Raw genomic sequence first — 72,089 nt, forward strand, 5'->3', positions numbered from 1 at the left:
TATCTTCCTAATAGTAATTGCTAACTAGTCACTAGAAAGTCACATAGATTTTACTACTCCGCTCACTGTACCTTCTCTTTGATGAACTCCCATATGATGCGAGTCATCTCATCTCCATCCATCTCCACCACCGGCTGATCCACCTTGATACGCGTTGTTGCATCTGAAAAATTTGGTTACTTTAACTTTAAGGTTTCATTTCCACTACAGGAGGATGAAGGATGGGGGTTGGGTAAATGGTGGAAGAGAAACAAAGGGTCAAAGTTTGCACATTGCCAAGGTTGTCATTTGCTACTAAGTCATTTCAAAGGGTCTAAATTATATTCTTTCTGACTGTTCTCCCTCAGTCCAATGATTTGTAATTCACAGCACATTAGAGAAGCGAATCAGCAAGCTTTTTTTTTTTTTAAATTTTATCATAAATGACATATGCCTGATCTATAACAGAACAACTAATTCTTGTATAACCACTCTCACAGATACAAAGACACTACAGAATGTGCTTTAAGGTTTAATGAAATGGGATTTTATGAGAACTTTGATAACGTTTATTACCCGTCAAGGCCATATTGTACCTGATAACACATGAACTCAAAAGCAAGACCAGCTAAAACAATGACACACTTCTTAAAACAAAGATTGAAGGTTATACAAATCAGTTTGTGCAACTTCAGAAGAATTTGTTCCTAATTTCAGCACGTTTTCTTTACATTTAAACGACAAACTGCTTTGGATCAAAAGACTGGTGTCATAACTTTTGATCGAGCAAGCTGTTAAGTCTGATTCACCAGTGGCCACATGCCAAATATAAATTCCTGCTGCTTTCCAGAGTCACGTTTTTTGTTTCTTTTTACAACTATTAAAAGCAGTATTTTCTCATTCCATGCTCATATGGAACACAGTAATATTGTGAACTTCACTGACAAAACCAGCTTAAGTGTATTTTAAGTCATGTTGTGGTTTCAATCAGCAGCTGACTTACAGTTCCTCTGTTGCAGTCTGTGGAGGCAGAGGGCGGCGGGTGGAAACACTGCGGGCGGGTTTTGCGACAACACAACAGCCGCACTCCTCGACGCGCTTGTCAGAGCTTTCAGGTAGCCCGCCATATATACAGGGTGCTGACTGATACTACGAACTGTGCCTTTATATCCCCTATGAATGAGGCAGAGCCTTGTACAGTTGTGACGCCGGCCCCGGATGTAGGCAATGGTCAAATTCCAACACGTCAGCGTAAACAAAGAGCACTTCATCCTGATTGGCTAAAAAGACCGGCTCAAACTGAAGAAAACGCTTCCTGGTTTCATGCTGAAGTCGAAAGGACCTGAGAAAATGTAGCTCTGACCGCCAACATGTATGGAGGAGTAAAAGTGCCACAATGTATTAATTAAATACATAATTAATAAATTAAATGTATCATTATTTAAAATTGGAATTAAATACACAAATATACAATATATCAGTAATTCCTTAAATTACAATTCATTGCATGCAATAGTGAAATAGTTTTATTATATATATATATATATATATATATATATATATATATATATATATATATATATATATATAATTATATTTATATGCAGTTGTGCTCATATGTGTTCATCCCCTTTCATCAAAGAAAAGGCTGAATTTACAAGTCACTCAAATAACTGGAGACTTAAAAAAGGAACAAGAACTAAAAATTTGCAAAAATATAATTTAGTAATATAAGACAGTTTTTAATTTAATTGAGTTGAAGAAAGAAAAAAACAACAACAAATTGGTCCACAAATTAGAGCACTTTTCTGTTGAACACTGGGACAAAATACCTGTCAACAGGTGCAGAAGTCTGACAGAAAACACCTGACTGCAGCAGAAACATTAAAGGATTGTTCAACAAAATATTAGTTTATGAGTAATTTAATATGTAATAAATGATCCTATTTGTTTGCTTTTTAAAAAAACATATATTTCTATTGTACCAGAATTAGAAAAAAGTGTAATGATTTTTATAAATGTTTTATTATTACTTCAGTCAATTTCAGCTTATTTTACAGGCAGCTGTTTTTTTCCTTCTTTTATGAAAGGGTATGAATAAACATGAGCACAACTGTATATATATATTCAAAATTAAAATCATAGCATAGTGATAATAAAGACACTCCACTCAGTCTTGCATTTACATCTTTATGTTTTGACAACAATACAGATTGGTTTGAAAACATATTTGGATTTTAGAAAATACATATAAATGGTCCCTATCTATGGTCCAATAATGTGAAATGAATTGTGGAAAACTGAGAATCCAATCACATTGTAATAACAAAATGACAAATATTTAAATTAAAATCAATAAATTTCATACACAAAGGGAAAAATTTGTATTAAGGCACTTTGTACGACACACACAAGGACTTAAGAGAGACAAGGTTTATAAAGATTGTAACAATAAGCATAGTAGACGCAAGTAGAAACAAAATAAGAGAACATTAGCAATGCCTCTTTAGTTTCTACCAATGTGCCTCAATTTTTACTGTAACTGCTGAGCATCAATATAAAAACTCACAAAGGTTTGGGCATCTCTGAGTGGATCTAACAAAACCTGCTTGTGTTGTATTTCTACTACATTATCATAAATACCCACAGAAATGTTGACAAACATCAACAAATGCATATATGGTGGTTCTTCTCAGTTCAGCTCGTAAACAAAAACAAACACAAAGAAAGAAATCAAGTTTGAGTGAGCAGTTGGGAACAGAATAATATCTTGATCTATTTAACAAAACCTTGTTAAAGACACTAACATACAGCATGTACTTCTTGTCCAAATGGACAGTCACCTGGGCAAACGTTCACTGCCTCAAGGCAGATCAGGAGCAGTTAGTTCTAAGTCGTGGCCACTACAGAGCCTTTCTTTTCACTGAAGAAGCTCTTCAGTAACATGACTTGACCAACACCAAGGACAAACAGCAGGACAGTCTCTCCAATGGACCAGTAAGTCACCCGCTGGAAGAGGTGCTCTGCTTTCATGCGGTCATGGGCTTCTCTTAGCCTGTACCATGTCTGCGATTCGGCCACCACCTTCAAGACCTCATGAATGGCAACACAGGATGACTCCAGCTGAAAGCAGAGAGGTCAATACAAAACAAATGAAATGTCAAATAACCAAGGAACCCATAGGAATGGAACAAGAAAAAATATATTTCATATTCTGTCATCTTGAATTAATAAAGAATTTTAAAAACAAAAAAATACAATTTTAAAAATTCAAAATACATGCTATTAAGATGCAAAAAATTTAGTTGTTTTTCAAGTTTTGCCTTCTGACCTAAATGTGATCAAATCCAAGACAACTTTGGCGCCACCCAGTGAACTTTATTTAAATTGCTTTATCACTGAAATGCCGAGTAATAATGCAGTGTTTTCACACTTACCACATAGGCAACATATTATGAAACATCTTAATATTATTAGCTTTGGTGTCTTGTCAGTTTGGTTCATAGTTTGACACGAAAGAATGATCTTATTGTTTCTTATTTGTTTGCCTGCTGTAGCTCTCTCCAAATAATGCACCATGTTCTTCAGACTTACTTGAGTCAGTGCTGTACTTCTGGTCATGCTCTGTAGAAGAGGTTCCTCTTCACCGTTGCGAAAGTCCAAGTACACTATTTTATGTGTAAAAGTGGAGAACTCGTTGCTGAAGCAGACCTTGTAGACTCCTCTCATTGATGTGGTGTGAGAGAAGCTGTCATACTGCTTCTTCCTTTCATTGTACAAGACATTATTTTGGGGGTCAGTGACAAAGCAGTCCACATCATAGTTGCCTCCCGCAATTACCTAAAAGTTATCAAAATACAAAACAAATTGATAACCACACAATGAGTAATTGTGACAGTGTAACATATGCTACTTCATATATTATGGACTTTTCTAATACTGAACTGACCATGCAATTAGGTAACAGGAAGTTTCACTCTAAAGTCATTTTTGTTTTAGTTCACATATTGACAAGAAGTAAAATTGACATTCACTAGTGATGCACTTTTTTAAAGCAACTGACCCACATATCCTCACTTTCTGGGACACAAGTAAAATAAGCAATAAATAAATAAAAATGAAGCAAAACAAACGAAAAACCACTAATTTACTTGCCTCAATATAAGAGTAAGTTTGTCAGCATCTTGCACACACATCCACAGACACACTGCGCCGTTTACAAGTTTTCATACAAACTCACTTGGAAGTCTACGTCAAACTTCACGTCTTTCTCTAGTTCCTCGTAGAAACACTGCTTATCATTGTCAGGGAGTTCAAATGTAAGCTCAGTCCCAAACGCCATACAAACAGACAGCAGCCAGCAGCACAGTCCCACGTAATGCATAATTAAAGCAGAAATAAAGCTTAAATAAGATGTAGCGGCTCCCTTTTACAGTGATGTTGACGATAACAGCGGTGCAGCTCTGACGTGGCGCGAGCGAAAGGAACTTCCGGGACAGTTCTGCATGTTTTGTGGTCAAAATAAAGTGACAACTGCCACGAAAATAAATTTGACAAGATTCAGAAAAATCTTCCTCGTTTTGGGTAAAGATATTTGATATATATTAAATATAGAACACGGCAAAGTAAGCTATAACAGACACGATGGTGATTTGAAGCAGTAAGAGCATCACATCGGAGGTATATTGTTTTCAAAAAGGTTTTTTTTCCCGTCTTTTTTTTTTTCCTTTTCTGAGTAACAAACATTAAACAAATAAGTAAATAAAGTTCTATTTAGCCTTTTTATGCACACAACACTTTACAATGTTTTTAGGCAATTTGGGCCAGTTGGGTTTGGTTACCTGTCAGAGCATGACGCATCTTAACACGCGCGGCAGCCTGCGATAAGTTGATAAAAACTAATAAAGCTGGGCTCTTTTAGAACATTTATATTTTTCTTTTAAGAAATTATTTATTTATTTGTTTATCAAATGTGTTTAAATAGTGTCATAAAAAAACTAAACAGAAAGTCTCTCTCTCTCTCTCTCTCTCTCTCTCTCTCTCTCTATATATATATATATATATATGTATATATATATAATAGATAGATAGATAGATTAAAAAAATAGAAGGGTTTTGTTTTTTGTTTTTTTTTTGTCCAGTACACACTAGAACAACCTTTTCAAAGGCCTTCAGTCCCATTGGCTGGTGGAAACAACTTTAGTTTACATAAAACGAATAATAAATCAATGGTAAATTCCAAGGTCAACCTTTGATATTCCGCCGCTGCACAGGAAGAAGTATAAAGTTGCGGAATTAACCTTCGTACCTGGACTACATGGTCACCTGTGTGTAAGATTATGTCAGCAGCTTATTGAATCAAATTATACTCATACATTTTTTTTTTATCTCAGCACGAGATAACAAAAAAAAAAACCAACAACAACAACAACAACAAAAAAAAAACAATGAATAAAATTAATTTAACATCTAACATAAACAAAGCAATGCAGAAATGCTGATTGTGACAGCTGACTACTCCTCAAACAGTACTATTACTCTGAAAATCTCTGTGCTTGCGTGCCACGCCCCCACTTCCGCATGTGAGTCTACATTACAAAATACCAAACAGAACATCTATGCAAAATACAGAAGAGAAAACATCTATTTGAATAATTTTGTCAGTATTTGCTTTGTTTTTATCCAGACTACGACATCATTTCCACCTAAGCGTTCAATTTAAGTCTAAATTAGCGGTTATTTTATATTGTACACATTTTTTTTTTTGGCGAACTGCCTAAAAATATGCAAAACTACGCAAACGCTATCAAGGATTTTGTAGATAGCCATGCAACCGGCATCACAGTCGCTGTTGTAGCAGGTAAATCAGTCCTTCCATTATAATACAATGTGTAATGCAATGTTTTGTGCCTTTTGGAATTTTCTCTACAACCAATACAAGAAAACAGACTGCTACTGACAATGTCCACTGGATAGCATTGTGTAGTCCACCTTGTCACGAGGTCATAGTTCATGTAGAAACCTGTTTTTCAGGTAGATAGCCTTACATCATGACAGAAGCGATGGCTGTACAGTAACTAGAATACATGTAGGTGCCTTTGAATATAGTTAATCTTTAAGAACATTTTAGTATTTCACCATTATTAATATGCATCAACATTTAGTGGCTCAAACGTATAAAAAATAATGTTTTATACTCGTGTAAATGAATTTGAACCTACTTACATTTTTCAAGGGTAAATAAACATAGAAATATTAAACAAATATATGGGCAAATGATAATGAATATTTTAAAAAAATGACCTTTTAGGCTTATTTAGACTATATTTGATCTGTTATATTTGTCAACATTTTCTTGCAGGGGTTGGTGTGGTAGCCTTGCGAAGATGGATGGCAGGGGGGGTATGTCGTAGCAGGGCCAGGCTGTATGGGAAAACAGTCCTGATAACAGGAGCCAACACTGGCATTGGGAAGGAAACGGCCGTGGACATGGCCCAGAGAGGTAGACTGTGGACACCCTCTTTTGTATTGTGTAAAGCACTGGAGAACTTAAATCTGGGCTCTACAGAGATAATCGATGATAAGTAGATAGTACTTGGTTATTACCGGACTAGCTCTTTGTCCTGTGTGAACATGTCAATATTAAATTCATTATCAATGTTTCTTTCCTTCATTAAGGAGCCAGAGTGATCCTTGCTTGCAGAGACATGAAGAGAGCCAACACAGCAGCAGATGAGATCCGTCAGAGAAGTGGGAATGGCAACGTGGTGGTAAAGAAACTGGACCTTGCCTCACTGCAGTCCGTCAGGGACCTGGCCAAAGATGTCCAAGAGAATGAGGAGCACCTGGACATCCTCATTAACAATGCAGGTATCTCCCAGTGTTTTTTCTTAATTTTTTTCAGCAGAATTGACTTCGATTCTTGGAGGGGAAACAAGTGCTTTAATTTAGGCGTACCTGGCAGCAATGCAGTAGAATATATTCTGGGTCCTTTATTTGTAAAAGTATAAATGTGTTCTTTTGTATCATATTATTATGATTTTATTCTTAGGTATTATGATGTGTCCCAAGTGGATTACTGAGGATGGTTTTGAAATGCAGTTTGGTGTCAACCACTTGGGCCATTTTCTTCTCACCAATTTGCTCCTTGACATGCTGCAGAAGTCCACTCCGAGTCGCATCGTCATTGTGTCCAGCCTGGCACATGAGAGAGGTAAAATCCCTTTATCTGTACATATTTTTTTAAATCTTTTTTCTTTAAAAAAAAAATCTAAAGACAAACATTTTAATTTCAGTCCACAGTTTTATCTTAAATAACTAATCTTGATGATATATTTTCACAATATGTAGTTTTTGCATGATGACTATTCCAAGCTGTTTCTTGAAGGTTGTATACACTTTGATGACATTAACCTCGATAAGAACTACAAACCTGAAGAAAGCTACCGTCAAAGCAAGCTGGCCAATGTCCTCTTTGGCAGAGAACTGGCTGCGAGACTTCAAGGTAATGTCCAGTGCTTGTTAATGAAACGAATGTTCCTGTTGATGTTGACTATTATTTTTAGAGTTAACAGCAGTCATTTTTCTGTGCATATCAACTAACATATGATTCAATGGATCCCTCTTATTAGGCACTGGTGTGACTGTGTACAGTCTCCACCCAGGGGTTATTCGGACAGAGTTAGGTCGCCATCTGCTCCACACCTTAGCTCTGTGGAAGAGGGTCTTAGCTTCCCTCTTTATGATGATAGTCAAAAGGCCCTGGGAAGGAGCCCAGACCACCATCTACTGTGCTGTGGATGAGAGCCTGGCAAAAGAGAGTGGTTTATACTACAGGTAAGTATATCTGACAGTGAACGAAGTCTACTGGGAAATTTTTAAAGATATGTTTTGATGGCCATTTTAATTCACTCACATTTCTCAAAGTGGATGACATCAAATTTTCTCAAAATCAACATCAACAACAAAAATATTTGTAAAATTGATCTATTTATCCCTCTGTACAGTGATTGTGCCCCCAAAATGCCTGCGCCGCAGGCTCTGGATGACGCCGCCGCCAAAAAGCTGTGGGAGCTCAGTGCGTCCATGGTGGGTCTGGCTTAAACACAGCAGTCTGCCATGTTGCTACCAGTCCTGCCTGCTGATGGTGTGAGCAGCCTTGTTTGAAAGGGTGAATAATTTGCCCCAATTCATTATAATTGTCTAACATGTTGAAGGGCAGTCTTATTTAATGAGATTCATTTGCTCATATATTTTAAAGATAAAGGGGTTGAGCACAACATTTTGCACTAATATACTCCATGTCTAGTCACCTGACCCCTCTTATAAATCATGCTTTGTTTTTTTCATATGTATTTTTTTAAATATCTTATAATTTGCGCTATGTCTATGCTTGTGCCACTATGTTTTATCCAAATAAGGTAATATAAGTTAACTAATCTAACATTGAGGTTGATTGTTTTCATTTCTGTTCACAGTTTCAAAACACTCAGTCATTTCTCCAATTTACAAGACACTATTAAGAGCTTAAAAAAGCTGTTTTTATTATTCGCATTTAACATTTGCAAACATCCAGGAAAAGCAACACGTTGTTTGTATAATCAATGTGGAATCATAAATTAGGATCACATCAGGTTTGAAGTCATATGAAACAAAAGGTAGAATGTGTTGCATAAAGGAAGTGACCTTTGACCCTGTGCTGATAGAGGTGAGAAGATTGTTGCGCTTGAGTGGAGAGATGATCTTCCACCAGGTGTAGGGAGGAGTGGATGCCTCGGGGCTCAGAGCAGTTAGTATGCACCCCATCTACCCAGAGGACTCATCAGCTCACTGAGCACCCGCAGTGTGTGTTAGTGTTTGTGTGTGTGTGTGTGTGTGCGTGTGTGTGTGTGCGTGCGCGCACGTTCGTGTTTTTCATGAAAGTGCTGTTTTTTTGTGTGATGACGAGAAGGTTTTGTTCTGCTTATTATTTACAGTGAACATTAACCAGTATGTGAAGTTGTCTACTGAACATACGGTGAAGGAAATGTATAACAGGAAATTACCAGCAGTGAAATATTTTATCAATAAATATTTGATGAAAAACAACATTTCTTTTAGTCTTTTCTAAATTACAGGAGCAAACTCAGAATCATACAAGCATTAAAAACAAGTAAAAATACTAACAACATCTTAAGCTTTGAAAGTTTCAGGGATGTTTGAGACTTGATAGTAACCTGTTTGTGATTAGTTTATCAGGCTTCAGATTCAGCTCGGTAAAGCAGTTTTAAGTAGAATAAAAAAAAAGTAAATTGTTTCTTATCTGATAACTAAAGACATTTTCTCTAGAGAAGCAAATCCTGTCTTTTTTTTTTTTTTTTAAGCACTAACATATTTCATTTTACCTGCTTTAGGCCATTATCTATCTGTACAAGAAGCAACTTGTTCATTTTCAGAACTGCCTGAGAACTAATTAAAGTCTAGAAATGTATATTTTGTGCATTTCCATATCATAATCCTAAACATAAAACACAGAATTTACTTACCCGTTTATGTACTCCGTTGGTAATGCCATCCACAGTGTACAGCTAATGGTTAAAGTTAGCTTGACTGTATCAGGATGTCACCACACTGGTTGTGAAAGAGCATCCTGTACTTTTATATGTCCCATTTTTGTTCAGTCCTGCAGTAGCAGTCTAAACTTGCACTTTTTTTTTCTTTTTAAATGCTCATCATTGGAAAATTACAAGACATGGCACAATGCAGACATAATGTACACAAGTTTCTCACACGTTTTACAACTTTTAGCTTCTTTTTTTCTAACATTACAGACTAGCTTAAAAAAAAAAAGCTCTAATCAACCAACTAAATGTCTGTTCAGCTGCAGAATAACAACCCTCAGAACATCAGTAATAAATTGAATGGATGAATTACCCCTCAAGCTCCCTGCTCAGAAGTCGGCTCTCCAGTATCTGTAGGTAATGTCATGCACATGCCCTTATCAGTTCTCCGTCCAACGGATACAGAGTCTATAGCTGGGCTGGAAAAGTGATAAGGAGATGTGAGTGACCACAGTACCACAACAGCATTTCATCCCCTCATACATGGATGAAGGACCTATCGCTTTTCAGGACGAAAATGACTCTTGAGATTTGAAAGTCTGTACAGAAGTTTTCCAAACCCCAAGTAGTTTTTCTTTTTAAACAAAGCCGGTTTTGCTTTCCTCAAAGTCCTGAAAGTGAAGGTCCTGAGAGTTCAAGCACAAAGGATTTGCCATTTCATTTCCTTCATTCGGCCAGCGAGGGCATCAGTCATCTCTGCCACTTCCTCAGATCCCCACACAGCAGAGGGCCAGTTAAGCTTTGACCAGTCGAAGTGGGTTCCAGCGGCAGTAGCCCTTCACTGTTTGACTGCTGACAAATTTTTGAGACCCACCCCATTGATGAGTTTTATTTAACTGCAGCCCCGCCTGGTCAGCAGGGTTTTCTCGGCTGCCATTGGTTCATGCTGAAAACTCACCATACCTGCCCCCTAGCTTGGGAAGACCTGAGCCAAGTAGTACTTACAGTTGTCTGTCATGGGTGAGATCAGCCAGTAGGATGCAAGGGACCAGGTTTGGTGGGCGTGCTCCACACAGGTGTGGCTGAGAAGCACATTCCAGTGTATACATACCTGTCAGCTTCTCTGGTATTCAGCTGCTCCTAGAAAGTGAGACTTCTGTTGACTATTTGCTGTCCTGACACTCGCACACAAGGTGAAGGAAATAACTCCTTTTCACTTCCACAAACAAACAAACTACGCTGCTTTTCACTTCAATTCTTTCTTAGAGCACACTGTTTTCTTTTAATCACATGGAATGCCTTTTGATAAGCGTCACTGTGAACAAAAGCAAAACATGTGAAACCAGTGAAACCTCTCTGTGAGAATGACAACTGTTTCTTTGTGCCTAGAAAGCTGTCTGAAGTGCAAATATAGAAATCACCAAGAAGCGTTTTTGATCAAGCAACAGTTTTGTGAATAAAAGCAGCTAAAGGTTTTCCAGGAACCACGGTTAAATCCAAAGCATACACCATGTGGTGTCAGTTAGCGCAGGTGCAGGCAGTGGCATGTACTTCCCCCCCCAGCAGAGAACTTCAGATTATCTGTCTGTTTTCTCCCCCTGGAGATCATAAAGCCTTACGGAGAATGTGTGTGAAGTAGAGATTTGTGTTGTCTGCCCCTCTGGTATGCAGGTGTCTCTCTCTCTACCTTTCAATTCTGGTCATTTTCCTTATGCCTTTCTCTCAATCTCCCTCCCTCTCTTCCTTTGAGTCCCTCAATCTCTCAATTGCTGTTTTTCTGCCAGAGTACAGACATGAACAGTGTACGCCTCAGGCAGGTGCGGGAATGCAGGTTTGCTGCATTCGTGGGCCTAAAAGGAATCAGGGCATATCAGCCCATGCCGTGTCTGCTAGTGGACGAGTCTGTACTTGTGTAGAGCTGAGTCAGAGCAGCCCCGGTGACAAAGACTGTGTCATCTTCCATGCGCAAAAATTACAGCTGCAGATTTGATCTTCAGTCCTCATTTAGACAGGAAGGTGCATAAATGAAGGTGGTTAAATATCTGAAGATGACTTAAATAAAATAAAATAAAAGACCTTTGAAAAAAACATTATGTTGCAATTTATTTTAAGGGGATGCAGGGGTTTATTAAGGCTGTCAGTATGCCAATCATCAGTCAAAGTACTGCATAATATAAGAACAAGAACAAGCCCTTGTTCGAGTCTCAATTCATGGCATTATAGACCCCATGCTATTCTTTTTATCTGCTTCTAAAAACTATTATCAGGAAACAATTTGTAAATGAGTTGAGTTCAAACTCATCTAAAACTCATGTCTGCGTCTTTGAGACCAAACTTGGAAAATATTGACTGAACTAAAGTGGAGAAATGTCCTGTGATCCGAGTAATCTAAATTACCCTTCCTTTCAAAAGTTGTGGAGAAGGTGGTGGCTGAGCAGCTGACCACTTTTCTATACACCAATGACATGTTGGACAAATTTCAATCTGGCTTTCGTAAGATGCACTCTACTGAGACTGCCCTACTTAAAGTGTCCAGTGACATCCGAATGGCTGCAGACTCTGGTGAATATTCTATTTTGATTCTTTTAGATTTGTCTGCAGCATTCGATACTGTAGATCACATCTTGTTGCTTCAGAGACTGAACAAAGAGTTTGGCATCTCTGGAACTGTCCTTAAGTGGTTGTCCTCCTATTTGACTGATAGGACATTCTCTGTGTGTTTGAATAACTTTATGTCTGAAGCTACTCCTTTGCTGTATGGTGTTCCTCAGGGGTCGGTTTTAGGCCCAATTTTGTTTCTGTTGTACATCACCCCTCTGAAGAAAATCATCAGCCTTTTTAAAAATGTGTCCTATCATCTTTATGCTGATGATATCCAATTGTACTTTTCATTCAAGGAATCAGAGTTGCATACACTTTCAGAGTTAATGGATTGTCTGTCAAGTGTAAAGATGTGGCTGACGGAAAATTGTCTTCAGCTAAATCCTCAAAAGACTGAAACTTTAATCATTGCCCCAGAGCAGAAAATTCCTTTAATTGCTGGCCATCTTGGTTCTCTTGCTTCATCAGTTCAGCCAAGCATAAGAAATCTTGGAGTTTGGTTTGATCAATCATTGTCCCTTGACAGCCATTCCAGACTCTTGGTAAAAAACTGTTTTTATCATTTGAGAAACATCGCAAAGCTGAGGCCAATTTTATCAAGGTCTGTTGTTGAATTGGTGATTCATGCTTTTATTTCGTCACGCTTGGACTATTGTAATTCCCTTTTTACTTGTTTTAACAAATCTGCTTTAAATCGTCTTCAGTTGGTTCTAAATGCTGCTGCGAGGCTTTTAACAGGATCTTGTAGGCGCGCACACATTACTCCAATTTTATACTCTCTGCACTGGCTCCCCATTAAATTCCGAATTGATTTTAAAATTTTGGTCTTGACGTTCAGAGCTTTGCATGGCCAGGCCCCCTCGTACATCTCTGAGTTGCTGCAACCCTACAGCTCCAGTTGGTCCCTTCGGTCCTCGGGCCAAAACCTCCTCATGGTCCCAAAGACCCGCTTTAAAACCAGAGGTGATTTGTCCTTTCAGGCAGTTGCTCCAAAACTGTGGAATGCCCTGCCTTTTTCCCTCCGTGAGATTGAAACTGTTGATTCTTTCAAAAAGCAGCTGAAGACGTATTTATTTAGACAAGCTTTTAGTTGACTGTCTTCTACAGATACAGATTTTTCAAATGTACATTTGTTTATTTTTGTGTTGTTGCTGTTCCCCTTTGCACTCTGTGAAGCACTTTGTGATTTTATTTCTGTGAAAGGTGCTATATAAATAAAATTTCTTCTTCTTCTTCTAATTGAAACGCATTAGTTTATTGTTTTAAAGCCAACACAAAGTGTAATGTTTGTTATAGGATAGCATTTTAATTTAAAAAGGCACAGCAACTGATCCCCTGTCATTAAAAGAGGATGAGATGCAACTCAGTGTTTTCAAAAATTGAAATATTTCTTTCAGTTTCAGCATTTTATATGCTACATTTCTACCATTTTCACAGAAGTTTAGGAGCAAATTGTCACTTTCTTTCTTTTTTATTATGAATTATCCAACTTTTTAAGCAAAGAAGTTTGTTTGTGGAAAATCTATCAAAAGAAATCTATGTGCTCCAACAGACCCAAAGCAGAAGAAATATAAATATGCACAAAACCCATGTGACAATATTTTCCTTATATTATAACTCATGCTTGAAAAAAATAAAAGTGATTTACAGTAGTTTCTGTATATGTCCACCTCTGAAAAAAAAGTAATAATTTTTTTATATATTCAAATGAATAAAGACATGACATTTTGACTCCAGAAAATGAATAATAAAGCCAATGTAAAGTATAAAGTCTGTCAATGTAAAGTCTGAATGCTTATTGGTGTTATTTACTTTAAGTTAGAGAAAGGTACTGGCAGGAAATAACAGGTGTGGGCGGAGCCGCGACGCATAAATAAATGAAAACACAGGGAGCATGTTGGATCATAACCGCTGTCAGCAGCCTTATGGTTTTGATGCCTGTACACTAATGTGGTATTGAAATGGCATTTATTGTTTCGCAGTTTTGGTTTTACTGTTAAGAGGCCAGAAAGAGAAATGAAGGGGGAATGGTGGACCAGAATCAGGAGCAGGGGTGTCTACAAGAATATTAGAGCTGGGCTGGGTGGAGGGTTTTTCAGATGGGTGGGGTATAGGCCCTGGGGCTGTATTCTGTCACTGGTAATAATGACATTGTTCAGTGAGCACATAGACATCATGGGAGGTGCTAAGTCAGCTGTCTGCCTGGTTTAGCACACGGTGTACTGCTCTGGACTTTTCAACAAGTGTTTCCCATCCATACTTCAAGTCAGAGGTCATCTTCCATATTTATACTCATAGAAGGACCTTCTTGTCTTGTTGGATATAAATTAGAGGCTACAATGAGTGTTTTAAAATCCTAAATTTAAAACCATAGCACATGGGAAACCTACTCTAAACAAATTAGGTAAACATTGACAATTGCAATCTTAAGTTACTTTATTTTTAAATTAAAAGGGATTTGAAATAAAGTTGAATATCTACATTTGTTCGTGGTGGTGTTGTGGACAATAGCATTTAACAGAATTAAGTGACATTAATGAAAGAGAAAACCTCTCAAAATGTGGTGACTAAACTGCCTTCTATTAAGCAAACAGTTAATTTAGTATCTTATTGAATGTCCAATGTTAAACTAATTATATATATATATATATATATATATATATATATATATATATATATATATATATATATATATATATATATGTATATATAATTTTTTTTTTCAGCATCCATAAAGTTACATAAAATTTACTCTTCCCCCGTAGTTTTACTCCATTTCATAAAATGCAGCCGTTTTTCCGCATGGTTTGACATTCTGCGCTTGATGTTTTGTGATGTCTTAGCATACCATTGCCAGAGGAAGGGCTGAGGCTATCTCTGCTGGCATTGTTGTCGATTATTTAGTTGAATTCCTCTCGTCAGTGTGAAAGTCTGGTGCAAAGCAAACAGGCAACAGCTCCTCTTTATCCAGTTCCGGGGTTTTTTGTGGGAACATCAGACGCCAGGTTACTCATGTGGAGTAGAAGAGATCTACTAAAACATCTTCCGTCCCTCACTGGGATTAGCGAGAACAAATTCCTGACCCCTTTGCCCCGAGTCTCCCGTCAGTCTGCTCCACAATGTTCATGTGAATACTCACTCTTTCATATTTGTACAGTAAGAAAGCATCCAAAGACAAAGGACAGTGAATTCATTTAGTTCACGTTCACCATTCTGAATGTGTTTGAAAATTTTAACCATCCAGAGAAATAAAATCAGCAAATAATCTATACTGGTTTCTATTTAAGTTTGACATTTTACATTATGAAAAACTGGTGGGATAAACAATTCCTAACAGAGACAATCAAAAGCAAACCGTTTTCCTCCGGTATCGTCTTCATATTCTATGTTCTGTCTACATCAGGCCTGAAAATGTTGTCTACACATCACATAGCACATGTTGGCCTTAGCCAGGCAGAGAAGGGGCAAGCATCCCCTGGAGTGTTGAATCCTCTCCTGGATAGACTCCAGTGGAATGTCCGCACATACTTCCTTTGGCTCTGCAGCAGATTTTCCCGCTTGTAAAGATTCGTGTTATACACTTTCTACCAAGAAAGAACAAATACTTCTTATTGATCCTAAAAGTCAAATTTCAGGGGATTGTAGCCATTAACTGTTTGTGTGGGAGGAAATTTACATGTATTGGCTCAGGTTAACCGTCCTGAATGGTGGAGCCTCAAGGATAAAGACGTGATGCAATACATTTCTTTTCGTGAGAACATTCAACTGTCAAGAAAATGCGCGTGTACGATGCCATTGCAAAATGATTTCTGAAAAATTTCTTTTTTGAGTACATATTTCTTTTAGAATCTGTTGTATTTGTACAGCTGCTATATATGTGCCATCATTTTTACTATTTTTACGGTGTCTCTGAACGTACTAACAACTCTGTAAAGAGAGAGTTTTAACAGTGCAATAGTTGCTTTATTTGATAGATGCTACATAGTAATAGATAAAAGTCCTGAAATTCCTTTTCTAACACAATTGTAAAGCAGTTATCTGTAGTGCAGTCATTGCTCCACCTCTGGATTTACTCTGAAATGAAAACCTTTTTATGTTTAAAAGGTATTTTGGCTGCTGCAATTACTTTGTTTTGATATAATTGTAAATAAATTCAGTTGTAAAGGGATTAAAGTGATGGTAACATATACAGAAACAAATTTAAAAAAAGTCTCACAAGACCTAAATTATTAAACAACCACTACTTCACATCAGTCACTGAAAACATCTGTGGCATTTTTTTCCCCCACAGAAATCCCAAACATGCTTTCATGTCACAGCAGAAAAACTCAGGATATCACTACAGCTACAATCAGCATCAATCATTTGTCAACTTAGAATTTACACAAACTGCATCACAGGCAATCATTTAAAAGGAGGGTTGTGCACATGTTGTCTGAAAACGAAACAGGCGTGGCAGCAACTGTCTGTCGGTGAGAGAGGTACGAGTGCAGGCACATCCCACAACCTTAACACTGACCTCTGCTGGCAATTTCTAGTTTCCAAAGCTAAATGTGGCTGAGTTACGCTCTGCAACTGGACAACATGTTTTAAATTACAAAGTTTTTTTTGTTTAAAAACATGGTTGGCTCAATTAGAGAATGAGGAAGAAAAGAAAACTTGTACTTTCTGACATTCAAACATGAATGTCTGGTTTAAAACCATGAGGTCAATTATTCAGAAAGTGCTGGAGGAGACGCCATTATTGGCACCAAAACTGACTTTAAAATAAGTCAACTCATTGTAAAAATGGACACAATATGTCCAAGTGTGCAATTGAAGCCTTCTAGTAGCTGAAATTTAAAAAAAAAAAAAAAAAAAAGAAAAGAAAAAGAAACCCAATCTGACACTGAGTTAAATGTATATGTTAAGAATTACTTTAAATAGCCAAATGTTGCACTGACAAACAAAGCTTGACTATTGGCTTTTTAAAATGTTTGCTCTGTTTGGTCTAAACTACAGAAACCTCTGGATATGGATTTACACATATTTGTTTATTATTTAGGTTTGTACAAAAACGGATACAGGTATATTAAACCATCCATCTATCAAAACACAAGCCTTTTAAAGACATTGTACACATAAAATTCATAGTATTAATCTATTAGAATAAAAACCCTTTTAATTAGTGCAGAAGGAAAGAAGAACTACTACCACTACTACTTTATCTTAGCTTTTTCTCTTTTGATATATTTTTTTAAAGTTTGTTTTTAATGCTTCTTGCACCCTGTTATGCTTTCAATGTTACATATAAAGCACATTGAATTGTCTTCTATATAACATATGAAATTCAAATAAACTTGAGTTGTATTTGCTTGTCTTGCCTTGATATCAAGTCAAGCTCTATGCTCGATGCTCTATGCTCTATGCTTGACTTGATGTCTGCTAATTACCCACTGATTTGTGTTGCAGTAGGGAAACTTGTAAAGCCTGAAGGATGTCACCTGTTGAGGACCCGACTGAGGATTCCTGTACTATACAGTACCCCAGTTTGTTGTAGGACTCTGCTCTTCTTAACAGACATCTGTCACAGTTTCCATGACACCACTTTCTCAGATTTGGGGCCTCACAGAAACTATTTTTTTTCTGATTAGCTATGTCTGGCCAATTTTATCCCACAATGCTGAAAAGGGACAGAACTGAGGAAATGCGGGGTTGGGTGGGGATCAAACCTGAGTATTTTGTTTAACAGTCATATTAGCAGCCATACAAAAAACTGATATCTATGTTAACAAATAATGTTGAAAAAAAAACATGCATTTTTTGTTGCAAACTTCACATTAGTGTAATTTGGTATGAATGCTGAAGTGTTTTAGCACTTGTTAAGTACCAGCAGCATTTGGCTGTGTAACCTTGCAGGTATATAGAATTAGCTTAAACCCAAAAGTATTTTCTGTGGTACGAACACATGATTTTGACGTTTTACATGTTCTCATAACAAAATGTTGTATTGGTATTACCTCATGCTTATTTCACCTTTTTGGGTGAATTCAAGATGGCCCCAAAAAGTCACTAATCTAATTTGGACCTTAACTGGACCCAAACCCTCTGGCTCACAAGTTGAGCCTCAGACAGACATGTTCTCAAATGAGATACAGTTCTTGCAACAAAAGTTGGCAGGAGTATTTTATGATGGCATGGAAATGGTGTACACCTGGAAAGACATTCATTCATTCATTTTCTGAACCGCTTAATCCAATTCAGGGTTGCGGCGAAGCTGGAGCCTATCCCACCTGGCTTTGGGCGACAGGCAGGGTACACCCTGGACAGCTCGCCAGTCCATCGCAGGGCCCTGGAAAGACAACACAGACAAAAGAATATGATTAGAGTTTGCAGTCACCTTCAAGTACTTTATCACTTTGAAAATGTTTCAAATCTGTTGTTCAATATTTTTTAAATAAAAATGGAGAATGAGCTTTAAACATGTAAAGTGTGAAAAGAAAAGCAAAAAATTGAGCAAAAAATTAGAAGAAAAGCTAAAATGGTAATATAAAAGAAGGTTTAATACTTTATAAATTGTAACCATTTCTCTTTAATAAATGCATTATTAAGATTGGGGAGCAAAGGAGTGAGAGGTGTGAGGCCCTGTGCAATCTGTGTGACGTTAGATGGTTGACTAAACCAGCCATTACGTGCATAAAAATGAATAATAAACCCAATACAGAATAAAAATAGTATAACAACTCTAACTTTTGGAGAGAATGCCTGGCAGTGGGAAGGCTTCCTTTTGCTGTATTATTAATTAATTGTACTGGCTGTTTACCCCAATCTCCTAGTTTTATTCTAATACTGATACATTTTAATGAATGAACCAAGGAGACATTTGATTCAGTAATAAGAAACTTTAAAGCAATGGACTAAAAAGTTAATCTCTATGTCTCTGTGTTTTAGGAGGTGAGCGAGAGAAAGAAATCTGTAACTGAAGGAGAGCTTGTCAACCTTGCCTGAACAGATGAGAAACAACACTGTGAAGCTTCGAGAGCTGCGGCCGCTGTTGCGCTGTGTTACACCCCTGCTGTTCACTGGAGGGTGAAATGTGATCATGGAGGGCTGCCAGCACACATCAGGACCTGGTGGTTGAAACGGCAAACCCAGCGAACTGTGATCTGACGTGTCTCCACTGTCACTGTTAGCGTCTGAACGCCAGAGGGCGAGCATCACATTCAGGCTGATAAAAGTGACTCTTACAGAAATCTGAATCTGTGTGTGCCATATTAGTGGAAACAGAACATACAAAATTACAGAACTTTGAGCAGAGTAGAAACAGTAGAGTCAGAAACAATGTGTGTGTGTTTTATTTTCCCCCTGGGGATTGTCAGTGTCCTTTTTGCTTCTTTCCAGAAAAAAAAGTACATAAAGAATATTTTTGTTGTAGGGGCAAAGATGATCTGTAATGAGGTTTTTAAAGATTTCGGTCAAAAAAGTGTTTGTTTTTGATTTGGCATACTTCATCGTCTGCCTGTCTTTGTTTTTTAGCGGTCCTTGAAATGCAGGGGTAACTGGCGACTCTGCCGAGCCCACCTGAAAGGCTCTGAGAGCTGGAAAAGATCTTGTGGATGGTCCTCTAGCTTTGGTACACTTTCAGATGGGGCCTGGGGTCAGTAAGGGGCCAGTCTGTCTCGGTGGAGAACCACCATCCGGTTCCTTTTCATTAACTGAACTCTATACACCACATCCAACAGCCTCTCAACAACAGTGCGTGGTCCAACCCAGTGGCTCATCAGTTTAGGAGACAGGCCTCTTATCCTCTCTGGACTGCAGACCCACGCATGTGCCCAAGGAGCAAAATCCTCTCCTCTACTATGAGTGTCATAGGCTCATTTCTGTTTCAACCCAGCCTCAGCAAGCGCCTGCCTGGTTAGATCATGCACTTTTTTGAGTTGTCCTTGGAGCTGATAAAGGTAGTCCAAACCAGGTTCACCTATCACCTCTGGTTCAGGAGGCAAACCAAACACTAAGTCCACAGGGGTACGAAGCTCACGTCCAAACATGAGGACTACTGGGGTGCACTTTGTAGACCCTTGGACCGCTGTCCTATATACTCACAGTACCAGCGGCAGGTGCAGGTCCCAATCTTGTTGCTTTTGGCTGGTCAGAATGGCAAGTTGGGTGGTTAGAGTACAATAAAACTGCTCAACCAGTCCGTCACTTTGGGGAAACAATGGTGTTGTACGGGTTTTCTTGATGCCCAGCCATTGACACACCTCACTGAAAACCTGGGCCTCAAAGTTCCATCCCTGGTCACTGTTCAGTTCCTCTGGAACACCAAAGCGACAGAACATTTCATTCATCAGGCACTCAGCGGTAGTGATGGCACTCTGATCAGGGATAGCATAGGCTTCAGGTCACTTGGTAAAATAGTTCATGGCTACCAATATGTAGCAGTTACCCTGCTCTGTGGCTGGAAAGGGCCCTAGAACATCAACAGCCACACATACCATTGGGGCCCCCACCGGATGCTGCTGCAAGGGGGCATGTTAGTGCCTGGTTGGCCCCTTCTGGGCAGTGCAGATGTCACAACAATGTACGTAACATTCCACATCTAGATGGCATCCTGGCCAGTGAAATTGTGATCAAAGGCGCTGAAGAGTTTGGGTAACTCCAAAATGACCAGCCCCTACTGCACCATGGACAAGTTGGAGAACTTGTGGCCTGAGGCTGCATGGCACCAAAAGCTGGAAGACTTCTCTGTGTCCGCCAGGGGTCCCCCAAAGGTGATAGAGTATGCCACCACGGCTGACACGGCTGGATCACTGTGAGTATAGAGCTTTTGGTAAATGTGTTCAACATAGAAACTGCTGGCCAGTTTCGTTGGCCCCTCTCCATCCACCCTTGGATGTGGCTGAGGACAGAGTTATCACTCTAGTACTGCTGCAGTTGTACAAAACTAATGTCCTCAAAAATTAGGGCAACAGATGGTGCTGGGCTAACCAACTATATCACTTTCCTGACGGTTGTGATTGTCCGTTGTGCTGTTACGCAGGGCTGCAACCACTGGAGTCACTGAGTGCCACTCTTCTGCATACTGGTAGTGTTGACACTTCACCTCACAGGGCCGTCGAGACAGTGCATCTGCATTGAGAAGATGGTGACCAGCTTGGTGGTGGATTTTAAAATCATAGTCCTGTAGTGTCTCCAGCCACTGAGCCAGCTGCCCTTCAGGTTCTTTAAAGTTGAGAAGCCAGGTGAGGGAAGCATGGTCATTGCATAAGAGGAACCTTTTTTTCATAGATATGAAGACGGAAGTGACGAAGGGCAAGGACAACAACCAGCAGCTCCCGATGGGTGACACAATAGTTCCTCTTTGGACGACTGAGGACATGACTGAAGTATGCAATGACCTTTTTGTCCCTGTTCCCCCTCCTGCGACAGTACTGATCCAAGAGCCACACTACTGGTCTCTGTGTCTATGATGAAAGGCTGCTGGAAGTCAGGGTAGGCCAAGACAGGATCCTGGATGAGTGCCAACAGGAGCTTGGAGAAAGCTCGGGCACAGTCTGCACTCCACTTGAACACCTTTCCATTCTGGGCCAGTTGATTAAGGGGACTGACAATGCTTGCAAAGTCTCTGATGAACCACCAGTAGTAGAATGCTAATCCTAGGAAGCTCTGCAGTTCACCAGCGCTGCGGGGAACCGACCAGTCTCTCACAGCAGATACTTTTGCTGGAACAGTAGCCACCCTTGCTGCGCTGACAACATGACAAAGAAAGGATGTCTCTCGCTAGAACAGATAACATTTCTTGGGGTTGAGACGGAGACCAGCTTGGTGGATGGCATGGAAAACATCTCTTAAGTTGCCCAGCACATGCTGGAAGTCAGTAGCATGGATAAGAAGGTCATCAAAGTAGACCACACAGTGGCTCTGTGGAATGCCAGCCAAGACCCTAATCATGAGACGTTTAAATGTGGGTGGGGCATTAGAAAGTCTGAAAGGCATCACATTGAATTGCCATAATCCTTGGACTAAGGTCTTGGGGCATGCATCTGGTGAAAGCTCCACTTGCCAGTAGCCACTCCTTAGGTCAAGGGAGCTGAACCAACAGGAACCAGCAACATAGTTGAGGGCATCATCCACCCAGGGCAAAGGATAGGAGTCTTTGCATGTGACTTGGTTTAGGAGACGATAGTCAACACAAAGCCACCAGGTTCCATACTTCTTCCTGACCAGGACCAGGGCTGCCCAGGGGCTCAATAATTCCTATTTCTAGCATCTCTTTGATTTTCTGCTCTGCTGTAGCCTGTTTGGCAAATGGCAGACGACATGGGTGGAGACAAACGGGATGTGCCTTACCCATGTCAATTTCATGTTGCACCAAACTGGTGTGGGTGTAGTCTTCATCTTTTGCAGCAAAGATGTCAGAAAACAGGTCCAGCAGCTCTCGTAGCTGGCATTTCTGATTTGTCTCTGGACCCTCACTGCTTCGTTGGTATAGGTCATCGATGGCTTGCCTAGTTTTAGCAGAAGGTAGTTGAGATGGTTGTAATGGTTCAGAGAACTCACCATCTTTGGCAGGATGTGTCAGCATGGAAGGCCCTTTAATTGACAGAACCACTGTGGAACCACGGGCTGTGGCTAACACTGTGGCAAGCAACAGTCCCTGGGAGGGTCCTTTCTGCAAGCATCTTGGCTCGTGCCACAGCAACAGTGATGATTCACAGTTTGGTGTACCCCCACCTTGGGGCTTTGGGCCAGTGCTTCCAGGCAGAGTCCCAGGGACCTTCATAACCCACTTGTCAAGCTCTATGCCTGTCATTGGGAGTGTGCTCAGTTGCACCCAAAACATGTTTGACCCATTCAGCTTCACTCAAGGCCTCAGTCAAAGTATTTTGAGCACAGAGGAAAATATGCTCTTGGAGCCTTTCAGGTTTGAGGCCCTGGATAAAAGCTTGGAGGGCCAACTGTTCTTGAGCATCAGCACTAAAGGCGGGGTACCCCTGCCGTGCATGAAGACGAAGATCTGCACCGATGCTCTCACCTCCTTCGTCGGTTAAACAGCTTATTCCGAGCATCATCAGCTTAAGTCTGGCGGCCAAAACTTTGGTGTAATGCTCTCTCTACAGCCTGCCAACTGAGCCGCTCTTTTGGCTGAAATGGCCGATAAGAATCTCTGTGGCTTTACCTTCCAGGGCAAGGGCAACATGTACTGCTGCAGACCAGTTGTTTATTTGTGCTGCTAGCTGCACTTGGATGAGATAGATTTCCAGGGGCTCCTCTCCATTATAACAAGGCAGCTTCATTGCTTTCGTGGCATTGAAAGGAGTGTGGCTCCAGGCTGAGGCCATGGGTGGGGTCATTGTCAGTGCTGGCTGGAATAAAGAGACAGAACCGTGCACCCTAGGCATGATAGGTGGACTCCTGCAAGTCATTTCTTCATGGTACCTGCAGTGTCTATCACCCACTGTTTTCAGATACTCATCAGTTCCATCATCTGAGCTTCCTCCCAGGGGCGTCTTCATCATCTGCCTGTCTCTGTTCTTAGGTCGACCCCTCTCCAGAGAATACAGCCGTGAGGTCAGATCTTCAACCTCTCTCAACATGGATGCCATATCAGTCCTACTTCTGACACTGATGTTGTTAGGGGGTTGGTTAAGGTAGAAGGTAGACAACTTTTCTTGCCTATAAGGTTGTGCTCTTTCTTAACACCAGCAGAGCAATCTCAACTTGTATATACAGTGAAAGAACAGAGTGTCATCAACAACATTAGCAGACTCACTCACGGTGAAACCTGGACAAAGTCAGCAAAGAATGCGGGGAAAACTCCACCAACCAATGCTAAACATGCTGCAGTATGTCATCAGCAGCCTTTGTGCAAATTAGTTACTCTGCAGTTCAGAGTTAAAAGTTAAAAGTTAAAAGTTAAAAGTTAAAGTTAAAACAGCAGCTGTGCAAATGTTTTAAGCTAAGTTTCTATGAGGAAATATCAATGTATGATGATATAGCAAGATTGGAAACCAAAAAAGAAGCATTGCCCCTCTCACAAGCTTTTTCACTTTCAGGTCATTTCCTTGAAAATGGAAATGATCTGAAAGGGAAAATAGGTCAGTAGATATGTCATAGTTATTACATAAGTATATAGATAAAATTAGTTATAAATGTATAATTTGTGGCCTTTAAGCACCACACAAGACTTTTTTGTTTTTGTTATGCTTACATACCTACAACACAGTGTAGTTTCCAGGTGCCAGATTTAGATGGGTTATTGGTTGATTTATGAGTTATTGGATGGTTAATTAAATATCTCTTTCTTTGTCACAATATTCTCACATATACTTTTATAACATTGCATCCTTACTTATTAAATATCCCATTATTCTATAACCTTTAGTCTTATACTATAACCTCCACAGCCCTGAGACCTTAGTGTCAATCAGGTGGATTGCAAATCTCTGTAAATGGGGACCTCTTGTGGCTGCCTTTCACACAGCAGGTGAGCTCAGGACAAACCACAGATTCATTTTAAATCCCTGTTTAAAAGGTACAATAATAAGGGCAAAACTGTGTTTATCATTATAAAAGGGGAAAACTAGTTGCAACTTCTGAAGTATTTTTTTGAATTTCTAACTTGGCACAACTGACCAGCTTTCTTCATGAACTCTTCTTCCGAGTTTGATTTATATGCTTGGATTAACTATGCTTTTCCACTATAACAAATGAAAGTGCTTTGTTGTGTGTTGTGGTTTTGATTAACAGTAATCATTATGATGTCAAAATATGTTAAATTGTTTTCTTGTAAATGCTGAGCAATGCTCCTCCCAAACACAAAATGCATAACATGCAGTGCTCTGAATATAGCTTGCGAAGTACAGTCTTACAATAATAACAAAAAAATAGCCTTAAGGAGAAGGGTGATATTAAACATTAATTTTAGCTTGCCCTCAAAAGTAATCTACTTATATATCCATAATCATTAACTCCTCCATTATTTTACATGATTAGATAACAGATACTCTAAAATACTGTATAACACATAAGAAGAAGTAATAGTTATAACAAAGTAATCCTACTTTCCATAAAAAGTGAGATGTTAGGTATATATATATATATATATATATATATATATATATATATATATATGTATGTATATATATAAAAACCAACAGCCCCAGAAACAAAATCTACAAAATCTATAAGAGACTTTTCTCACCCAGCTATTGGCAAGGAGAGTTTCATAACAAAATGCAGGGGCCAGGCTATCTATTCTTCTAGTTATGTCGACCCTGCGCACTGTGCCCATTCCACTTTATCAGTATATTCATGCTTTGTTGTTAACTGCAGGCTGTGCCAGTTCTGCTGCAGTTTTCAGACTAAGCGAGGCATACACTGGGAGGTTTATTAGTACCCTCCCTCCCTCCTTTACACTCTCTCCTCAGGGCATAGCAAAGGCAACCGGGGAGAGACAGTGCCACAAATAGAATCTTTGAACATACAAGGATTTAGACAAGAGAAAATATATAATCAAATTTTAGGCATATATATATATATATATATATATATATATATATATATATATATATATATATATATATATATATATATATATATATATATATATATATATACACACACACATATATATATATATATATATATATATATATATATATATATATATATATATATATATATACACACACATATATATATATATATATATATATATATATATATATATATATATATATATATATATTATTGTATATATATATATATTATTGTCATTTTATGTTTGCTTTATTGTAATGTAGCCACATAATAACAAAGAAACATTCATAAATGTGTCATAAACAAAAACATATAATTGACCATTCTACAACCCTGATTAAAGGTAATGACATAGAAACTGTCCAATCATTATTAGGTAATTATGACATTTCTGTCACTATAACTATTTTTTCAAAGAAAACTATACATTGGCATTTTGTTGACATTTCCAGACAGTTACCACATAATTACCACGATATTACCATAATAATACCACTTTATAGGTAATATGTTTGCCTTTCATTGCTATAGGTTACAGGCCCCCATTACCTTGTAACTTCATTTTTAGTCTATTGTTGCCATTATGTACTCAGTTTTATTACCAAGTTATTTTATTACCAAGTAATTAAGAGGTATTACATAGTTATTCTTTCTGTATTCTTGTAATGTTGCCATACTACTATCATATTATTACCAGGTGGTAATGTAAAGTACTACCACAAATTGAGGAGACATTTTTATAGTTTGCTTCACAAAAACACAAAAGTGAAAAAAAAAGCAAGTAATCATAATGCATTGCAAAAATGAATATATTGATAACAGTGTTACACGCTTCAGGCCACTCTGCCAGGCATCATCGCATGCTGTAGGGTTGTGCAGCAACTCATTTTGACTGGAACATGTGTGCTGAAGCAGGTGAAGTCCCTCATTCTGCTGCCTCACATGCTGCGGTGTTGCAGTTGGCCACAATGCCCCGTGCTTGACCCTTTATTCTAACTTTTTCTTTCATATGCTGTGGGAACTGAACATATGTGATACAAACATAAATTCTTTCATTTATCAATATTTTGGTCTGTTTTTGTTTTGCAAGTAGTAAATACTGCGAATAAAAGAAAGAAAGAAAGAAAATGAAAGCAGTTCAGGTCTGTAAAAATCTTGCACATATTTTATCTGATCAAAAATCTGATTATCTGGAGATGCTTCCACACTGACTATATTATAATAATGAACTCATGCTTCATGAGTCAGCTTCCTTCATCCCACAGCTAGAGCTTTGTGTGTATGTGTGTGTGTGGATGTATTAGAGTGAGAGTGGACAGAGTCTGTTTGTGCAAATGCCTTAATATAAACATGTTCATGAGCACACGCAACCCTGATGCATGTGTCCCTCAAGCCACGTGTCACAGCAAAATGGTGCCTAAAGCCTCAGCAGTGTCTCCAGTGACGTGCTGTCCGCTGACCTCTGCTAACATTTGAAGATACAGCAGCCTGCTTGTCAAGGACAATGATCTCTTCTGGCTGATTATGATGCTTTGTAGTTCATTAATATGCTTCACCTTCAGATCTGCTATATGGCATTTGCATCTCATTAGCATATATCATTGGGCCAGCCGTTCGACACCACAGCGTGCTGAGCTTGTGGGAATGACACCTGTTAGACAGAGCTGCAGATGCCACTCTGGCAGGGTCACATGAGCTAGGAAAGACAAAAATCTATGAGTGATGTCTGATTTGATTCACGTCCCTGTAATTTCTGTGAAGCGTTTTTCAGCATACAATTTCACATTTCACATGATGACTCAAATTGACTAAAAAGAAGAGGTAAAGAGGGTTACAACTTTTAGTATTTTGCTAGATTTTTTTTCTCCAGTAGCAAGCTCCAAAAGAATTAAACTATTCAACATAGTCTCACAAAGGTTTCTGAAAAATTCCCAAAACAAGATCTATTGATTCCTGTCCAGGGACATGAGATTACATATAAAAACAGCACCTTATAAAACTGTAACCAAAGAAGCGAGCTGAAAGAGTAGACACACAAGTTACAAAATTTGACTCCAGTTCAAAGGGCTCTCTCCTTCCACTTTAATCTTATTTTTATTTTCATTTTCTGTTTGATTAGATACTGACATTAAAAATTCCGTTTTAGAAACAGAAAAATATCCTGCGTGCCTTAAAATAGACCACAACATCTACCACATGTCACCAATCTGCTTTTTCTGGCTTACGGGACAGCAAGCGCTGCCGTTTCTCCAGATGATGCCAATGCGTCGCAGACATAAAAGAAACCTTCCACCAGAATTAAATATGTTCCGTGATGCAATGGATCGATTAGTTTTAAACTACACAACTAAAGAAACACCAGACAAAAGGTAACAAATCAAAGATGGAATAAACAGTGACAGAAACAAGGGGGAACACGTCTGAATCATCACTCAACCATTTTGGTTAACCTGTTTACCATCTAGTGTTGGAACAATACGAGGGTGATTGTGATCAGTGATTGTGTCTGTTGCTGTTTTAGACATGCTTGTTGTCAGATCTGAAGCTGCTCCGCCTGAGCAGGCTGCAAGCAGGTGGTGACCCTGCATGCAGTACCTGGCACGCAGTAAAGTGCGTAGAGCTGTAGCCAAATCCCAGAGTCACAGAGCTGCAGACACTGGCCAACCTGCCACCAGGAAGTAAAAGAGGAGAAGCAAAAAGCAAATCATGTGCTATGTACACATCACAGTTTAAACAGTACGAGAGTAATTTGTATTGTGCTGTTTTTATTCACTGGATTGCATAAAGGTGATTGAATGAATAACAATGATAATCACAATAATAAAAACAATGCTAGCAGGTTTATTTGCATACACATCTCACATAGACTGGCAACGCCTATAAAGCTGGGGGGTGGAGGCTAACTGAGCGGATGCAGACCTGGGATGTTTATAAGGGTTGTTTTATAGGCAAAATAAAAAATAATAAAGAAAAAATTACTTTTATCACAGTAATTTCTGGGGTTGCAATAAATAGTGTAAACAGCTATAATTTACACACACAAAAAAGATGTATCAGGCATGCAAAACTTTTTTGAAACAAACGAAAAAAAAAAGCAAGTTGTAATTTTTGCTTTAATAGAAATTACTTTTTTAAAATCACCCTCTAATGTGTTTCTTTTGACTGTGGGAGCAAACTGAAACACTCAGAAAGACCAAAGCACCACCGTACATTTTAATCAAAGGACTGGTGATGTTGTCCTGCACCACTCAGGATAAAAAATAATCTTTAAAAATAATGTGGGGTAGTGTGTCCAAGGTTGAAGAAAATCAGACGTAGACAGAATCAGCAGTCCTGGGATTTCCTTAAAGATGAACATTTTATTTTCCAAAAGTTGTCCATCATACAGTTTCAAAGATTGGTGGGCATTCAGTCACCAGTTTGATATCATTTCCCTTCACTCTCTCTCTTCGTGAACTCTCAAAACTGATTACTTATATACCCCATTAGACATACACCTGATTTGATTTAGCTGAAACCATTTCCCCATATCACTATGCCCAGCAACCGTATTCTACACCAACATTAATAAACAAACCAAATTCCTATACAATAAAAATACACAAAAGGAATACCAGTTCTAATACATTATTTCAAATAAGCCCACACTTAAAGAAACTACAGAAGAGGAAGTCCTCCACTTGGTTTCTCCCAATCACCTAATCTAGGAAGTCACTCACACCTCCAATGAGGAAGTGCTGGGTTGGCCATTCCCCAACAACTATCCTGCAAGGTGGAGTTAAAAAAAACAATAATGTTAAATGGTAACACAATGAAAAAACAATGCAAACACTAACAACCCGGGATAGTAAGTGCAGCATGGTTACCTGGCAACAGACACAACAGAATAAAGTTAAAGGGACAAATATGAGTAAAAGTAAATGTTAGGGACCAGTGGTGAACAATTACAATCTCACCCACTTTGTCACAAATACTAATAATAATATAGTCAAAATAATAAAATAGTTAGCAAGCTCTACGACACAAGCATTGATCCAGTGTTTGTTTTCCCAAGCTAAAGTCCAAATTGGGGGCTTTTGTAAGGTTTATTATTGTCCACAATTACACTTCAACATGGATTGAGGCAGCTGGGAGCTGAACCACCAACTTTCTAATCAGTAGACAAATAACTTCACTGCCACGCAGCCTGAATATTATATAAACTCGTACAGAAAGTAAAAGAAATGAGTTTACTAAAGAAACTTGAGCACCTAGGTGTTAAATAGTAAATCATTTGGCCAAACAGCAGCTTGATGAGGAGATGCATTCTTTAGATAACAACATATATGACTCTAAATGAATACAAAGAATGGTTTGTGCCTACATTGTTCCTGATAAGGTTTCTACAAGTCACAGCATTAGGCTTCTTGGTTGTTTGCCCTCTAGTGGCTAAAAAGCCCAAATCATGCAACTTTAATATTCTCTATGATTATCTACACTATCCATTAACCCCATTTTCATCCCTTCTTTGTTGATGAATAACCCTGTTTTGACACAGCAACCCAGAAATCCAGAAAAGATGCTTTAAAATCCTGTTGAATAATATGCCTAAAATCACCCCAACCCCCCTTGGAGAGCTCCACTCTGATTGGCCACAGTTTACTGGGTCTGAATCCCCTTCAGTGACCTTTCTCAAATGTCATTACTGCTCTGTCTCAACAATCATCTACATCACTTTCCATTTTGAGCCGTCTATAATAGGAAGTCGTAAAAATAATCTTTACTATCAGTGCCATTCAGAGAGGAGAATCAACACCTCATTACCACTCCTGTCTGTGGGGCTGATTATGGGATGGATCGAAGGAACTCTGCAGCCTAGGGTGTCCTGGCAGACTCTGTCTTTTAATGGCTGCATGGGGTTAAGCTGCAGCTTATTCCATGTTGCAGCTCTAACATGTTTCCCTTTCCTCTATCACTGCACCTGTTACCAATAAGAAAAAAGAGAGAAATGAAATACTTAGGAAAAGTGGAGAGCCCTCTCCTCTGTTCAATAAAAAGAGCAGCAACGAGTGGAGTTGAATCTCACTCAATTATACCCTGTTACCTCCCTGGATCATTTTAATGATCCCACACAGACACAGAACTGTGATCCCACTGTGAAATGTCCTGTGATGAAATAAACCATTGTGCGTGTCCTCGCCCCAATATGCTAATCCAGGATTAATTATGGGCCAACCCTAATGAGTATCTCTCTGGCCCTCTTAGATATGTAAATGTACCAGCAGTGGACAGCGTCAAAAGGCTTTTGTTAACTCTCTGTGTTGAATAAAAGGTGCAGGAGAGGATAGAAAGAGACAAGGACAAAGGGTTTAGAGGCAAAAGATTATTTTAAAACATGTTGTGGTTGGAGGAAAATATTCTCATCTAGACACAAATTGAACTTGTAGGGATGCTGAAAAATCAGCTAAAGCTCATGGTGAATGTGACTTAAATTTCATTTGTTAAATTAAAAAATGTAAACAAGTTAGAGGAGAAATGTTAAAACATTAATATACACCCATTTGACATGGTGGAAATACCTCATGGTCACTACTTGTGTCTTTTCCTGTATGTGTTTAGTGATTTATTTATTTTATGCCTGTTAATCAGAGAGGAAGTGTAAGGATGGACAGAGCCAAATTAAATATGCACTCTTAACACATTCATCCTCTACCATAGAGAGAGAGAGAGAGAGAGAGAGAGAGAGAGAGAGAGAGAGAGAGAGAGAGAGAGAGAGAGAGAGAGAGAGAGAGAGAGAGAGAGAGATTCATGCATCAGTGTTGCAGGACTTAGAGCTTTGGAGCATACAGAGATGAATAAACTGATTTAACATCAACCCAGTCTGAAAGTAGCCGTGTTTGTGGTTTTTTTCTCCTTACTCTGAGAAAGACAATGAATCAATCATCTCTCTAGGTGCTAAGCTGTTATTTACATGAACCAATAAGAAATTAGGGATATTTCCTTTTCTGTTTTTATGACTTAGTGTGAGTCAAAAGTCGATCCTTATATAAACATCTAAGTAAGATCAGGATCAGGAAAATATTTCCACGTTCCTCACCTTCAAGGATATCTTGGAATTTTGCAAATTAGTAGTAGTAAATTTAGTCACCAGAAGTTTTATTACATTTGGAAATCCCAGTCAGATACTTACAGCCCTGCCCCTTTCAACTAAACTCAGAAGTGGGACAATACAGACAGGGGGGAAAAGGGGAGCATATGTAAATGACTTGTAAAAGAAATATCCGTATTTCAGGAGGTACTTCCATATTTATTGCATCTAAAGCGGTCATCTCATGTAAAAAGTAGAACAAAATGTGTAAAAGCAGTGAGTAGTGTTTTTGTTTTTCAGTGATTGCTTATTTTAGGATGATCCTAAATGATGGATGGGCATTTTAGTTGATTTTTGTAAGTCAACTCAGGCCATGTAAATTTGTTTAGTTGTAATTTCATCCTGACGTCATCAATAGTGACAAAAAAATGTTTTATTCCTACATGGAAATCTCAAAATGTGAATGATATTTGTGTAATGTTGGTGCTTCCACACAAGTGTTTTTGTTTTCATTTTGTTTGTTTTGTTTTCTTACAGTCTGTAGGCTCCACTGTCCTTGTACAGTAGGTGGATGAGTAACTGGGTCAGAGAGATGCCTGGCTTGGACCTGGGCTGGCGGCAGCCTGGGGCAGCGGCCACACCAGGTGAACTGAACACTGTACCCACAGGAGCGTTTAGCTACTGGGCTGAAACTGCACCTAGTTCTTCAGGGTAAACTCTCTTTACTATGCCCAGTACTGGTGTTGCAGACACAGGAGTTTCCCGTAACTAGAAGAGCTATGGTGTTTATTGTTGCTGCTTGTAGCAGCCTTTACTACTAAACAGGTAGCTTCCCACAGCTAACTTTATCTGCTCCATCAGTCCCACTCTTACACAGCGTCAGACTACCTGACACGCCTTATGTCTCTCTCACCCTCTCTAGGCCGCTCTTAAAGGGGCCAGGCCATTCTTTTTAACTCTGCTCCATAAAACATTCAGCATCCCTTTGAGACATTATTTTCTTCCCATAAAAAAGTGTTGACTAGTTGACTAGTTGTCCACACTTTGTACTCTTTTAAACCAGTATTACAGTACACTCTTAAAAAGGCAAAACAACAGCTTGAGGCCCGATCAGAAGTTACTTTGCAGAGTCGTCATATCTGGTGGTATAGTGGTGATTACAGCCTCTTTATAATAAACAGCTTAAACAGATGCATGCAAACTGCTAGCGGACAATGATGTACATGGAAGCTGTTTAATAATCAAGAATCGATTTGTAGTGATGTAGTAATAACAGATAAAAATCTGGATAAACAGTGGTGACACGGCTGTGTGAGGATCGCCTCCATCCAGATGTGAAGATGATTCCAGCATGTCTTCTCAGCTTCTATGCTTCACATTTGCCAGCTGCATTTTTTTTTTCATTTTAGTTACTTGGTTTAAACTGCTGCTGTAAAGCCATGTATTGTGGAACTATTGCAATCTTATTCTTTTTTCTAATATAGTTGACAGTACATTGTGTAAGAATTACTGACATGTCGCAGTAAAAATTACCATAAAAGTTACTTGGCATCAACAGGTAACTACTTCAACTTTTTCCATGTGCTTTTTAAGATGATACTTATCCAAACAATGCTCTAGAACTCATCAAACAAAGTCAGTACAAAAGCTCAGAGGGTTCTCACTTCACACACAAAGTTGTTTGTCCATTCAGAGACACTGTACTAAAAATGTGGCACACATACAGCAGTTCCTATGTGCATTGAGCCACAGAAGGTAAATACATTTGTCATTCTAATAGAATAATAACACAGGAGTTGTCTTAATAAAGTGACTGGACACATAGAAGCAGAGTTTTTAATAATATATGACATTTTTCCGTAACTGACCTTTGATTTTGTTACATGCTGCATCTTTAAATGGCATGCCTTTAAATCAAATGTAATTTTATTTTATTCTGATACTGAAAAGACACTTTCTGGCCTCTGTCATGTATTTTTGCACTTAGCAGCAAAAGGGCACAGTACATGTTCCCTGAATGCATTCTGAGCAGCGTTCACTTGTACCTGGAAATCTGAGGTTCACCCAGCACCTGGGATGACCAGTCAGGTTTTAGGAGTGGTAACTTAAATCAAGTTAACTTGGCAATTTTTTCAACAATAAAAGAATCAGAAAAAGAATTTAAAATGTCACTGCAAACCTTAAAGCTGACCAACAGGTTTGATGATAGTGATTAGAACTGCTTTAAGCTTCCTTTAAATCAACTATCAGTTTAGTCAATTTAGGATCAGTGGTCTGTCAATTTGTTGTTGTTTTGTTTCCTCTCCACTCAGGCAAACCTTGTATTCTGACACCTTCCACCTTTTTAAGCACTGCAGTCTGTTGCTGTAGCATGCTGTATTTAGGTGCAGTGCTTCTGTCGGACATTTTATTCTAATTATCTAAAACCTATTCATATTATCGCTGGTTTGACCAAAGTAACAAAACGCTGGTGGGGTTTGCGTCTCTCTCCGTCTGTTTTTCTCCTCGAAGTCTCTGTCCAAGGTGCTAAAATCTGCTGCTCTGGGGACAGACCACATGACTGCGCTTCCTCCCTCTGAGCAGGATGCTGAGCGTGTGTGTGCGCGCACTTTTGTAGGCTCTGCACACGGACAGTTCAGCCCTCATCATGTGCGATTGGGAAAGACGGCGTCGAGGCTGCTGTAGTGTGCCTGCAGCGCGGAGAGGTCTGTGCAGTTGAATGCGTGACTGAGACCGCATCATTTTCTTCTCCGTTTCCCCCTTCGCGGTTGCAAACGCTGCTGTGGCAAGTGGTGATGGGCACTCAAGAGTGGGCTGCTGCCCACCAAGTGTGACTGTGTTTCGGAGGCGCTGAGAGAGAGAGAGAAAAAGAACATGTAAAAATCCGCAGGCAAGCCTGCAGATCCTTTGGATTCACGGCCAAAATGCAGAAAGGGATGAGACTCAATGATGGCCACATCACCTATCTGGCTCTTTTGGCGAAGAAGGATGGGACGAGGCGAGGTTGCTTGAGTAAGAAAAGCTCAGACAACACAAAATGGCATTCAAAGTGGTTCGCTTTGTTGCAGAATATGCTGTTTTATTTCGAAAACGACTCCAGCTCACGCCCCTCTGGACTGTACCTGTTGGAGGGATGTGTCTGTGACAGGGCACCGTCACCAAAACCGTCTCTCTCTGCGAAAGAATGCTTAGAGAAGCAGGTAAGATATTGATCAGAGGAGCAGGAGTTTTCCTGAGACTGGCTGTCAAAGTAATCCAGCTTTCCAGAATGACTCATTAGTTGTGATGCTTTTAAACTTCCCAAAATATCGATGTTGGCTGTGCGTTTTTGTTTCTGACTACACCAACAACTCAGATGGCTTCATTAAAAATGTACAGAGCAAACACGCAGTGTTTCCCACATTTGCTTTTGTAATTATAGTTCATTTGACGTTCATGGTTACGTAACAGCGTCTTTCTAACTGATTGATCCCGCACTGAAATACTCACACAGCCTGCTTCAAAATGTAATTTTATCAAAAGCATTCAATACAGAAATCTACACAGGCTCAAAGTTTACCAGATACATGCAAACGCATAAGTTTGCAAGGTATTCCCTTCTAATCAGGTTTTCATTCTCATCACTTTCTGTCGCATGACCTTTTTTTTTTTTAAAAAAAAAAAAGAAAAAAGAAAAGAAAAAAGAAAAATGACGCTGTATTTGTAGACACACGCAAACTTAAAACTGCATCCAAACTTTCTAGGTTGCCATCTTGCGGAGGAGAGCTGCCCCTTCCTCGTCGTTTTGACGTATTGATTTAATTCCTTGTCTTGATATTAATAGCACCCTACCTTGGCAACTGTGTCTCCCTGGTTTACAGAGGTGGTTCAACTGTCATTATGAGTCGTTAACGACGGTCATGAATGACAAACGATATTTCAGGCACGTGTTTGTCAATTTGGCATTTAGTAGCGAGGAATAATAAAGAGCCAGAATTGAACAGTTATTTGCATTTTAAAAACCAGAGAAACGAGATAAAAATGAATTAAAGCTCAAATGAAGATCAGTTTGGCTGCGTTGCTGGATGAACTTAAGATTGTGGCGTTCAGGTGTTGAGGAGGCAGAGAAGTGGTCAAACTGCTGTGAGCTATGACTGCAGTCACCTTCTGAAATCTGCTCTGCCAGCTGCAGTCTCTTTTGCTTTCCATGCAGCAGAGGAGTTAAAGACCTCAAGTTAAAGGCAAAGCAAAGGCTTATTTAGAAACAGAATACACGTGCTTTCTTGACTTTAACTTTTGGAGGCTTTTTGAGATATAGCCTATATTTAATAATTCTACTATTAAGCACTCAAATATACAGTTGTCTAAGCAAATTAGGAAGAAAAAGTTAGAATTATCAGACTTGCAGACATCATGATTTGTCATTTTTAGAAAACATTTTTCAGTCTTTTTAAGTTGTCAGTTCGTAGCTTTACCCTGAAAACTGTAAGCAGCTTGTTGTTGTGAAGAAATAAAATTATTGCTATAGTGATCAGCACATAAATTAGTACAAATAGCACATAAAGTTGCACGACTTATGTAAGACTCAAAATTTTATGAACCCATACCATAAAACAAACAAACCAACAAAAATCAGGTTGACTGCATTCTATTTTCAGAAAGGAAAACTCTCAAATTACTTTTTCATATGTAGTGCTGAATAGTGAAATCTCCCACTGTGACAGATCTAATAATAAAGTTAACGTCTAACCAGAAATTTTCATTAGATGTGTCTAGTTGCTATTCTGCTCCCCAAATCCTGTGTCTGATTCAGATGTCTGCTGTTCTTGCATTCAAGACTTTCTGTTTAATATTTACATGAAACTGAATAGCTTTTAAAAAGGTTAATGAAGAATGTAAATTCATTGTGTGACTCCTGCAGGGTGTCCTACATGTTTGTGTTGCTACCTGGTATCACTATCCATGGTGCTGAACCCTAAAACGCTCCAACGCCTCTCCTTTTTAGCAAGTAGAACTGTCAGGATTAGTTTCAGTATCAGTACATGTGCGCAAGTAGAATCCAGAAAGCTGAGATTATTTTACGTTTCTTTAACTGTCCACAATTTTTTTTTTCTCTTTCTGTAATGAAGGAGTCTGGGGCTAGATAGACATGCACATTAACAGAAACACTTGTTTCTTAAGCTTCTCTTTTGGTCAATCAACTAGTAGATCTAAGTGAATGATGTACTGAGTGCCATCTATTACAGCAGCTGTATAGATTGATGGCTCTGATTAATTTATTTTAACAGTGAATTAAATCAATTCAAATGAGTTTGTTTTCCACGATACAATTTTTTTTTTTTTCCTATTTAATGTGAAGTGCAGTGTCTAGTCAACTGTGCCTGTATGTGTCCACATCTGTACAGGTTGTACAACTTATCTGCTCTGGTGTCTTTGTCTTGAAATCTATATTTGTCTCATTGTGCCAACCTGCACACACAGGTGTCAGTCTTTAAAACCGAGCAGCTTAACAGAAAAGGTGAAATGAGGACAGAAAGACCAATCAATGCTCCATGTGTCTCTACAAAGATTTTCTTTTAATTTTCCCCCACTCTGAGAAAAGCACAAAATGACTCCTGAGCCAAAGTGTAGACTGCAGAGGTCATCAGAGGCAATTCTACTGTACATTCCTGGCATTAAATCTATTACATGTGTGGATTACGGCAGGTTCCAAAATTTTGTTGGGCAGTGTGTACCCATATTCTGCAGTGTGTGTGTTAGTGCTGCAGGAGGATGGAGAGTGCTGGATCTTATCTGTGTGTGACAGGGAGAGGGACAATGCAGCGAATAGATGCCAAGCCAACTGCCACCTTGCAGGGCTACAGTGCTTTTTATAGTCCTCACTCCTCAAAAAGGCAAAAGATCCTTCTCTCTGTCCTGTCTGTCTGTCTTTTCATTCTCATTGTATTCTTTGGTGTTCTACTTTTTAAATGGTCTTATTCCCCATTTAGAAGGCGAGTTACGTTTAAGCCCACTGTTACTATGGCAACCCCTATTTGCATCTGAAAAAGTGCATTTGAAGGGGCCAACAAAATGTACAACAACATGCCTTGGCATTGTGCTCCATTTAGCAAGTACAGAAAATATGAACATGGGAAAAAAAACGGAAAGTGGGCCATCTTAGTGGGTGATAGGGACGATGTTTATGTATTAATATTATCATGATGTTAATGTGGGATGAACGGATCATTTTATAGTAGTCTTCCACAAGTTCTATGTTGAATTTATTAAACCAAAAGTTCAGTGCAGTGAATTATTTTAATAATAAAAAAAAAAAGATTGTTGCGACTGTAATCACCTTGATAGTTTAAAACAATATTTGTTCCTTGTTGATGAGGGACTTATACCCTCCACTATTACATGTGTTAGAAAGTGTTTCAGAAGTAATAACAACAACAAAAAACCCCCAAAACAAAACAAAACAAACAAACAAATAAAAAAAACTAAACAAACAAAACAACCAAAAAACTATTCAAAGTGCTTTGTAAATACAAATACCATTTTCAAGGATTTGGTAATTAGAATTTATGAACCTTCATTTGTATTATCATATATTTGTCAAATATTTTCCTTTCATGTCATTTTAAAACAAGGATTTCCTGAGTTCAGTTCTGTGTCACTTAACAAAAGCCACTGTATCTGTAGCGAAAAATGTAGTGACGTGGAGTTAAATATAGCTGTCTAAAAGGCTTGACACACCAGCTCACAGGATGCGAGAGACGGGAACCACATTGACTAAAGACCATTCTGCTGCTCATCAGGAAATATGGGACATTACTCCCCTTCACAAATGATTTGCTTGTGGCATTTGGGAGGGATAAAAAAACCCCAATATATTGGATTTGAGGGGGTCTGTTTACGATGCATCACTGTTACATAATTTGATGCGTTTCAAGTACAGATAACCGGTCTGTACAACAAGGGCAGTGGACACCACTTTGTAGAACTGAGATCTTTATCTCATCAGCCTATGCAAAGACAGTTCCACATGCATTTGCCTAAATTTCTGGACGTTTAAGGCTATAAAACCACTCAACAGAGTTAATAATAGAGTAACAAGGGGTGAAGACCCTGAGGTGCTTGTGTCACTGAAAGGATGCCAGATCGTTAGAAAATAGCAAACCAAAACTGAAGATGGCATCAGTTGGGAGGCTTCTGCCAACCCAGAGGTGAGTTGCCAGGTTACAGACAAAATGCACAGAGGCTTTATAATGAATCTCTGAAGATTGCTTCCTCTGGAGCCCTCACTCCCTCTCATTCACATACATGTCCATTCACACACACAGAGACTAGTGCAATCAGTCAGGATTGATTAGATGTTTTACTTCCAAACACGTTAAAATATCCTTTTTATTTCATTATTTGCTGGGAGAATTTCTAACTCACTCTCCATGTTTTTGATCCCAGTATTACTTCACCATCTCATTCAATCATGAAAACCAGAAGGCTTTGGAGCTACGCACAGAAGATGTCAAGGACTGCGATGAGTGGGTGGCAGCCATCACACAGGCCAGGTAACTCACACATGACCTTCCTCTCAACAACATACACAAAAGCATGTGTTCATTTAAGGAGCTTAATACACCTCATTCATTATAATGACATATATTTTCCATCAAATTTAAAAAATATATATAAATTTTTTTTTTAATTTATTGTCTGTTTGAAGTGACATTTTTATTTCTGCATTTTCAAATTTATCACCATATGTTGAGATGCAAAGTTTGCACCTAAAACCATTAAATATGATTATTAGTCAGTAAGAGTGTCAGTCGCCACTTAGTGCAAGTAAGTTGTACAGTCAATAGCATCTGAGCAAGCATCAACTTACCATCCAGCGACTGTGTGAAGCTGTAGGAATGCACAGCATCTCATTGGGCCATAAAGCCACATTTGATTTTGTCATGTTGGCCATGGAAATGTTTACTGAGGTCAGTTTCTGAGGAAGCGCAAACCAGGATTTCAGCATTAATTATTTTAGTTGAAAGCTAGCTGATGTTCAATTTGATCATCTAAGACCACTTTCACCTCTGTTCAAACAGCTGAAAGGCATTTACAGCATTGACATATCACAAAAAATGCATTATGTCATCATATTGATCTGCTAAGTAAAAGGTTTTGTATTGAAAGTTGATAGGTTGTGTGCTGCCAACCAGAAGCCTCAAGGACATTTTAATAGGAAAAACAAATGTTTATGTAAGATTAAAAAAAAAAAACAAAAACAAAAAATAAAACTGCTCTTGTTAATACTTTGGAATTATTATTATGAGAGTATTTTACCCCATTGTTCAGAAACCTTTAGAGTTTTCATGTTTATTTTATGTTTCTATTATTGTTATTATTTTTTTATTGACATGTTTCATCTATTGTTTGTTATCAGTTTTTCCTGTTCTCTATGTAAATATCAAATAGATACGATTTAGTGGACTTCAGTATTTTAATGGAATGACTGGATTCCCATGTGAGGCAGGACATGGGGTGCAAATAGTAAAGCTATAAATGTCACATCATTTATAAACTGTTTTCAAATAGTGACAAATCTTTCAAATATGAACTTTTAAGTAAGTTTTGTTCGTGGTTTTACAAGCTAAGTTAATTCTTAATGCAAATTTAATATTTTAAATTTCTCGAAATATAACAGATACGTACGACAAAACAGTTGATATTAAGATTGCATTATACAATGAAAATATACAAAAATAACTACAATCTACTTCAAAGAAAGTAACAAAGTAACTGCAATGTGGTTCTAGGAGTTGCACTTGCTAAGTGGTTAAATCGTTTACATTCATGAATTATGCTGTATCTGGATAAGTTGACAATAATACATTTTGACAGAAAAAAAAGCTTACTTACGAACTTGTCCGCCATTCTTTTTCCACAATAACAGTTATCATTTCCTGCCAGCAATCCCATGAGATACACACTGTGCATGTCACAATTTGAGGTAAAAAAAAGTCTATTTAGTTTAGAACATTTTGTACAATGTGACTTGAAACTAAATGACATACATAAGATAACAGGCAAGCATTAAATTTCTAATTTGTGACAAACAAGACTTGTGAAAAGTGAAATTCTTCACTGTCTTATTTCTTAGTCTGCTAATAATATATACAGATTTATCTATCTATCTATCTATCTATCTATCTATCTATCTATCTATCTATCTATCTATCTATCTATCTATCTATCTATCTATCTATCTATCTATCTATCATCTATCTATCTATCTATCTATCTATCTATCTATCTATCTATCATCTATCTATCTATCTATCTATCATCTATCTATCTATCTATCTATCTATCTATCTATCTATCTATCTATCTATCTATCTATACACACACACATACAGATATATGTGTATATATATATATATATATATATATATATATATATATATATATATAAATGTATATAATTTCCATTGGATTTACTGGGAAAGTATGTCCAGACTTTTGATTGGTAGTGTGTATTTATAAAACAACTAACAAACAAAAAGCTGTATAATTGCAGTGGCTGTGCAGCATCTGTCAATTAAAACAAATTGCTTCTTTGGGGCAGCACCATCACTCTAAATGTCAGTAGTGTGCATTAATTTGGCCAAAAATCAATTGGTTTGACTCCCTCAAAATTAAATTGATTAGAGGTGCTTGCTGTACAAGGACAAACTGTCTGGTAATACTGTAATTGACCGCAGGAGATAGTGTACATTTATATCCTTTCACACGTTCCTTATCTACCATTTGACTTTCATTTGACAGTTTTCTTTTAAGACTAGATGTACTGTTCAATCCAATTTAACCGAATGCTTTTTGAACATTTCTTTCCATCTTGAGTTATACATATTGCAGCTTATAACAAGCCTCAGAAGTCATGCTCCTAAATTATAATATTCTAAAGTGTATAATGTACAGATATTTTTGCTCATTCAGGAGCAGCTTTTACACACGGTGTGCAATAAGCCTATAAGTATTTAAAGAATTGGTTGCATGACTGCACTGCACTCTGTGGACTGGAGGTATATGGTTCAAACACATGCTAACCACAGATTTGCTTTTGCTTTGATACATCTATGAAGAGCTCATAAAACATGTTAATGAGGTCCTTACATAGCCTGCGTGTCTGTCTTGATAGTTACAGGAACCTGGCTACAGAGCATGAAACCCTCATGCAGAAGTATCTCCATCTACTCCAAATAGTGGAGACAGAGAAAACGGTTGCCAAGCAACTTCGACAACAGATAGAGGATGGGGAAATCGAGATTGAGCGGCTAAAATCAGAGGTGACTTGCCTTGTAATTTCATGCTAGCAATACCTGTGTGTGAATGTGTGTTTTGTAACCCTACTGTACAGTGCTCAGAGGAGACGGACAAAACTAAAATTGCTGAGAAGAAAAGAAGACAAAGGCATATACGGGTCACAGGGCAAAGGCTGCGACCCAGATAATAGGAGTTCATAGTGAGGAACTCCCACTATTCCACAACTTTATAGTGGGAGATCATAGGGAGTCTTGCAGCTTGCAGTGCCCCCTAGAGACTTTGTACTACAATTCAGGGTTTTGTATCTTAATTATTCAGTCTAAACCAGATCAAATGCAGCCCTCTTTAATGTGCTAATGGAGCTTCAATTGAATTCAGTGTTTTCAATATGCATGAGTCAGCTTTTGTTCTACATGATACCACAGTCTGCACTGCAAAGGGATGATCTGCTTTCTCCCTTTTTAAGGTGAAGTGTGTATTACTAATGGACTTTGTTTATTATTTGTAGCTTGCTCTAAGTTTTTGCTATTCACATCACGAGTAGAGTGGTAACAGAATTGAATTAAATACAATAAGTGACATTTGGATAAGGTGGGTTTAGCTTCTGGATACACGATATTTTTTTTTGAAGCAGCTAATGGACCAAGACAAAGTTGATCAAAAACTAATTTACATCACTGAATAAAACATTAATAACTATTATGAAATCATACAGTGGAGTGAAAGAATATGAAATCACCAAGATCAGGAGAAGGATTTTGCAACCCTGTACATAAAAGGATGGGAAACAGTAAAGCAGAAATAAAGAGACACTGCGATTATCTCCAAATTAGTTCAACCACAGATTTGTTGATAATTGCAAATCCAATATAGCAAATGTTGAAATTAAGATACTAGTTACTTGGTATATTTTTTTTAAAAAAAAGTCTTTAGTTTGTTAAAGTGTTGTAGAATATTGTTATTGTGTTATGAAAATCAGTCTGTCTCTCGTGAAAAAAAAAGAATAATTAATTAATAAGAAAATTTGAAACGTGAAAATACAGTCTTACTGCTAAACTCACCTGCCTGTACAGGCCTGTCACCCACCTACAACATGTAGTTTATAAAATGAAGCAAAACAAGCATATTGATTGTCATGAAAACTACTTTCCTTTGAATAGGGCAATAAAGTGTTGTGCAAAAACTACATCCTGTTTATATTTCAATTTCAGAAATATTTCTAGTTTTATGTCGTGTGAGAAATTCTTTGTAGTCCCGCAGTAACTGTCCTGGATTTCAGATTGCTGGACTTCTGAAGGACAATGAGAAGATTCAGTCAAATCCAGAAGTACCACCCAGTGAGGATGACACAGAGATCAAGAAGATCAAGAAAGTGAGTTTAGCAGCTGTGTATTTTTCAATGGGAAACCCAACTTTACAGTTTTTATTCAGAAAAAATGAAGTTCAGGTAAAGATTTTATCCAGCAGTTTCATAATTTCAACATAAAAACCTGATGATTTCGTTCTTAATCTTTATTTATTAAGTTTGTTTGCATTCGCTGTTGTAAGTAGCTTACAAACAATGACTGCATGTTTCCTCGAATAATTCAAAAAAATGTTTTATCATACTTTAAGCTGTAAAAGGTTTGTAAAACCAAGTAAAGATTAGTAAATGATACTGAAATCTTGTCTGAATTTTCTCTCCTCTCCACAGAAGGTCACAGTGTCTGTTTGGATATTACACTAATCATGAGTGTCTCCTTTTTTTTGGTAGTAATAAACTATAATATCTGAAATGACATGAAGAATGTAATATAATATAATAATAAAGTATTAAGGCATTAAAAAATGATTTTTCTCAGAAGTTTGTGAAAGTTGCAACAACATCAAGATTCATGAACCATTTCAGGTTAATATAAATTAGATTTAAAATGAATGTTTACATTAGCAGGGTGTTTAAACCTACATAGTAGCTTATATAACAACATCATTAGACAGCACAGCATGTGTCAATACAGTATAATATATAAACAATGTCTCTGTTTCCATCACAGGTCCAGAGTTTTCTGCGAGGTTGGATCTGCCGCAGGAAGTGGAAAACCATCATCCAGGACTACATTCGTTCACCTCACGCTGAAAGCATGAGGAAGAGGAATCAAGTGGTATTTAGCATGCTAGAGGCAGAAGCTGAGTATGTCCAGCAACTCCACATCTTGGTCAACAACTTTCTGCGGCCGCTGCGCATGGCAGCCAGTTCCAAGAAACCCCCCATCACGCATGATGACGTCAGCAGCATCTTCCTTAACAGGTGGCTGGTGGTCAGACTGGTTGCAGAAGTGGTGTGACTGCTGACAGTTATGAGCAAGAGACAGAAGAACAGTCGCTCATGAGCAACATGTTGCTTGTTTGTTTTATCAGTGAGACCATCATGTTCCTCCACCAGATCTTCTACCAGGGCCTGAAAGCCAGGATAGCCAGCTGGCCAACACTGGTGCTGGGTAAGAGACACAGACACTGTCACTCACCCACACAACTGTTTTCCGATTTGCTAAATAAGTAAGTAAGTAAAAATGTATTTATAGAGCATCTTTTGTGGATAAAAAAATCACAAAGCGCTGTACATAAAATGAGATGAGTAAAATAAAACATCATAGTAATTACAGTACATAAGACAAAGACACAATTCACAAAAACAATGCAAAGAAAATTAATACATAAAAGTCAGCACATAAAACAAATTTCTGCTTTCTAAATAAGGATACTTGTGTTGTATAGCTGTTAAAAATTGCAATTGCATTCTCTGTCTTTTAGCTGACCTGTTTGACATCTTACTGCCCATGCTCAACATTTACCAAGAGTTTGTGAGGAACCACCAGTACAGTCTGCAGATCCTGGCTCACTGCAAACAGAACCGAGACTTTGACAAGCTTCTGAAGCAGTATGAGGCCAAGCCTGACTGTGAAGAGAGGACACTTGAAACCTTCCTCACTTACCCCATGTTTCAGGTAAAATTCCAAGACTACAATTTACTGCAGTAATTTTACACAGTGCACATTCAGTGTAAAATATTTAGCAGCATGTATGTACAGTGCATGTTCTGTAGTGCAAAACTGTAAATGACCCATCGTTATTGCTTTAATTGTGCAGTGATAAATTTAAATCTTGTGAAATAATAAAATTAACTTGACAAAAGTGCAGACCCAAATAAGTGAACCTTAGATTACTTTTAGAACCTCAACATTCACGTTGCAGTCATAAATAATCTAAGGCTGTGTGTGTAACCTAATACGACTAGCTATTTATGAATTCTGACACATAAAATAAACAACATTGTATTCTAGTTAAATACTTCATACTCGTGTTTTGTTTCCTGCCTATCTCAGTCTGGATTAGTTATATTTTCTTGAACTAAAGTGCCAAAAGCAGTCCAACACTAATATCAGAAGAGGTTATAAAAGCTGAGGTGAAAGCATTGAGGTACGGGCAGCTAACAAATTAAGGGACATTATTTGACAGTGAGGAAATTCAGAGGCTCCGCTAAACTGTCGCAGGCACTTTGTTTGCAAGATTTGGCTCGACATGTAACTTTTAAGGCAAGACTAACAGCAGATAAATACAAAGTTGTTCTGACCTGAATCCTGATGAGAACAGTATCCTCCAGGACCGTCGCGTTCCATAGGCCTCGAGGGAATCTTGAATGGACTGATAACTTTAGATGAATGGAAATGAAATGCTTTTGTAGTTTATTAGATTTTTAACCCCATTGAACACTCATGGTGGTGTTTGGACCAATCTGTTATGCAATATTCTCTGCCACCTTCATCAAAAACACCAAATAAGGGAACATATTATGGAGGAGTGGTGATGCATACCTCTAAACAGAGTTCCAGAGAATTGTACAAATCAATGCTGAGGAGCACTGGAGCTGGTCTGGCAGTATTGTGGTAACTTAACACCTTGCTCACTTCATGTTTACTGTTTCATTATATTCTTTTTCATTTAAAGCTTAATACAAAAGACCAATTTGAAGTGATTTGTCAGCTCTACCACAGTAAATAACACATTCAACTAAAAGAGATTTAAAGCCAAATTCATTTAAAGCTTATTTCCCTGTCTCTCAGATCCCTCGTTACATCCTGACTTTGCACGAGTTGCTGGCTCACACTCCCCATGAGCATGTTGAGAGAAATAGTTTGGACTACGCCAAGTCAAAACTAGAAGAACTTTCCAGGTAAAAACGCCTCCCTTTACTGAGATCAAGTACTCCATTCAAAGCTTTACCTACTTAATTTCTTATTAGCTGAAGCATGACTATGTATATCACCCTGGCATTTCTGTCGGATTCACACACACTTAAGACCAGTCTTGTTAGTTGTGCTTATTGAACAGTTATATTTGTGTGATAAAATCCATCTGGAGGATCCAAATGAACATATGGCTTTGAAGTGAGATTCCTGAATTGACGTCCATTCATTGGCCTTTCAGAATCATGCACGATGAGGTGAGTGAGACAGAGAACATCAGGAAGAACCTCGCCATTGAGCGCATGATTGTGGAGGGTTGTGAAGTGCTACTTGACACCAGCCAAACATTTGTTAGACAAGGTAAGAGAAGATTGTTTTTTTGTTCCACTATTGAACTGACCCTGATTATTTAATACCACTTATGAAACTGAAAATAACACCAACCTCTCTGAAGCCCAGGACTAAAAAACTGTTTACTGTGGAACTGAACAAAATGAATACTGACCAAAACACAAATGAATGCTTTGCATATTCATTTCAACCTTGTACTATAAAACCTTGAATGTTTACATGTTAGTGTTACATATTATTTGAAGACTTTTGTAAGGTACTAACTTTTTTGGAAAAGTTTGGAAGTTGTTTTATTTTTTTCATGTTAAACTGTGTGTTTCCACAGGTTCTCTGATCCAGGTGCCAATGACTGAGAAAGGGAAAATCACCAGAGGCCGACTGGGCTCTCTGTCTCTGAAGAAGGAAGGCGAGAGACAGTGTTTCCTTTTCTCCAAACATCTCATCATCTGCACTCGAGGGTCCGGAGGGAAACTTCACATCACTAAGGTACAGCCAGATGTTCTCATGATGGCCCTCTTCATATATCATAATTATACAGCTGGCAGATCAGTTCTTGATTATAAGCAACTTTGGAGTTTTAAATGACAATTTCTTTGAGTGCAGGATGTATTTAGTAACGGCTAGTATTCGCTTACACCACTTATTCATTTGAGGTACAGTACTAATGATTGTCACCAACCAGTAATTTCAGGTGCCTGTATTTAGGTTTATAATGTTCGACCTATTTAATCACATCCTCAAATTTTGTGACCTAGACATCATCCAGAAAGGGTGATCTAGCATACTTTAAGGTTTCAGTTTGCCAATAATATGCTGTAACCTCTCAACTTCATCACAGAATGGAGTTGTATCTCTCATCGACTGCACCCTGATGGAGGAACCAGAGGGAACAGACGATGAATGTAAGTTATTCTGTGCATCCTATCCAAATCTTTGTAAATATAAATATTAAAAAGTTTAATTTGTACATTACATTATTTTATGGGTGAGACAGTGTCTTTGAGTAAATTGGAAGTGAAGACTAAAAATCAAGACAATTGTGGTTTCCTTGAAGCAAGGCATTGTTTCTTGTCTCACGACCACAACATTAAAACAAAACTACTGTAGGCTTAATTGTTGGTTGATTGATGATTGCTGCACATAAAGTAAGCACAATGGACCATTGTGTGTATTAGTGCTGTGGTTTCATCATACACCTTCTCATTAAGTGGCAGCAGATGGAAAACGGTGCTGTTTAGTTGTTAAGCATGGCTGCTTTTAAAACATTTGGATTATCATCCTACATTTGTAATACTTTATAATGTTCTTTTTTCTTCCTAAATTGGCCAAAATGACTGTGAAAAACATAAAGAATTTTCTATATTATGACACATGTCAGAAATTATTAGGTAAATCTATACTTGGCACTCAGAGTGACATTAAGAAAAATTCAATGTTTGCATTGCAGCTAAAGGGGAGCGGAGCGGCCAGGACACTGAGCACCTGGACTTTAAAGTTATGGTGGAGCCCAAAGACAGTCAGCCTTATACTGTTATCCTTGTGGCTTCGTCCCGACAGGAAAAGTCAGCATGGACCAGTGATATCAGCCAGGTATGTCACTATCTGCGTGCATTGATCAAAAAGAAAAAAAGACATGCAGTGGAGATTTTATCAGATTTTTATAGGATTTTCGTGGGGTGTCTGCAAATTTAACTAGGATTGTATGGAAATTTATGATCAATCATCAGATGGTGTAAAAGTTAGAGTCCAATACCTGACAGCAATCATTAATAAAGGCAATGTAGCTCCTTGATTGTCAAATGTCTGATTAACTTTTGATCCAGGATGTAATTATTGAGAGGACCAGAGTATGGAAGCTTTGTGTCATTTGCAGAGGAAAGGTCTGAAGATTGTATCAACAGTTTTGTGAACTGACTCTATCACTTACAGAGAACTGTTTTTCTATCCATTTCCCTGCCTTACAGTGCATCGATAACATCCGCTGCAATGGTCTGATGATGAACGCATTCGAGGAAAACAGTAAAGTCACCGTGCCACAGATGATTAAGTAAGACTTGCAACGATGCACATACATTATACATGCATAGTCAAGGACTGGCATCAGTGTGACATAAAAATGAGACAAATGCATTGCGCATTTATGAAGATAGAGAACAAAAACTCACATTTTTGCCTTTCAATTTCTTGTGAAGCGCCTCAGTGACTTGGGTACAGTTCCCTGTCAGAAATCCATCGCAATTAAATAATTTATCACAACCATTTTTACATTTTTAATAATAAGACAGTGTGGTAAACCACAGGCCAATATCAGCTCTTGTTTATTCCAATTAACCCAATTCCACTGAAGTTGGGACACAGCTGTTTGTTGTGTATTAATACACAACAAACACCATCCCAATACCATCACTAATACTGGCTCTTGTACTTTTTTCTGATAACAATCTGAATAGTCCTTCTCTTTAGCCAGAAGACACGTTACCCATGATTTTCCGCTTTCCCACTTTGCATCAGTCCAATTAAGATGAGCTTGGACCCGGAGAAGCTGCTAGTGTTTCTGGGTGTTGTTATGTAATGGATGGCTTTGGCTTTGCATGGTTGGTTTTAACCTGCACTTGTAGATGTAGCAACAAACTGTTAGCTGACAATGGTTTTCTGAGGCGATCTTGACTCCACGTGACAAACTTTATACAATGATGTCAGTTCAGCACGTAAACAATGCGTCATGTATAAAATCTGAAACATAAATACATTTGTCATTTAAAACTGCAGTTGTAATTTGTCCTCGCAGATACTGTCCTCTCTGTAGGGAAATTAACAGCTACCGGTACTCATATTAGTGTTAAACAAAGAAATCATTATTTTGATTCAATTTGGCAGCATTATAACTGGGGCCTAAATTCATCTGAGAAACTTTCCCACCCTCATTTGAACCCCCATTACAGGTCCGACACCAGCTTGTATTGTGATGACGTTGACATTCGCTTCAGCAAGATGATGAACTCATGCAAGGTGCTGCAGATCCGCTATGCCAGTGTGGAGCGCTTGCTGGAGAGGTTGACTGACTTGCGCTTCCTGTCCATTGACTTCCTGAACACCTTCCTCCACTCATACCGTGTCTTCACCAGCGCAGATGTAGTGCTTGACAAGCTCATCACCATTTACAAGAGGCCAATCAGTGCCATTCCTGCGCGGTAAGTGAGGTGTCCCTGAAATGAGCTACAAGTCATACTTTATATGTTACAAAGTACAAAGTATTTGTATGTTTGTGTGTGGCATACCATCAGCTTTAACCTTATAAAGCCAAGTACAGTTATAAAGTACAGTTTCTGAGACATTTTGCATCACTTTATGGTAGAAAATGTACTCAAAAGCCTGTTGTACACTGTATAATACTGGTCTCCTGCCCCCTGGTGGACACCAGAAGCAGAAGGTTGAACTACAATGGTTTTGACTTATCAGAGTAATAAATAGTGAAAATATCAAAAAATAAATTGTTAGAATATTTCTTTAAGATTTTGTTAAAGGACCAAAGAAAGACTTCAGATTTTTTAAAAACTGGATTTTTTTGCCCAGTGGTTATGGTTTTTTAAAAGGGTAACAGAATGAACAGAATGTCACCTTCATGCTGACTATAATTGTTCAGGAATTGCATGTGCGTCTGTGTTTCCTTGTGAATGTCTGACAATTTCTGTAGCATGTGTAGTAAACTGCTCCAACCCAGTATCAGATGGACTGGAGCCTATGGCATTCTTGTTCTATGTAAATTAAATATCTTTCAGAGGTACGAATGGTCACTTGCAGCTAAAATACGTTTAAACTTGTTTTTTTTTTGTTTTTTTTTGTAGTGTTAAGATTTCTGAATCACAACTTTAGCCTTTAACAAGTCATTTTCAAGCAAGATGTTTACAGTTTTGGTTAGCATTTAGGTGGACAGCTGAAGACAACTTAAGACAGCAGTGCAGTGATGGTTGGCTACATTAGACTCTTAAAAGCGCCTCTAGGCTGATCCATGCAACTTGTGATAACTGGAACAAAGTTTGAGATGTCCTCCCATTATCTTCTGAGGATGCAACAGCAGTGTTGTAATGGTGCAATGAAGAGGTGGGACTTCCCTAGTGTCTGAATTAGTCTTTGCTTTGATGTGGACTGTCTGTAAGCAGCCCATCATGCTATCACATCAGGTCCAGGTGGGAAGGGACTGGTGAAGAAGCAGTAAGAGGTCAAACCAGCACATCTGTCTGCAATCACAGTTAATTGGGTCCTGAGTCCACCCACCTCTCTAACTCGTCCTCTTTCTCATTTTTTGCTCTACCCTTTTCCATTCTCTTGCTTTTACTTTTCTTTCCAGAAGTCTGACCATCCCTTTCTCTGCTGCGCTGTCACCATAGCAACCCTGTACTCTGCTGCAGGACCCCACCCTCTCCCCTTCTCTCCTGTCTTCTCTCTCCCTCTCTACCCCATCATCTGCAGCAGCTCCACTGTATTAAATATTGATGGTAGTGTTTTGCACCCTGCTCTCTTCTCCTCCTTCCTCCTTTTTGCCATACCGCTCTCTTGTCTCCTCGTCATTTAGCTCACTTCTCTGACTTAACTTATACCTGACTGTCTATTTTGCTTTTCTCGTTTTCTGTTTGCCTCGTCCGCACTTTTCTGCTCTCCTTCTATCCAGTTCCGCTCTTTCCTCTTCTGATCTTTTTGCATTAGTGTTTTGTGAATTTTCGGAAGGAGACACAACATGGCTGCAGCGAGCACCATATAGGGTTGGAGGCTTCCCATTCGCCCACTCTCAGCCATGAGCTTTCGATGTTGTGGAATCCATATCCACTATGTTGCTCTTCTCCTGTGCCCTCCCTCTCTGTATCAGTGTTCCGCCCCTGCATTTTTTTTAACATTGTACTGCTGTCTCCTTCTCCTACTTTCCCTCTCTGTTTCCATTCGGCCCCCTTGTCTCTCTGTTTCTCGCTCCCATGTCTCTGTGGGCCTCCCCTGGGCTGGTTGCTGTTGGCAGCACCCGTGCCTCCCACACTGTCACTTGACATGCTATTTATAGGCCTTCAGAGGGGGTGGCTCTCAGTGCAAGGAGGATGCTGTCTTAAACAATGTAGCTTAAATAAAAGAGGCAGGAGCTCCTGAGGAACCCTGCAGTTAATGTGTTTCCTCTGCTTTTGACACCAAGTGCACCCTATACCCCCACCCCTCCCTCACCCCCATGATAACCATCTCTCCCTTTTTACACTCTACTCTATTCAGTTCACATTGTTTTCAACTCAAAATGAAAAACAAAAAAAAGTTGCATTTTAGTTTTGAGAGATGTTCCACCTACAGTTCATCTTTCAGTCTCTTTCTTTGCTCTTTCGTTCTCCCCTCTACTGCAGCTCTTTGGAGCTTTTCTTTGCCAGCAGCCAGAACAACAAACTCCTCTACGGCGAGCCACCCACGTCGCCACGTGCCAGCCGCAAGTTCTCCTCCCCTCCTCCTCTCTCCATCACCAAGACGTCCTCCCCAAACCGCCGCCGCAAACTTTCGCTCAACATTCCCATCATCACAGGGGGCAAAGCCCTGGACCTAGCTGCGCTTAGCTGCTCTCCTAATGGCTATGCAAGTATGCACTCCACCATGTCACCCTTCAGTAAGACCACACTTGACATCAACAAGCTCTACGTGTCGAGCACAATGGCCGGCAAAATCCCTGATGAAGGAGAGTCCAAAGCCGAAGGCAAAGCAGAGGAGTCTGTCCTCAACAAGCAAGGTCAGGGATTCAGAGATTTTGTCAAATTTCACTGTCACATCATACATAAATCTTTTATGTATCAGTGTTCAGTTAAATTTTCAAGTGTCACTGATGTTTATGTGTAAAGGTAAAAGCATATTTATGCATATGCAAGAGAAAAAAAGTCTAAAATAGCAAGCAAGGTTGTAAATGTTCTAATTAAGTCAACAGTAAAACAAAAAAATTCTTTATTTCTTCCTCTCCACCTGTCTGACACTATTCTAAAGCCTTTACTTTTGTTTTACTCTTCATTCTAGTTTTTCTTTTTCCTAACTATTTGACGCTATCTCTGCCCAGATCTATCGGTCAGAGAGGAATGTGATGAAGATCCAAGTCAGAGTGATGAGACTGAAGCAGAAACGTCTTCTCCGAAGTCGCCATCAACACCCAAGAATGTCAAATCCAAAAACTCTGGTACAGTTGCAATCTGCCTCTCCACCGATGTGCTGAGACACTGTTTGAGCTTGTTAAGCTGCTCCATGTCAACAGCCTGTTTATGAGGTCTTTTGATCTACTTATGAATCCTGGCCTACCAGCACAAATGAAATTGCAAGGATCTGAGAACCAGCGAAATGCAGAGGCTTTGTGTTTAGTGCTACTGACATGCCATACTTGACAGCAGGTTGCGTTGGCAAACACTCAGTAATAATAACAATGAAAAACAAATTAACAGACACATTGTATATCATATTATATCCTCAGTGACCACTTGAATAATAAAAAAAAAAAATCCTATTGGCAAATTACTTGAATTAGCTTTTTAGGAAATCAGTTCATTTTAAATGAGCTTTATGGATATTTAGTGGATGGATAAACTGAATAAAATTATAATAAAAGAACATATGTTCACAGACAACCAGCAGCACAATTAGTTCAACTACAAGTAAAATGATGACATTTCCTGACTATTTACAGCCAAACTGGCCAAAAAGAGGTGTCTATCCTTAGATAATATTGTTATCTGTACACATTTTGTGTTCATGTTTTTATATAATTGAACTACAACACAGACAGCCCTGAGATGATGCAACTGAAATACTGTGAAAAACTTCAGCTATAGTTAATGCTTGATGTTAGGATGCACTTTTAACTTTTTAGAGTAAAGAAAAAGTTTATTAGATTAAAACAAGATTTTAGCTCAACAACTGGGGCATTTTTACTATCCAGTCACACCATAAGACTAAAACAGTGAACACTATACACTCACATATAAAAGTAAAATAGACATAGCCACAGTGTACTTATTGCAAAGTTTTTTTTTCAGAGAATGATGCGCACATCTACAGCCAGATAAGGGCTAGGTAACAACCACCCACAGCATCCTGGCCCTCCCCATACCACATAGAGAGGGAGCATCCACCCCGTAGGTAGTCAAGCACAATTCATCCCCAGTGTGTTCTCTTCCCACGTTGCTGGATACAAGGGAAGCCAGTGCCTTGTGTGAGTAGGTGGAAGGAAACCTTGTACCTTAGCAACCATGTGCGTGTTCTTCTGTGCCGCCCCCGGCTGAACAGACGAAGGCAGAGAGGGAAGAAGGCAGTAAAGGAGGGAGGCAGGCACAGTATAGAGTATACCGTCAGTGCCACGAGCTGCAGGACATACTGTGCTGGCTCAATTTTAGCTCTCTGTTGCCCTCCAATGGTCAACAACTTAGTTTGATCATATTGATGTTACAATAACTTACAGACCTCCACAGAGGGAATCAGATCATTTCTAGTCATTCAGATGTTTTCCACTATTTGTTCAATCCTGTAAGAAGCTCAGAAAGAAACACCAAAAGGGTCATGCATTACGACATTTTGTGTGCTTTAACTTTTTCTCTTTTTGCTAGGTAATGTTACATTTTTCATGGGTTATCATGGCTCATTTCTGCAGAGTTTTCCCTGTTTTCCTTCAACAATGGCATGGTTGTGTCATCTTGCCGGGAACTGGACAACAACCGCAGTGCTCTTTCTGCAGCCTCAGCATTTGCCATTGCCACAGCTGGTGCCAACGAAGGCACGCCAACCAAGGAGAAGTACCGCCGCATGTCCCTCGCCAGCACAGGTCAGTCGCCTGACAGGCTGGCAACTTTCACATCAGAGATGTTTGTTCTTCACTGTCTAGAAGTTTCCTGTCTGTCATCTTCAACTCATTTCAATAGATGTCTGCAGAATTAAAAATAACCTGTCGTAATCTGGTTACAAAAGCTATGTAAAATGGATGTAAAATCGATGATAAATGAACAAATAACTATGGTAACAGCAGAAAAAGCAAATAACTTGGGGTTTTTTTGGCCCAAAAGTTTAGAAATTTTGCATCTTGTGGCCACTAGAGGGAACCCACATTACAGAGCCTGCTGCTCTCCTATCGCCTAACAAAAACATTGGAGCAGTTTTATTTTCATGTTTATGACAAATTAAAAAAAAAAAACTTAAATAAAATTATATCTTTTCCATACACATACAGTGTATTAGTAACTGATCTTTTGCATATTGCAAACATATAATATGGCAAATTGCTGCATGTTTTATGCATAAATTCTCATGCTGCTTAATTTGCTGCATTCCAGATTAATCTGTAAATATTCTCTGCTAATGTTGCCATCATTTTATTCTCTGTGTCAGTTATAGTTGATGCATTGCTCTGCTAGTGAAATGCTGACTGAGACAACATGAAGTAAAATTAGTAAAATGATTTAAAAATAATGGTATCGCACAGGTGGAATATATTTGTGTTGAATGTGATTCTAGGTTTTCCTACAGACCAGAGGAATGGAGACAAGGAGTTTGTTATCCGAAGAGCTGCCACAAACAGGGTCCTTAATGTGCTCCGTCACTGGGTGTCCAAACACTCACAGGTACAGGTCAAGTTCCTTCTCTCCCTTTTGTTTTCTTTTCTCCATCCCTCTTTTTATTGTATATGAAGGAGACAAACAACACCTCTATAATGACACGGCTCTTTTTGCTGTGCGGGTCCTCAGGACTTTGAGCAGAACACAGAGCTGAAGATGCGGGTAATTGGCTTCCTGGAGGAGGTGATGCATGACCCAGAGCTCCTGACACAGGAACGAAAGGCAGCTGCCAACATTATCAGGTTGGACTTCTTGTTGTTATCTCTCCATTGCTATATAGTCATACATGACAGTATGACACATTTGTTTGTGAACATCCCATGGAAAAGCCTCTTTGGACCGCCATATTTCAACAAAATCATTTGAGATAGTAGAAATGGGAAGTTAGATTTAACGCACCAACACACACACACAAAACAAAAAACTACCTGGCCTGTGCAATGAAATGTTTCATTCTCAAGGACTGACTGGTTAGTCTTGTTTAAAAAAAATTGGAGAAAAAAAAAGTCCATTACACTGTGTGTACATTTTTCTAGCTATGAATGTGCACAAAAGATATTTTTGTACCATGTCAATAGACAAAAACTGTAAAATAACAGCAGTTGTGTCTTTTTACATGCAGGACTCTCACTCAGGAGGATCCTGGAGACAGTCAGGCCACCATTGAAGAGTTAACACAGATGGTGAGTCACTGCGATACTAAACCTCCTGTTGAGAATAAAACCCTTCTTACTTTTTTAAATCACATGCTGTATCTTTGCATTATCTTTTGCCTTATTTAAATTATTTAAATTATATAAATATATCTGCAATCAGGCCATGGAGGAAAGTAAGACCGAACCATTTGAGAGCCACTCTGCCTTGGAGATTGCTGAGCAACTCACAATGCTGGACCACCTGGTCTTCAAGGTCATCCCATACGAGTGAGTATATGCATGTGACAGACTTGCAAACAAAGACAGGGACTGAGTCATGCAAGACAAACATAGAAGGTTTAGGGAGGGTGAAAGGAAGAAGTGACCGCAGTAAATGGTTGTATAAATGTGACAAGTTATTCAAAGCTGAATATACAGAAAAAAACATCTTTTCTTTACAGGGAATTTTTTGGTCAAGGTTGGATGAAGAATGACAAGAATGAAAGGACACCATACATAATGAAAACCACCAAGCATTTCAATGATGTAAGTTTTAGTATTAACATGATTAGATAGTTAGACAGAGAGACACACAAACAAATATTATTGTGTGTATTTATCTCTTTTTCATCAGATCAGCAACAGGATTGCCACAGAGATCCTGCACTGGGACGATGTCAACATGCGTGTGGCAGTGATAGAGAAATGGGTGGCAGTGGCTGACATCTGTCGTTGCCTTCACAACTACAACGCCGTGCTTGAGATCACATCCTCACTCAACCGCAGCTCAATCTTCCGCCTCAAAAAGACATGGCTGAAAATATCTAAGCAGGTATCAGCCATCTGACACCTTCTGTTCAAGTTTTTGAGATTTTATTTGCTGATCAGAGAGATGATGAGGTGCAGGTGGAAAAACATTTTTCTTTCTTGGTTTGTGTGGCGTCATCTTTAGCTTCATTCTTAGTATAGAGATGGGAAAGTGGTGTTGTACTCATTTTCTCAACAGAGTCTTAAGAAGTCAAGTTTCAAGTATCAATATTCTTTAAAAGGTGATGCTCAAAAATGACCAAAATTTATTTCTAAATTTGTGAGTGTACACAAATACAGCACGCTCTTACAGGAGCACAGTTACATTTCTAGCCAGTAGCAGTGACAGATTTTGCTCTGATCCTCTTTTCCAGACAAAAACTGTGGTTGACAAGTTGCAGAAGTTGGTGTCATCTGAAGGCCGATTCAAAAACCTGAGAGAAGCTCTGAAGAAGTAATTCACCGTCATTATTAAGTCTTCTCATTTTCTGGTGGAGTAAAATGTATTCCTCCTTGTGTCTGTTACTCTGCATTTGTACAATTATATCTCTGACATATCTGCTGTCCACAGCTGTGATCCCCCCTGCGTGCCCTACCTGGGGATGTACCTGACTGACCTGGCCTTTATTGAGGAGGGAACACCCAACTACACTGAGGATAACCTGGTCAACTTCTCCAAGATGAGAATGGTAAATAGTATCTATATGAGGATAAGTTTTTAGTGAAAGGGACTGAGAAAAACATCTACACTGATAAATGGATCATTATGCTCGTTCTGCTGTGTTTTTCTGTAGATATCTCACATAATCAGAGAGATACGACAATTTCAACAGACAGCTTACAAGATAGATTTTCAGCCAAAGGTGAGTTCACTTACTGCTGTTTTTACTTTGCAGGAACCTAAACTTTATCATTGGACAAGTAAAAAGGATTGCCTTATTGAGATGAATGAATTTGACTACTAGTTTAAAATACTTTTAATTTTATTTTCTAAAACAACATAAGATTCACGTAAGGTTAAAGTTGATAAAGAACGTTTTACCAGAGCAGTAGTTAAGGTGAAGCAACTGTTTATTCGTTGGGAGGGACAACTCTGGTTAAAACTGATTTCGTTTGATAAATGAAGTCAGGATGTTGTGTTCACGTAACTTTTTTTAAGCATAATTCCATGTTCCATATTAATCCTATGAAGTTTCCAGAGGTATGTAGTAAGTATATGGGTGAAAGCGTCTCAGTGCTGACAGGAGGAAAATCTGCCGGGAAATCATTCATTCATTCATTATCCTAACCGCTTAGTCCAATGAAGGGTCGCAGGGATGCTGGAGCCTATCCCAGCAGTCTGTTGGGCGAAAGGCAGGGTACATCCTGGACAGCTTGCCAGTCCATTGCAGGGCTCCGTCAGCACTATAAAGGATAAAAGGGCAGGTATTGACAGTGACTGTAAGGCATTCCTTGTAGCTCTGTTGAAACAGATAAAAGCACACAAAGTATGTTCATCATGGACAATGCGTACTTGTTCAAACAGATGGCTGGTAGAGTTCTCCATGAATGTTGCCTTTACTGTCATCCATAATGATGGTATACAATCTGTTGCTGTATGGTTTAAGGTGCTGGGCATGTCGACTTAATTGCTGACTGTCTTCAGAAATAGACCAGAACCCCAGGAGCCTGTAAGAAATCACAATGCATAGTAATAGGTGCAAAAATGGCATCATTGCTGCTGAATACTTTCCCAAGAGACTCAATAAATGTTTTGGAGAAAATTTCCAGGATCTTCAGTTTCTAAAAACATCTCACTTCCTGTGCATGCACACTACTGATTTACATTTCACATCAGGATCAAAAAGTGACAATCTATGCAACCTGATCGTATGCCAAATGTTGCAGCTTCAATAGTAATGCTTTGAAATTGTACCACTACATTGTGTCAGACCGAGCTGACATATAGGTTTTTTTTTGCTTTTCTATGTTCCCCTCAGTTGAAAATCATTAGAATAATATAAATCACATACTGCAGTGTGTGATATATATGATATATGTGATATATATAATTAATATAAATCACAAGAGATGATGAGATATGGGCAGTGCTTGCATATTAATAATTATGTATTGCAAATAATTTGGTATACTATGAATATTATCCTACAAAAGAACAATAGCCTTTTGATATGTTTCCATCCTGTTATCTTCAGTCCTACTGACAGTGCGACATTTTGAAGATGTAGAAAAACATATCCTGTTTACATGTCTTTTATTAATGTGACTGGAATTAGTTTGATGAGAATGAAAAGCATGAGAATCCGCCTGACTGTGAGTAAAAAGAAACAGAAACTCATAAAGTTGAAGTTTTCTACACAAAATACTTGAGCAAAAGAGATAATATATTGTATGATTTATTATAATATATTATACTTTATGGGGCTGCACAGTGGCATAGTGGCCTCACAGCAAGAAGGTTACTGGTTTGATCCTCGGCTGGGGCGAGGCTTGGACATTGACCTTTCTATGTGGAGGTCGCATGTTCTCGACGTGTATGCGTGGGTTCTCTCTGGGTACCCTGACTTCCTCCCACTGTCCAAAGACATGCAAGTTAGGTTATTTGGTTACTCTAAATTGCCCATAGGAGTGAGTGTGAGCGTGAGTGGTTGTTTGTCTCTGTGTGGGCCTGCGATGGACTGGCGATATACCCTGCCTTTCGCCAAAGACTGCTGGGATCGGCTCCAGGTTCCCTGTGACCCTTCATCAGGCTAAGCGGTTAGGATCATGAATAAATGATATTATACTTTACACCTCTTGTTCCACTTAATATCAAGAGAAAGGTCACTAAATTATTTTAAAACATACTTATACAAGGCAAGACCACATACATAAGGCGTCCTCTTCTGGGTATTATATGAACTGCTTCCTGATTCTTTAAACTCCGGGAATTCATTGTTACACCACATGAAATTATATCAAAGAATTTTTAATGCAGTTGCTCTCAACCATTCATAAAAGTCACAGATGAAAAAGTCACAGACATAAAACCACTTTAATAAAGAAAACTATCCTTTTATCTGGCAGTAATTTAAGTTAAATGATGGGGGAAAATGATTATTTTTTATATGGATTGCATATTTTTCTCTTTTTGGAAAACATTTAAGAACAATGAAGGGATAAATTATGTAAGCACGTCTGCATGTGGAATTTAACATATAACCAAGATGCTGAAGAGAAAGCAAGCTTGTACAACCTGCTTTGTCTCTGTTCTGGCTGCAGGTGGCAAAGTACCTGCTGGATGACAGTGCAGTGCTGGATGAGGAGAGCCTCTACGAAGCATCTTTGAGAATTGAGCCAAAAAGTTCATCATGAAGAGGATTTCTGTTGTTCTGCTCACATACAGTGTATGCAGAAACAATATTTCAACATGTACATTTATTATTATTTGTGTTAGACACAGTAGGCTGTGCCGTTCCAGTATATGCTCCCCAATGGTGTAGACTTAGTTTAAGTCCAGAGAGATTTTATTTCTATAGTTAGAGTATTTATATGTTATTTATTGTCTAAAATGTTATTTCATGAAAGAGTTATTTTAAACCACAGAATAAGGATGAACGAGTTTGCAGATGTGATATTTAGCTATATCCAAATGGGAATGTGCAGCATGAAAAAGGCTCTTGTACGTAACAGATGTGCACTTTGGTACATGAAGATCAACTTTCACCTTTCTGCTTTGATGTCAGAAGGCAAGAGAAACCAACATTTACCAGAACTGCATACTTGTAAATGCAGCTGTCATTTAATAATCTTCACAAAACCTCTTTTGCTTTGATTTTGAGCATGTGATTTTCCACCCAGTTTAATTTTTTTTAAAGAAGTCTGTGGTAATTCACTTCCAGTGTGAACCCACAGGAAAAAAAAATCAAATGAACTTAAACCTGAATGCCACTATAAACCAAAACAAAGAAAACACACAAACAAAACTGTTTGCAATTAAAACAGAGTTAGACATTCTTCAATATATCCCCGTCTGATTAGAGAAGAAGGTGGAAGGTGGGGCTGCTTCAGCGGCTGACGCTGAATTGTGCGCTCTCTCATTTTATGTAGCCACTGGATGATGAAGCAATTTGGAAAGATTGTGGTGAAACTTACATGATTTGTTTTTAGTTTTGTCCAATGCATTTTTATGCTTTGCCTATTATCACTTTATTCCCCAGGTGGGCAACATGATGTAAATACAGTACTAGCACCGGGCAATGTATGTAGCAAATGTAACCAATATCAAACCACTTCAGGAAGTTAAATTCCCAGCTTCTACACTCAGACATTGTGAGTGTAGTCCTTATTGTTAATCCTCTTTGGCCAGTGCATTATGGTTTTGCCTTAATCATGAAATGGATTATATACCACAAAAGTATGTAAACTATTTTGTTCTACAATTTGCCAATGAAGCAGAAATATTGGCTTTGTACAATATTATGTACAGGCAGTCTGATGCATTTCCTAATGTGCAATGTGTTAAAAACATATCCCTAAAAATGTGTTATCCTTATGATCGTTCAACTCTGTAATAATTTTTCTGTGTATGATACTTTAAAACAAATGTTGAAAACAACTTATAAGCGTAACACATTCTTTCTCCTGTCTACTCCGATGCGTTAGCAGGAACTATACAGTAGTATTATTGTGCTTCTTCTTGGAATATTTATATGTATTTTTTACAGGCTTTGTATAGAAAACCTCCTTAAGCTTAAGTGGCAGGCATGTACCACTTTCATGTGTTCAAATCAAATCTATATCTAGAATGGTATGTGTGCTGTATTTAAACCCCATCCTTGCACATGAATCTTTACCCTCCAACAGGCACATCAAATGTTTGCAGTGAGCAATACCCAGTGAAACAAGAATTCTCTTTCAGTCTACTTCAACAGCTTGAGTAGTATTTCCAGTTTTGTATAAAAGTGTATTCTTTCTTGATTACCTCTTGTTAATAAACCTATTTTTTCTCAGGGGGAGAAATGTCTGAGGCTGCTCCATGTAGTTTGCATTGTTATCTCAGTGTTTATACTAAACCATGAAAACCAAGTCAGAGGAGGAAGCTGTTAGTTGTTCAGAAATAAAACAGAGAAAGTCATCTTAAATGCTATTAGTTTGAAGTATGGCTCTCAGACTTGTATGATTCATTACTGTTGCTTTTAGTTTTGCCCAATAACACCTTTGAATACACTGGGACCTTGTTGAAATATTTGGTCATTTCTTTCCTTTTTATGTACCTCATTTTGAAATGTTAAGTTATCAGCAAAGGAGCATAAAAACCTATTATGGAACAGGTTTCTGGCATGACAAGTTAAAAAAAAAAAATTTAGGTCCAAAGTTTTTAGTAGCTAAATGTTCAGTAAAGTTTAGTAGTTTATGTTCACCCCTATTGTATTTAGTCTAAAAGTGTTACTTCTGGTCACTATAGAGATGAAGATAATTAATGTCCTGTTACTGAGACTGTTGTACCAGATCAGCCTAACAAGTACTTGTGGAACACACTTTAATCTATTTAATTATGCTTTAGCAGTAAGATGACTGAAGAGGTGGGAATTTTAAATGTCTATTATCTGACGCATATAATTATAAAACAGGTGAAAAATGCAAGAATCTTTCATTTGAGGTACAAATGTTCAAAAAGTTGCTAAGTTGCTGGTTTTGTTGTGTGTCCTGTTTGAAGATTTTAATTTAAAGCAGTGAGTACATATGAAAAATAACTCATTTTTACATTCTATAGTCCTTGGAATCATTTTATTTTGTTGCATGCATAGTGTTTCTTTTCTTTTTATGTTATAATATACTTCTGTTTTGATGTGCAACCGTTACACCACAGGATACAACAAAGTTTCAAACACCAGGAGCTCAAATTATTCACTGAGAACAAGAGAATAATCAATTGCTGGGAATGCAGGGAATCATTCATCAAGTACAACACTACACAAAGTCCAGCTTCAAAATGTAGTTTGTTTGGACTCCTGCATCACAGCTAACGAGTGAACGGTTAGTGTTGAAATTTAATTGATCAAATTATAAAGTTATAAAGCTGTTATTCTCAAGTAGCTTTCCAGTACATATGTTATAATGTGGGGGTCTGAACCCATTTGCCTGCATGGCATTTAGGGAGTCGAAGAGATTCTTTCTTTGAGCCAAACCTCAGGTTGAAAACGTTTGATGTTAAAACACTGAAATACAGAAAACTGATGTTTTTGCTTTTGTTTTAATCATCATTCCATTGTTCTGGTTTCTTGTTGAATTGTTTGTTAATTAAAAGGAATCATATACACAGGATTGGGCATAAACCTGAGTCTGGAGTCTGATCGAAAGCGTGAAGGGAGTCTTTGAGACTCCTGTGAAGAATCTGGTCTCCACCTTTCATGTTGAAAAATGAAAGTGTCACTACAGTGGATATTAGACAATGTAGATGACTGGACACATTTTCTAAAGGTTTTAAAATGTTTTGATGTAATTTTGTGGAAAAAAGTCTGTCAATGACGAGGAGTCTGGTTCTGAAGTGAAAAAGATTACAAAGTTTATTGAACAGAAAATAAAGTACAGAGTAATACAAATGGCAATGTGGAGAGTCAGTCTAGAGGGCCGACGGAGTGGAAGTCTGGAATGCTTTAACCGGGCTGAACAATCCTTTTACCTTCGCATAAAGGCATCAATTGTCTGCCCTGAATCTATGTTATTCCAAACAAGAAATGTCTGTTGTTAGCTGTAACCCTCTTCAAGGAAGAGAGTGTTCTAACTAATCAGATCCCACATGTCTGAACGCAGACATGTCAGGCCCTCTACACATTGCTATGTCTGTAAAGGGGAATAAGCAGACACTGTGTAACTAAGCTTAAGTTCTTAAGTTCATCATGACCTTTTCAGAAAGCCCACAAAGCCATAATAACAAATGAATATACGCTAGGACTATGAAATATATGAAAATCTAAGTCAGAACATAAAATTTCCACAACAATAATATGAGCTTATGTTTGCTGAGTATGGTTTAATTAACGCAGGATGAGAGGAGAGATCACTCAATCGCTTTTAAGTTTTACAAGTGATCTCTTGAGGACCCATGTAGCAAGGTGTTTCCTGCTGAAAAAGTTATTCAAATATAAAAAAAAGATTTGAAAGGAGACAGTTTCATTTGAGACCCATTCACCAAGACTTTATTTGGTAATGAATAATTTTCTCTACACAAATAAAATGATTCATATCATCCCCAAAAAATGTAATAAAAAATTAAAACCTAGTGAGAAACACAGTAAGGAAATGAAAGCAACTGGAACAAAGAAACAAATGCTATAACAGAGGTGTCCAAAGTGGGTACTTGAGTTGACAGCTTCTGTCAAACAGGTTTTGGATGTTTCCTGCAGTAACACACCTGAATCAGACTGATGACTCAACATGTGTGTGCAGCATTTGACAAAAATGTTGTTGAGGAAAGCCATTTTATTGGAATCAGGTGTGTTGGAGCTGGGACACATCTAACACCTGCAGGACTGTAGTCCCCAAGAACTGAGGCAGGGCACACCTGCTCTATAACGTAAAACAGGATGTGAAGGCAACCATGAACTGAGAAAAAAAACTATGTACGAATACAACACAACCAAAGTCCACTAGAAAGAAGAAAATAGAAATCAAATTGGCAATGACAGACACACCTCGGACAGGACAGGCACACCTCGGACAGGACAGGCACACCTCGGACAGGACAGACACACCTCGGACAGGACAGACACACCTCGGACAGGACAGGCACACCTCGGACAGGACAGGCACACCTCGCACAGGACAGACACACCTCGGACAGGACTGGCACACCCCGGACAGGACAGACACACCCTGGACAGGTCAACAGTCTATTACAGGGCCAGTGCATAAAGACTCCGATTAACTACTATTAAACAAATGCCATACCTTATGCCCAAAGATGCTTCATGTTTAGCTTCACATGTGACTACTACAGACTGAGCGAGGACTGACTGCATGAGTGGCATGCTGCTGCGCCCATACACTGTACCTTATTTTACATAAGACTATGGTAGGCGGAAGAAAAAGTAGTTCTTACAAGCTTTGGAGTTAGAAATGATCCTGATGTTGTGGTTATTTTTCCTGTATTTCGATTTGTTAGAAACTACATATTTACCCCAAATTAATAAAATATCAATATTCTATCATGAAAATGAACTCTAGAACATTTGTGGCACATTTACTGGACTTACAGACTGCTATGAGTCCAATCTCCCATTAGATTTAATGGAAAAGTGTGTTCATGCTTTTGACTGGTAGTATAAGTTGCTTTTGAGAAAAAGTGTCTGTTAAATGATTGTAGAACAGAATACACGTAATACTTGATCAGATGTGGTTGGAGCTGCAGCAGTGTGGCAGTTTTCTTTGTTTTTTTTCAGTGATTGTTCAAAGTACATTTAGGTATTTATGGGAGGAATGGGAAGAGGTTTTTGGAATAAGTGAGGCTACCAATGAAATCTGTGGCAACCAGACTTTCAATTGATTATTATTTGTAAGATGTAAGAGGCATATGCATGTACCCTTAGAAGCACATAATACATATTTCAGACTTAAGTCTAAAATAAAATTTGTTCCTCCTTTTAATATGTATTTGAAAGTTTTGTTCTAGAAAATATGTATGAAAATAATTTCCAACACATTTTGCATATACAGAAAAAAAAGTCATACTGAAAGAGTCCTTCTGCCTTCTGATCCCAGGCAGTGTGCTCTGTTGATCTAGTTTTGTCTGTTCAGCTCCCAGTGTAAGAACACAGCAGACAGTGTGAATCATGCAGTACTAGCAGTGGGTTATGGTACTGATGAAAACAACACTCCATAATGGATTGGATTGTGAAGAACTCTTGGAAAAGAGTCTGGTAAAGCAATGGGTAAAAATAGTCTCTGCATATTTCAGAGTTTGGACTTATTCAAGCATCACTTGCATCTTGTTTTTTTCCATCAGATATTTTTTGATTGAGCAGGGATGAAACATCTGTTGGCTGGCCTCATGCCTCATGTTTTTCTACACATTGAGTATGTGTAATTTGAAGGCAATAGTGGAGGAAACTCGAGAAATGCCATCCGGGGTCCATGCTATTGGAGGAGAAGCACTATATACCAACATATATCATAATTTAAAACACTAATAACAATTTACATATGAAGTTTTGTCATTTCACAAAAGTCTTCACTTCCATATTTCATCATACTCTCATAAACACTTCCAGTCAAAAAATTTGGACACACTTCTCGATTAAAGCTAATTGGACAGTGTGTCCAAATTTTTGACTGGTGGTGTAGCTGATGCATCTACCACTATCTGGCTGATATGATGCCCACTGGGTAAAGACTGTGGAAACCCAAGACAGATCAAGGTTTACCAAACCATCGCATACCAACATAACTGGGTGTATATAGCAATAAGCCCACTTCCTAAAGACTGTTCTTTGTTTTGTTGAATGTAGTGGAGGGTTTTCTTCACCAATATAGAGGATCGTGCAATCATCCACCACAGTTTTCTCCTGTGGATGTCCTAGCCTTTTTGTCCCTGAGCTAATCAGTGCACTTCTTTAGTCTCAGAATGTACCAGACTGGTGATTTGTCCTGTACAAAAATTTTTGCTGTTTCTCTGATAGATTCCTTTTTTTTAAAAACAAAAAAAAACAAAAAAAAAAAACATTCAACCTAATGACCACCTGTTTCACTTCTATTCATGTTGTGATTTCACAATATCGGCTTTCAAATGCAAATATCAGAACATCTCCCTGCTTGATTGATAATGAAAAAAATGAGGGAATAACCCATGCAGCACATGCAATTAACCAATTACCTTTGACAATTTGACTTTTCATCTGTTGCTATGATGAGTAATGCTACTCAGTTCTGCCTTCAGTCATCATGGCAACCCATTGCAACATTGTACATAAACGTAAGTATTCAACAACTAATAAAGCAGTTAGATAGCACTGTTTAAGAACTATTCAGCAAACAGTGCTGTGACATTTTTAGCAGACTGAAAGAGCCTGGGTCCACAGACGATGACCCGGGGAGAAGGGATGATGAGTGCAGAAGAAGCTTGCCAGTCGGCATAGGTGTTACTAAAAGATATTTAAGAACTAAGTTAACAATAATAATAATAATAATAATAATAATAATAATAAAAAATGAAAAATAATAAATAAATAAATAAAATAATAATAATAATAATAACAATAATAATAAATGTATTGTGAACAACTTGCAAAATTAGTATTATATAATAATTTTATATTAATATTATTCGTATTTTGTACTTGCATTTGCTTTTGGCTGTTGTAGTTCAACAGTGTCTATTGGGGTCTCTTAACAAAAAGGGGAATACACAATAAAAAGATTTGTTTTGAAACATAATTTTACTTCTTAGAGCAGCTGAACAGAAACATATAACTAGGCCAGGAGAATATGTTTCTGGGATTCATTTTAATGAGCAGTTTTCTACTAAATTTAAACGAAGGCCAAACATCAACATCGTTTGTCAAGGCGGAACATTTATTTTGTCGTTGATTTGCAAACCGAGTCTTATTTGTTCCCCTCGTGTAGTAAGAGCATCCGGTCTATGAGTAGGAGGCGTTCCCGTAGCTAAGCAGCAGGTTCTAGTGGGTCATCCGGCAGATCGCCTGTTTTAAAAGGGGGGAAACCCCCTCCCACCCGACCAGACTCTTGGTCAAATGTACACCTAATAAAGCGGACCCCCTGTGGCAACTTAATTATTTTCAGGTCACGTTTTTCTTGAAGACCGCCTAGTTTCTTGTTTATGGAGGGGAAAGACTTGATTCTAACCAGACAGAGGCTTTTCCGGGAACAACCCCTATATCGTGATGATGTTTTTGATAGTAACCAATAAGTGACAAGAATTCTGTTACACAACACAAATGGGAGGGGCTTGTTACAAAACATTTCTTCCATGTGGCGCCAATTATTCTGCTTCAATTACTAGTATCAATAGTTGGCAGCTGTGAGGAGCGCGTGCATCGACTTCGCTCGTCTCGAGAAGACAAGATACGGATACATCACGTTATAAGTTAGCGAAATGGCCACAGAAAATCCCAAACATAACGCTGCTGTTAAGGTACAGTAACTACCGGTGTTGTTTTGAAGGTTTCGTTTCTTATCACTACAAAAGCCGCCAGTGTTCAGTAACATTAGCTCAAACTGGAGATGATGTAACAGATGTCGCAGATGTTAGAAGGCGATATTTGTAGTTAGTACAAGTATGTTAAACTAAGGCTTCTTTAGAAAAGCTGCATGCACGACTTAGTTTTTATATGTTGTTAATTGTTAACAAAACCCACCTGGCAGGACATGACTCCCGAGGGTCCCAAGGCAACAGTCCGACGATCATCCAGAGGCGCCCTGGCACCGAAACGTCTCCAGTACTCTCCACACACAACAAATGGAATAAAGAAAAGGGTGAGAGGAGTCTACAAAATGTATGCTATGACATAACTGGCTGTTTATGTTTGCTTTATCATTATGCTGTCATTGTCTTGTTAGAAAGTCAAAGAGGAAAATTGCCAGATGAAAAGACCAAAGGATGAGGAAGATGTTGAAAAAAGTGACGTTGAACGTACACTTGAAAGTAAAAATACAAAGGTAAACTAATACAAAGGAATACAAATAAAAAGCTAAAGGGGGGAAAGAAACACTGTGTAAGTTCATAAACTTGTTTTCTTGGCACAAAGCCTTGGAAGTTTGAAAGATTTTTGTGGTTTTGCACACCAGGCTGTCTGTGGAGGACTTTCTGCTTATGAACTGGAGCGCCTGGAGAACATCAGACAAAACCAAGCTTTTCTCTCCTCTATCAATTTATTCCAGGTAGGCATTTTGGGTGGTTGTTTTCACATCAAATTTGAATAGGTATTCATAAACTACATTGCTTAAATCCATATTTATTGACATTGCTTGAGCAAAAGGGGGCATCTGATCTTTGTCAACAGGAGTTTGGTGCCATTTGTACTGTCTAAATTTAAAAATTGCAGCACAGTAAAATGTTGCACTTCACTTAATTAAAGTGTGCCTTTGCACTTGTCCTCATTCATATGTATATCAAATTAAAGAAGAGTTTTATTGATATGTATTTTAATAATGTTGGTGAGTTGCATGTGTGTTTTGCACAGATGTGCATGGTCAGCTCACTGAGACTATCTTGTGATTATTTCATACAATGACTGCAGAGACAGGATTGGTATCACTTGTTTTCTTTGTCAAAAGGCAACTGAGGAGTTGAAGCAGTTGACACGACCAAAGCCTTCACAGAGGGGTCTGAGGTACAGTCTGTTTTCAAACTATTGCTACTGATCTCTGTGGTCACTTAGCAGGATTTTAATTATTGTTTGCTTTGTTCTTTTTCTTTCCTTTATGGTACTTTTAACTCTGTAAAGCACTTTGATCAGTATATACAGTGTTTAAATGTGCTATATAAATAAAACTTACTTACTTTTATGAATTTCAGACATTCAGTAGTAAACAAAAAGGGATCCATAACAACTGCATTATGATTTCATCTCAGTAATCTTTTATTTTTAATTTCAGTGTCAATCTAATGTTCACTATTTGTGTTTGCAGACCTCAGGCTGCTGCAAAAGAAGTGCTGCCAGCTCGCAAATCCTTGCGCCTCCAAAATAAAGAGGCAGAGATGTTGACACTTCCTCCTGAACCCAGGGGGGCATTAGTCTATGAAGAGGTACTAATATATGTCCACCTATGTGTAATGCACTAATTTTCTGCTCCACTGCTGTTATCATGTTTTCTTTCACTCATTTTGGATATTTTCCTGCTTTAAAGTTCACACGTGAGAAGAAGCCTGCTGGCCCATTGCACATGGATCCTATCAACATGGAAGAAGGTTTCAAGCTGCCCTCAAAACTTATTGAACTCTGCTGTGAGGTAGGAGTTACCCCTAAGTGTTAAAAAGTAGACTGTTCACATTAGGTGCTTTCTGGGTGATCTGATCACAAGTGGACAGGGCTAAAATACCTGTGACAGCTGCTGTTACAGTCCATCTACATGTGCATCCTGAAAGACAATTTGCTAGCAGATCTTTGTGCAAATAAGCACATACTTCAGTCCTGTATTGTTGTGTCCTAACCAAGTCAAACTGGCACCTCTGTTACTGCCTTTTTTGCCGAGTGTGAGATGTATAAGCAGCACTTTGCGTCTTCTTTCAGCCTTCAGCGTCTGTATTTCACACGTCATAGAAACTTGATTTCTAAAGCACTTTAAAACAGCCACAGCTGAAACAAAGTTTAGCAAATAAGAAAATACTAGAAGCTACAACAAACAACTTAAATTCTTTTGTAAAAGGACATGATGCACAAAAATTGACATCAATTCAAATGGGTACCTTTCTGTGTAGAGTCTGCATGTTTTCCCCATGTATTCAAGGGTTCTCCACCGGTACTACTGCTTCCTCCCACAGTCCAAAGACGTGCATGTTTGGTCATTTTGCCACTCTAAATTGTCCCTACGAGTGAGTGTGAGTGGTTGTTGCTCTGTGTTTGTCCTGCAACCAGTGGTATAGGAAATCAATTCACAGGTCAATGTTTAACTTTTATTTGTGTTCTTCTAGATGATAGTGTAGAACATTGTTTAAAAGTTAGATATTAAGCCAAATGTTTTAAATCTGCATCTTCATTATGTAATGAAGATATTTAAAACAGTTGGTAATATTCATCCTTTCCTTTTCTTCCTAAAGGACACAAAAGAAAGAAAGATGAAGCTTGACTTGAAAGAGTGAGTTTTTTGTTTTTTTTTTTTAATGAATTTTTATGTTCAGAAACAGCTTGTTGCTTTTCTTAAGTGAAATGTTTTAATGTGTTGATGGTGTCATTGCTATGAAAGCTCATTTAGTCTATAATAATATCTATACACAGGTACCGCTCTGCACTGAAGAGCATGAGGATAACTGAGGAAAAAGTGGTGAAAGTGGTGAAAGATCGCATCTTTTCTGCAGCCTTCCACCCCTGCAGCAGCAGCCTGTTGATGGCAGCAGGAGACAAGTTGGGTAAAGTGGGGCTCTGGAATTTGGTGAGTTTTCTCCAATAGAGTTCAGGCAACTATGTCATACAGCAGAATGAAACAACAGTCACTTAAGATAGAAGACATAAATAAATAAATAAATAAATAAATGTATTGTGAAAAGCGTGAGAGTCCTGCTCTATACAGAGGAAAAACTCAACAATATGGGACATTTTCCACATAAAAATTCTTATAGGCCCAATTTAGCATGTGGTATGAAATCCAAGATGTGTACAGCTTATTAAGTTGCAGCCAGTAAACAAAAATCAAAATCGTGCTCATTCTACTCATGCCGTATTTTTAAGGCCATACGGTGCACTTAAAAGCTGCTCATTTTTGCAAAAATCGGCAGTGCGCCAATTAACCTGGTGTGCCTTATGTGTGCTGAATCCCAAAATCTGTAAAAAAATGTTGTGCTATTTTAATAAGCACTCTGCTTGATTGACTGTAAGACCATTTTCCACCGTCAAAGGGGCGTAATATGAGGAGAAAATGAAAGAGGGGCTGAGAGAGGTGTATGTAAAGAGAACGGATGTTGTTTTCCACGCATCACTGTTTCTGTTGAGCCACGACTCCATGCGTGCCCATATCACCGCTGCTGTGAAAAATCAAGTAAAGCCAATTCTGACCTTGCCATCATCCTGGGAGGACTAACGAAAATGCTGAACACTGCCGTGAACAGGGCGTTTAAAGCTAAGTTGCGAGTGTCATGAGAGCGATGGATGAGAGACGGTAAACACACCATCACAAAGACTGGGAGGTAGCGTCGGGCGAGTTACGCCACCACATGTGAGTGGATTATGTATCATTGCTGAACATCCACCTAGCAACGAGACTGACTGGCAACTAAGAGAGAGAACCTGGTATGCTTGACAGCAAAATTGCCCAGCTGTTCATATTGACACAGAAGATGAGGACTTTGACGGATTTGTTACAGTTTAAAAAAAAAAAAAAAAAAAAAAAAAAAAAAAAAAAAGTCTATATTTTAAAATAAGAACGAGTACTGTTTTGAATAAAGTTCAACCGAACTCACTGTTTTGCTTTCGTGACTTTGTTTTACTTTTGTTTAAGCAAGCGCCCAGTAACGCCTTATGTCTGACCTAAAGACAAAAACAACAAAAACTTTACTACAGTATTTTACGTCAAGATGCGCTTTACGGCATGCACGCTGCAATTTAAAAATAAACAGAGAGAGACTGTAGCAGATGCGTTTCAGAGGGTAAGTCACTAAAAGATGTACAGCCAACCAAAACTGATGAAAATTCAAAAGTCCCCTTATTTTTTCATATTCTGGATCAAAGTATCTGCAATGCTTCCATTACCTGGATCAGTCTTTGATATATTTTACAACCTGTTTTAAGCTTGTCCTGTATTTTTTTCTAATTGCTATTTTTAACAAA

The 72,089-nt window shown here is 38.4% G+C and overlaps 5 protein-coding genes across 6 annotated transcripts in view; 3 read left to right on the forward strand and 2 right to left on the reverse strand.

Annotated features, from left to right (window-relative positions):
• The window catches only part of LOC306762197 (isocitrate dehydrogenase [NADP], mitochondrial-like), a gene marked incomplete at both ends in the record, with an annotated part of 3,505 nt that extends 2,399 nt beyond the window's left edge, over positions 1-1,106 (reverse strand). The window contains 2 exons of the mRNA XM_079248619.1: positions 72-163; positions 983-1,106. Coding sequence (XP_079104745.1) covers positions 72-163; positions 983-1,106 — 216 coding nt within the window. The remainder of the gene's footprint in view (positions 1-71; positions 164-982) is intronic.
• Positions 1,107-2,216: 1,110 nt separating this feature from the next.
• tmed3 (transmembrane p24 trafficking protein 3) lies at positions 2,217-4,399 on the reverse strand. The gene is made up of 3 exons (XM_079253079.1): positions 4,220-4,399; positions 3,574-3,819; positions 2,217-3,102 (listed from the first exon to the last, which is right to left on the reverse strand). The coding sequence occupies exons 1-3, from the start codon at positions 4,361-4,363 to the stop codon at positions 2,869-2,871; spliced, it is 624 nt and encodes a 207-aa protein (XP_079109205.1). The 5' UTR covers positions 4,364-4,399; the 3' UTR covers positions 2,217-2,868.
• A 1,166-nt stretch (positions 4,400-5,565) lies between these two features.
• Positions 5,566-9,049, forward strand: LOC306771814 (retinol dehydrogenase 13). The gene is made up of 7 exons (XM_079261134.1): positions 5,566-5,839; positions 6,341-6,481; positions 6,658-6,849; positions 7,031-7,192; positions 7,367-7,483; positions 7,611-7,815; positions 7,986-9,049. The coding sequence occupies exons 1-7, from the start codon at positions 5,764-5,766 to the stop codon at positions 8,080-8,082; spliced, it is 990 nt and encodes a 329-aa protein (XP_079117260.1). The 5' UTR covers positions 5,566-5,763; the 3' UTR covers positions 8,083-9,049.
• A 25,585-nt stretch (positions 9,050-34,634) lies between these two features.
• LOC306759891 (ras-specific guanine nucleotide-releasing factor 1-like) lies at positions 34,635-59,964 on the forward strand (the record flags this gene model as incomplete). 2 transcript variants are annotated; one of them, XM_079245637.1, is made up of 27 exons in its annotated part: positions 34,635-34,910; positions 39,136-39,242; positions 41,867-42,014; positions 43,271-43,363; positions 44,025-44,278; positions 44,389-44,468; positions 44,782-44,975; positions 46,092-46,201; positions 46,456-46,574; positions 46,891-47,072; positions 47,404-47,467; positions 48,013-48,155; positions 48,530-48,612; positions 49,508-49,756; positions 51,941-52,314; positions 52,633-52,749; positions 54,211-54,381; positions 55,068-55,174; positions 55,298-55,410; positions 55,791-55,851; positions 55,985-56,091; positions 56,265-56,349; positions 56,438-56,635; positions 56,985-57,064; positions 57,182-57,299; positions 57,405-57,473; positions 59,872-59,964. In XM_079245637.1, the coding sequence occupies 27 exons, from the start codon at positions 34,635-34,637 to the stop codon at positions 59,962-59,964; spliced, it is 3,795 nt and encodes a 1,264-aa protein (XP_079101763.1). The 2 variants fall into 2 exon arrangements, with proteins under 2 accessions (XP_079101763.1, XP_079101764.1); XM_079245638.1 differs by having other exon boundaries at positions 46,891-47,051.
• Positions 59,965-67,620: 7,656 nt separating this feature from the next.
• The window catches only part of wdr76 (WD repeat domain 76), a 7,695-nt gene continuing 3,226 nt past the window's right edge, over positions 67,621-72,089 (forward strand). Inside the window, exons 1-9 of the mRNA XM_079250769.1 lie at positions 67,621-67,741; positions 67,972-68,082; positions 68,167-68,265; positions 68,395-68,487; positions 68,884-68,939; positions 69,238-69,355; positions 69,457-69,558; positions 70,367-70,404; positions 70,545-70,698. Of these exons, the coding sequence (XP_079106895.1) occupies positions 67,703-67,741; positions 67,972-68,082; positions 68,167-68,265; positions 68,395-68,487; positions 68,884-68,939; positions 69,238-69,355; positions 69,457-69,558; positions 70,367-70,404; positions 70,545-70,698 (810 nt within the window). The 5' untranslated portion in view covers positions 67,621-67,702. The remainder of the gene's footprint in view (positions 67,742-67,971; positions 68,083-68,166; positions 68,266-68,394; positions 68,488-68,883; positions 68,940-69,237; positions 69,356-69,456; positions 69,559-70,366; positions 70,405-70,544; positions 70,699-72,089) is intronic.

Source organism: Telmatherina bonti, assembly GCF_933228915.1.
Source record: "Telmatherina bonti genome assembly, chromosome: 1".
In the NCBI taxonomy this organism is placed as follows: Eukaryota; Metazoa; Chordata; class Actinopteri; order Atheriniformes; family Telmatherinidae; genus Telmatherina; species Telmatherina bonti.

Coding starts and splice junctions, on each gene's coding strand:
- LOC306771814 (XM_079261134.1), top strand. CDS start 5,764: ATGCAAAACTACGCAAACGCTATCAAGGATTTTGTAGATAGCCATGCA. Junction 7,193..7,366: donor CAGCCTGGCACATGAGAGAG/GTAAAATCCCTT, acceptor TGTTTCTTGAAG/GTTGTATACACTTTGATGAC. Junction 7,484..7,610: donor ACTGGCTGCGAGACTTCAAG/GTAATGTCCAGT, acceptor CCCTCTTATTAG/GCACTGGTGTGACTGTGTAC.
- tmed3 (XM_079253079.1), bottom strand. CDS start 4,363: ATGCATTACGTGGGACTGTGCTGCTGGCTGCTGTCTGTTTGTATGGCG. Junction 3,820..4,219: donor AGTTTGACGTAGACTTCCAA/GTGAGTTTGTAT, acceptor GATAACTTTTAG/GTAATTGCGGGAGGCAACTA. Junction 3,103..3,573: donor GAAGTACAGCACTGACTCAA/GTAAGTCTGAAG, acceptor CTCTGCTTTCAG/CTGGAGTCATCCTGTGTTGC.